At 42.6% G+C, this 60,948-nt stretch overlaps 1 protein-coding gene across 1 annotated transcript; it reads right to left on the bottom strand.

The window, feature by feature from the left end:
* Positions 1–3,382: 3,382 nt before the first annotated feature.
* Positions 3,383–22,567, bottom strand: mxra5b (matrix-remodelling associated 5b). Its single transcript, XM_077002002.1, has 7 exons — positions 22,205–22,567; positions 21,566–21,781; positions 19,120–19,249; positions 16,870–17,260; positions 11,582–15,652; positions 9,862–10,762; positions 3,383–8,398 (listed from the first exon to the last, which is right to left on the bottom strand). The coding sequence occupies exons 2-7, from the start codon at positions 21,772–21,774 to the stop codon at positions 6,490–6,492; spliced, it is 7,611 nt and encodes a 2,536-aa protein (XP_076858117.1). The 5' UTR covers positions 21,775–21,781; positions 22,205–22,567; the 3' UTR covers positions 3,383–6,489.
* Positions 22,568–60,948: the final 38,381 nt, after the last annotated feature.

Here is a 60,948-nt window from a genome sequence, read left to right as displayed (position 1 = left end):
GCATCACTATTGTGTTTATGTAGAGCACACGTTTTGGTCCCGTTCGTTTACTGTCTGTGCACTATTTCTGTTTGTCTAGTATTTGCGTGTTCGTTGTGTCCTAGCGTGCTCGTGAAATGTTGTTGTGTGTAATTCCACGCTTGCTCCTCCCCTTAAATGTGTGTTTGGGGGGGGAACCGGTTGTGGTCCCGTGCCACGGGGTATGGCACGGAGGGCGTCGGTGTGGCGCGTTTGTGTTGTATGTTGGTGTGTGGTTGGGTGTGTGTGTGTGTGTGTGTGTGTTCTGTTTCTGTGCAGGTGCTTCCCCCTGGCGGTGTCGTGGTGTTCCTGGACCTTGTGGGGGTCTCCACCTGGCAGGAGCCCCCTTGTGTTGTGGGGTGACCAGAGCCCGGTCATGAAGAGCCCCTCCCTAGAGGGCTGGGGCCCCCGGATGTTTGGGGACCATGGGGCTCTGGTCTGAGAAGCTCCTGCTGGAGATGGAGATCCTCCCTCCTGCCCAGGGTGACCAGGAGGCCCTTGGGGCTGCTCCCTAGCCCGCGTCGGGGGTGCTCTGGGCCTCGGTCTCTGGCGCTCCTGGGTTGGGTGGAGGAGTCCCCCTTGCGATGAGGGGCCCCGGGAGGGGTTGGCTCCCCAGGAGGCTGGGGTGACCCCCAGCCAAGGGCCGGGGTCAGCTCTGGGAGGAGGTAGGTCCAGGAGGAGAAGTAGCCACACCTCGGGGAGGTAACCTGCGCACACACACACACACACACACTAGGGACGATAAAGGAGTCGTAGCTCCTCGTCCGCACACCCTTGGAGCTCTCTGGCTAAACGCCGGTTAGGGCGTGAGGGCCCTGTGACCGACCGGGGCGTGGTTTTGTGTTGTGAACGGCCCGGTCGGTCCAGGGTCCCACCCGGGGAGGTGAGCTGTTTAATGTTCTATGTTTTATGTTCCAGCTCCCGGACTGCAGGAGGTGTGTTCCTGCCTGTCCCTGCCTTCCTGCCCCTTCGTGTTTTGTGTGCAGCCGCTGTGTGCCACACACCCAGTGGAGGGGAGTGCGGCTTGGTGGGGGGGTCTGTTACGGTGAGGCGGCCCCCTACCGGCCGCCTCCGTCCACAGCGGCTGTTGTTGTTGTTGTTTGGTGACGTCATGTGCGTCCCTCAGGTGGGCGGAGCCCGTGATCCGTCTCACCTGAGGGTCGTTTGTTTGCCTATATATGTCTTGTCTTTGTTCCAGTTGACCGCTGGTCATTATATCCTTAATTTGGATCTTTTGCACGGGTTTTGGTTTGCACACTTTCTATTAAACCATCCTTTTTCCCTGAGACTTGGTATGATCGCTTCCTTTTCAGTTGCTCACACCGCCCGTCACAGTAGATCACCTGATGTTTGTCAGATCCGGTAAAGTATCAATGAGCACAGCTATGGTATTCAATGTTATAGTTTATTTTAAGGCCCTCAAAATGTGTCCAGTTGTCTATATAGCTCACTTTGCTTTCTAAACATCATTTAGACATCCAGCAGTGTAGCGCCCATAATCTGCTGTAGGTTTCAGAGCCATGCTGAACTATAATGGTGCCAGAGCATATTACAGCATCTGACATCGTCCTTGCTAACTCACACATCACTTTAATGTTTTCTTTAGTAATCTCTGACTCTCTCAACCCCACATCTTTAGCGCTATCTTCAGGGCTCTCAAGTCTCACGCATTGAGCGTGTGACACACGCATTTGACCGTCTTCACACGCTCACACACCACACTTCCGATTTCACATGGCGAGAAAAAAAAATCTAGTTTATTTACCTCCGATCCATATCTATGTCGCCCCCCCCCCCCCCCCCCCCCCCCGCTCAACAATTAACATTCGCCACCCCCCGTCAACAACTCTCACACTCTGACATGAATCCAAAACTTGAGAGCCCTGGCTATCTTTGAGTATTTACGCTTAGCCAGCACCTTTCAGTTAGCCCTGATGTCAGGCGTTCTAGCCCCTGGGATACATTTGACTATGGCTGCTGGTGTTTCTAGAGGGGTCGCTATATTCACGTGTTTTATTCTTTTAACACTTTTTTTTTGGTTTTCTCATGATAAAGAAAACAATTTATACTTTTGTTAATATTATAAATATGAAAAATGTTTTTCATGTATTTTATATTGCACACTTTTCTATTTCAATTTAGGTCTTCAGTTGAAACATACTGAGTCACACATACATGTCATGTTTCACTGTGTTCTGATGATTGGACTATTTGGTGTGCCTTGGCTTTCCAGAGAACAAAACTGTAGATTAATTACATCTGGCCTCCTTCTAGATTCTAATCTATGTCCTATTTATTTATTTTGGGGGACATTATTATATCTCAGACTTCTTTAAATTTATTTCAAAATGCATCCTTCCAGACAGCTGAAACTTGCAGTCACAAATGTATATACAGCACAAAGTACATACCTGCAGTTCTTATATTTCAAGTGAAAATCATGCAGTTACTTAACAAAGACTTTGTTATATTGACTTTAATGTAATGTAATGTCTGAAAATATGAGTTAAAGAATAACCCAACTCTGCAGATGCTGTCCATTATGGATCATGCTGGCAAGGCTCGCAAAAACCTTCATACTTGTTTAGTGCAACAAAAAGCAGAGAATTATTGAAACATCCTGCTGGCTTTGTTTGGGCCCATGCTGTTACTATTGTATGTTCCGTGATGTGTATTGTTGGAAATAGATTGAACCCTGCTGATTGGTGGGCAGGGTTTTAATCTGGGATTTGGGGTAATGAATAATAGCACTCCAGTTTAAAGATTAAAAACATATTTCCCCTGTTCAGATTAAACAATATTCTACAGATCCTACTGATATGCTCAATTACACCCATCCTTTCTAAAATTTGTATAAAAGCTGTAGGCCTTGGTTCATATTAGATTATGCTTTGGTTATGCTTTGGTTTATATTAGACTTGTAGCTCTCAAAGACAACTTTGTAAAGGCTAGTTTTTCCATGAACAACTTCAATATCTTGTGTGTATGAGGCATATTAAGAGGACAAAAAGGGAGAGCCTGGAGCTTTTATTTGTTTCAAATGTTGGCACTATCATTCATAACATCATAACTTTAAATATATTTTCCAAGGGTAATGTTTCCTTTTGTCCTTTTTGTTCTTCCAAACTCATTATTATAGCTTTCAGCACTTTGTGTTACATATTCTTCTATACTTGCAGCAGATGAGAATTCAGGAGTCGTTACCTTCTCTTAGGTGTTGAAAGAAAACAGATGAACCATTTGATTAGAGACTTTTTGGCTGATGGGGCTCAAGCTACAGACAGAGGACGTGTATGTTCCCATGTTTCTATGAGCTCACTACTACATAAGATTAATACCACTTCACAGTAAGCCTACTTATGACACCCCATAGTTCTCATAATGCTAACTCTCTAAATACAACTTACTTCCAGACATGCAATATTATGAAGAATATTGCTAACAGTATTACAACAGTTTATGGAGAGAGCGAAACACCAAGGGTGTTATACCCAACCATTCTATGGTCTCACACACCTGTTTAAAAGGTACAAGACTGTCCTTTTCTTTTGCGTAACCCATTCCAAACTGACCAATATTCTCATAGTGTAATGCCTCAGAAGTCACGTGAGGACACAGTTACGAGGAAGCTGAGGGTTTATTACTTAAATACAAAGTGCCTTTAGTGGGGGACGAGGAAATAGACAAACTACCAACAAGAAGAGCAGATACACGTTTATGCTGATGAGGGGGCATGATAAAAACATAGACTAACTAAGCACAACAACCTACATTACATCAGAAAAGGGGAATACATGAATTATCAGAATTACGCAGGGAGATAACTCAAGAGGACTATTTAAATACAAGACCACAGGAGTAACATTAGAATGCATATCTGGGCTGACACAAAATAGCTAAACGTAGAAATTAAGAAGATACTAAATTGCTAAACACGAAACAGTAGTATTGACATGAATGCGAGCACGAAACAGATTCAAAGGTAACAAAATGGCTAAACGTACACAAATATATACAAAAATAACAGAACTCGGAAATACAACGAATTCACAAACAGACGATGACCAACAAAGACAAGGAAGAATTTCGGGGTATAAGTAACCAGACAAATAAAGGTTAAAACAAGGTGCTGGTGACTGTGATGGCTAAGAACAAAGAGGTTAAACAGGGGCGTGAAAATAAAAGTAAACAAAATGCACATGGATAGGAAAAAACATGGAAGAGGAGAATCAACAGGGAGGTGATTGACAGTGGGGTGGGGCTACACATTACACATAGCTCCATTGCCATGTCTGGTGTTTGCTGCCTGGCACAGTGGACCTGGGTACAGAGACAAGCAGAACCCATCATGTCTTTCTGTACCTCTCTACTGCAGTGTTGGTTGCTGTACACCACAAGCCAATGCTGAAACCATTGTGATATTAACAAATGTAGCAACCTTTAAAATGGGAATAAGCTTTAATTCCTGAGATGGTATTTCACCCACACCTTTTGTCCTTCAGGCTGGTAGGTGAGCTGAAGATATCTAATAAATAAGTTACTTTTAGCAATCACGCAGATGTGTGATCTCTCAGTATTTGCTAGCATTACAATCCCAGAGTCCTGGAAGGCTGTGGCAGTGCAAATAACCAAGATAATTATTAGACTGGCTCAGACATAGTAGTTCAGGGAAAACACTAAACGGTGCCATGTCTTCCAGGTTCTGCCTTTTTTGCTCTCAGAGACAAATAAAACTAAACACGAAGATTCTGAAAGCAGATCATCATGGTGGTCTGGTCCAACCTAACATTCACTAAAAACAGACCATTGAATGTGTTCCGTAATAACTCCACCTTTCCAGAAGGTAAAGGGCAACACAGACAAAGCTCCTTTTAAACCTAAACTGTTTCTACTACTGCTCAATGTCTTCTATCTATAGACTAGTACAGTCCCTGTTGTGCTTTCTGAGTTTATCAGTGAAACTGTATTGAGGATACATCCTTCCTATGTCCCTTCTAAGGGCAGTTTCCAAAGTGCAATCTAGTGATAAGTCCAAAACAGCAAAGGAAAGAATCTCTGCATAACAAACCTAATGAAAAGCCATGAAATTACCAAAGAAAATTTTGATGACTAAATATTATGACCTTATTTTTTCTTTAGTTGGAGGACTAACTTTAATTTAAATTTCTGATGTGCCATTTTCAAAAAATACCATTTTACATGAGGAGAAGGCAGCAAAGCCATTCCAGAAGCACAGAACCAGCTCTGATGGTCTGCTGAAAAGCTTCCTGCACTGAATGTGCAGATACAGTTGCTGTTGTAAAGATTATGGGACTCATGGGACACACACACCCTCTCAGATATCACAGCATTCTCCTCAGCTACCCTTCCTCACATTCATTTATGACACTTTTCTTTAATGTGAGCTCTTACAATTTGGATTTATCCTAACACCACAAAAAGAAAGGCATTGTCAGCTTATATGGAACTTTTCAGAGGGCTTTTGATCACTTTTATGGAGCTGAGTTGCTAGATTTCTCTACAGAATTCCATTCCTTGAGGCACAATTTATGTATGAGTCAGGCTCATACAAATATCCCTTTTCACAGTAATAAAAGTTGTAATAAGATAGATACTCTATGTGCTTATGATGAATCACAAATACTGTTGATGAATTCAGAACAATATTCTGTCATAATGTCTCATACTGTTATTTTCATATACACTAATTAATTAATAGACTTAATTGTTCTGTTATTTATTGGAAATATAGAAGTACAGCCATGTATTTCTCACAAACAATATAGTCAACAGCTTACATGAATGAGTCTTTTAAAGACAAATAAGTTACGAAGGAGGCAGTGTTATTACAAAACAACATGAAGGCAAAAACAATTATCTAACTTCTGAAAAAATGCCCAGTCATTTGTCCATTAGCATGTTTTTAGAAAAAAAAATCAGATCAGATCAGAAGTATCAGATCACTCTCAGTAGAAAATAAGTCACTATAAAAAATAACCTTTAGAATTTAATGCATGCAAACAGTTATAGTAATGAACATCACACAGTGGACACTGCTGATCTCTTTTTGTTCCCGATAATATATTTGCACGTGGCATTTTGACATTTTATGTAGGGCAAAAATCACATCTAGAATGCACCAACCTTAGCATGTGCCACACTTAAAGTATTTGGGTTTAATCCTAGAACCCAATATCACTGATTGTGTCCTGGGCGCACATCTCTCCAAATCATATATCTTATACATCTTCCTTGTAGTTATATTTGTGTGGTAGGCTGAGATGCTTCAGTCGTCAGAGCTGGCCTTTTCACTGCAGATTTTCTAAATTTTCAGCTTTAATAGTCTATTTACAAGAATATCAATAGAAATTAATAAATCAACAAATTCTGTATTTATAAAATAAATCTTTGTTGTGAACAGTATTCAGACTATCGCAGTTCATTGGGCATGTACCTACCTATTATTTTCTTTCAGAACACATGAACAAATGTTACTTTGGAATCACTACCGACTACATTTCTGGCAGTGCACTTATAAAAACCGTTGTCCCTGCTGGATGGATTCTGAATGACTAGAAAGCCTTGTGGGTGGAGATACCTGTTACCATACAGACGAGGCTGGGATCCAGCCTTGAGATGAGTTTTATCAGGCATCTCCCATGTCACCTCAGCCTTAGGAATACCAATGGCCATGCAATTTAACTGGATGGCCATGCCAGGCCTGGTATAAGTTACCTTTGCTGGTCCGCTTGTAATGCGTGGTGGGTATGCAATAACAATTACTGCAACTGACAGAGACGAGGATCCAAATTTGTTGGTAGACTCACAGTGGTATGCTCCCCTGTCATAGACAGAGGCCTGCTGGACGGCCAGTGTGCCATTGTCAAAAATGGCATACCGTCCCATTCTCTGTGGCCTGGTCAGAATAACTCCACTTGGAAGGGTCCAGGTTAGTTTGGGTAATGGGTTACCACTTGACTGACAGTTCAGCTGCAGGTTTTCCCCATTAATTATGCTGATTAGTGAGCTGTACTTGTTACTGATGTGGGGCTCTTTGCCAACCTCCAGCCTTACCGTCCTTTCTACATAACCAGCGCCGTTGCTTCCCACGCACCGATATATTCCTGCCTCTGAGACTGTAGGCTCTCTAATAACTAAAGATCCATCAAGCTGGTGGTAGAAACGCAAAAAATCAGTCCCACTCTGGAGGGATGTCCCATTGGGCAGGATCCAGGTTATCTCAGGAGTAGGTTTTCCCTCAATAGAACAGTTTAAGGTCACTGACACACCATCTACAAGCTGGACAGATTCTGCAGCCAAGTTTTTCAGCTGTGGTTCCTCCAGTTGCTCCACTACATGGAGGTGCACCTGAAGCCTGGCCTCTCCCGCCTCACTCCGAGCAATGCAGAGCAGCTGAGCGGAGTCACTCTTGCGCAAAGAGCGAATGTCCAGGGTGCCATTATGGTGCACAGTAATCCTGCCGCCATAGTATGGAGCTGGTAGTACAACATTATCAGGTAGCACCCACATGACTTGTGGAGCTGGTGTTCCTTCAGCTTTGCAGTGCAGGAGAACCTGCTGGTCCTTCTTGGCAATCTCTTCTTTTATACTAATCTGGCTTTGTTGTCCATTAATAACAGGGACTGAAACCAGAACTTCTACATGGACCACCTTCTTGTCCATTCCTGCTGTGTTCTTGGCTGTACAGGTATAGTTTCCATTGTCAAATCTTTGAACCTTCCGAATAAGCAAAGTTCCATCAGTAGTGAGCTGGTACTTGTCTGATGCTGACAATATAATGTGGTTGGTTGGGGAAAGCCATGTTACAGATGGGGAAGGCTCTCCTTTTGCGCTACAGGTAATTGACACTGTATCACCATGGGCCACTCTAAACACTTTATATGTGTTGTTGCGAATAGTTGGTGCTTCTGCCAGTACTTTAATTTGGACTTTCATCTCATCTTTACCCATCTGGTTTTCAGCATAACATGTATAGTTTCCCTCCTCCTTCAAACCTACGTAATTAAAGTAGAGAGTTCCATTGTCAAAGACCACGTACCTTCTTCTCCGCACCCCACTATTATCTGACTGCATGACACTATTAACCATGGTTCCATCTGGAAGGCTCCATCGAATCTCTGGGTTTGGAAGCCCTGAGGCAATACAGTCCACCTTAAGATCACCTCCATACTGCACCTTGTGGTTGCTTAGCTGCTTCCCCTCAATCTTGGCTGCTTTCATCATGACGTTTACTTTCAGGAGAACATAATCATCTCCCATTTTATTTCGGGCCACACAGAGGTAGTCTCCTTGGTCCTTATCTGTAATTGATTTAATGCTAAGAGTTCCATTTCCAAAGACTTTCATTCTGTGATCAAAGCTGGAAAGACAAAAATGAAAGGTTAAAAAGGAGCATTTGTGTATTATACTCAAATTTATCATAAGTTCATTTCACAGGAAAACATTCCAAATATCACAGGAATTCTCTACAACGTTGTGCTTAGCACACAAAATGGAAAATAAGAATAATGACAGCATTATAACAGTACTAACTGTAGTTGAATAAATTTACTTGTACAACTGCACCTATGCACTATGCTTTACAGAAAATAAAATTGACATGATTAACATGTAAACACATCTAGCAAAATAGCATGGGAATCATTTTGGTAGAAGTGTAAATTTGGACGAGTTTGATGAGTTTTGCTGTTGGAATGGTATGAACCTAAATGTAAAGGGGTTCTATGTGTTTTGCTTCTGTGACATTTAGATGAACCCAATCACTTCTGACCAAGCTATCTAACTCTAGGGAGTATGAATATGGACAGGAGTCCTTAATCAGCTGGCTGGAATCAAGGTGGAGGCATTTACTTTTTAACCTAAAACAGATGGTGCACTGACATCTAAATTTCAGTCCAGAAATTCTGATGAGCAAATTGTTGCTCTACATTCTGCTAAGTGAATTTTGCTGGGTTCTCTGCTTGGTTCTCTTATGATATTATAACTGCTACAAACATATATATATATATATATATATATATATATATATATATATATATATATATATATATATATATATATATATATATATATATATATATATATATATATATATAAATCAATGATGCTTTAAAATCACCCACAAATTAACACTGTTTTAATTTTAAGATGGTCCCTTTTAGCACAAAAAAATACAGTGACTAAAATCACATTTCCCCTGTTTGTTTGATCTGCTAGGCAAACACCACAGGAAAAATCATACATTAATTCTGATTCTAAGAAATGGAATGGATTCAAGGGCCCTGAAATACTCGAAGAACATGAAAATAATAATTTGGCCATCATGACCATTAATTACATGAGCATCACTGCTCAGCACATTAAGTCTCTATTCTGTTCTATTATTGAAATATAGTTATTTCGTAGATTTAGGGAATTCCATAGATTTGTAGTTTCATGGAATCAAAGCCATTCAAAACCAGACAAATCTAGATAAGATAAACCTGTACATTAAACAGACCTGAACATCAAGAACATTAGTGTCTAAAGTGAGCAGCTATGAGAGTTATATGCTCTAGATCACAATCATAAACTGCATTCTAGTTTTACCATATCTGACTATTCTTTGAAGCAAATCATTGGAAATTATTTTCTTTGCAATATTCGTTATATATTAATATTATTGAGATTATTTTGATGCTATACTACATGCTGTTGATTTGAAAGTAAAAACATTTTCTGTTCTTGATTTCTGTGCTTGATTTTTGCAACCTCAAATTATATGGATGTTTAGAAAAATTAAAAATTCTACCTAGTGATTTTACTGATTTTAGGACAATGTACCTGTAATGTGCATCAATTAGTTTCTTCAAAGGAGTTCTCCAGATGATCCTGGGCTCAGGGTTACCTGAAGCTCTGCAGTCCAGACTCAGAGAGCCACCATAGCTGACATCCACCCTCTGGGGAGAGGTGGAGGTGATTTTGGCTGTAGATGAATTCCTCTTCACCAACAGACTTACACTCCTCTTATCAGAACCCACAGCATTTAAGGCCACACACTTGTATGTTCCAGAGTCCTTTTCTACCGAATTACGAATGTAAAGTGTCCCATTGGGGAAAACAAATAGGTTGCCATTAATGAACTGGGAAGGGCGTATTTGCATGCCACTGGCAGTGACCCACCGAATTGCAGGGATGGGGGCTCCTTTTGCACTGCAGTGGATGTGAACAGTCTGACCTTCAGAGATGCTATAGTTCTCCTCCTTCGACTGTTGGATCATGGGTGGAAGAGCGGAAATATGGAGCCGGACTATTGCAGTGTCTGTGCCTGCCACATTGCTGGCTATGCACTTATAGACTCCCCTGTCTGGATAACTAGTCTGCTTTATCTGTAGTGTACCATTGTTTAAGAGCATGATTCTCTGCTGACTAGTGCTGAGTGTGTGAACCACCGTCCGGTCGGGAAGCATCCAGCTGGTGTAAGGGCTAGGAAGGCCTTGTGCTTGACACTCAAGATTGACACTGTCTCCAAGGTATGCTGTCACATCACGCTGTTGTGGCAACAACATCCTGGGCTTCTGGGCCAGAACCATCAGAGTAACCATCATCTTATCAACACCATATTGGTTTTGAACAGTGCAGAGGTATCGGCCGCGATCCTGCAGCTGGACGCTACGAATCACAAAGGTTCCATTGGGCTGTACCTCAAACCGCTGGATTCTGGTGCTCGCTGACATGACAGCTCCTGAAAATACAGGAACATAAGGAAAACTAATGTCATTAAATATGTAATATTCCTGCCCCATAAGTCATAGTTTTTTTTAAACATTACATGTAACTGTATTGCAACATCCACAGCTATAAATTATTGCCCTAAATCAGTCCTTCTGGACTCAGATAAATTCTCCTTGTGTAATGTAGGAGAAACATAAGAGACAGTTCCCCTGACTTATATTTCCAATACTGATTATGGATTCTTCATTGTCCTTTGGAGCAGAACTTGGAGCACACAAGATTATAGCTTGTGTGCAACACGCTCAGTGTCAAGGTCTGCCACTGACTTTTCTCTCGGTGTTGTCTGTGTCTGTGTCTGTGTGTTTGTGGGTATGGTTCTGTGTGTGTGTGTGTGTGTGTGTGTTCCATTGTTGCTCCTGTTACTTGTTTCATTACCATTATATGTTACACTTGTGTCTTTTTTTATGTTAGAGCATTTAATGTTTGTTGTTGTTGTGCTTGTCGCTTGTCTTTGTTGAGGCCCAGTCACTACACTGTGTTTTTGTACGGTAAGTGTTGTCTGTCTTGTGTAGTGTGCTAAGCACTATCACGCTAAGCTGCAGAATAAACATGCTCTTTGAAATTACTCCTCGGTCTCAACATCCTCCATCCCTAGTGTAAAACTGAACAAACAACAAATACTCTTAGTGGAAAAACCAAACTCACAGATTAAAGACCTAAACACAATCCAATAAGAAATTCTAATAATTACTGTAATTGCTTGTGCATCAGTATACATAATTTTATATAAAAAAACAATAATCTTGTTTCATTAAATATCTGTTTGTACCTGTAGAGACTTTGGTCCAGGTGAGAAAAGGTCTAGGATCTCCCACAGACTCACATTGAAACTGCACATCGGTTTCAGCATTCACCATGATTGTGCTTGGATTAAAGCTGGTTATTCTTGGCCTTGACCTCAGGACAGGAACAGTTGGGAGTTGTGCAGGTGAGACCATGACATATATTTGCTTGTTTGTAGATGCAGTATTCATCTGAATTCCACTTCTATACTTGGAGATTGTACTCAGGAGAAGGGTGGAACTTGTAGTTGATAACTCAGTAGTGGTTTTAGATGTGTTAGATGACACAGTAGTTGATTTGGTGGTACTGGCGGTTCTGAAATCCACTGATAAATTGTTAGTTGATGGTGTACTATGGATAATAATTGGATTTCTATGACCGGGGTGATACCTCAAATTAGGTATTCTTCCATTATGTCCGTTAGGAATGTAGTTTGTCATAGGATATATTGAGTAAAGTGGAATCCTATTATCTGTAATTGGCACACTGGGTTTTGATGTTCTATTTGAATTGATGGTGGAAGTTGTAGAAAGCACAGTAGTAACAAAAGTAGGCATTGCAACTGTTGTAGGAAATGCTGCTTTTGTCATTGTTGTAGGTTGTTCTGTCAGAATAGCTGTAGCTGAAATTGGTTGTGCTGTTACTGCAGTTGATACTGTTAATAGTTGTGGAATGGTTGTAGGAGAAAAACCAGTCATTGTTGAAGTGATACCAGTGGATTTAACTGTATTCTCAAGTGAAGACAACAGGACTTCTCCTTTACCAAACTCTAAATCTGGATTTGTAATGATGGAAGAGATAGCATTTTGTTCATCTTGAGTGGTAGGTTTTTGTGAGTTTGTGGTGACTTTGTGGTGTGTTGAGTTTGAGCTGTGTTTTTCTGGTATGTGTCTTGTAGGAATAAATAGAGAAGTATATAGTGGATTTTCCTTAATGTTAGTGCCCTGGTGTGAACTTTGTGCGTTAATGTCTTTATATGGAAATATTGCTGAGGAAGGGAGTGGTCTGACTGGAGGAACCCCAATGTCATCTTCAGATGCAACAGAACTGTGTACTTCAGAATTGTAAGCCTCACTGAGGTGTTTGCCTGTGTTTGATTCAAATATGTAAGAGCTTTCCGTTAGAGGTACATCAGGGCTCAATGTGAGGCTGGTGTCTCTTGAATCAGCAATACCAATGGACTTCTGGAATGGTTTCACTGCCGAAAATATGTGTACAAACTTGTCTTGACTAGCCACCAGAGTCACGGCTTTGTGGTCTAGCTCAGGTGTTGGAACTGCTTCTGCAATGTACTTATTTGTCTTGACCATTCCAAGAGCTGTGTTTTCATTTCTCCAATCCTCTGTAGTTTCAACTCTGTTGTAAGATGTGACCATAGACACTGTTGTTGGGATAATTGGGATAATTGGGGTAACTGAACTGTATTCTAAGAGGTCTGCAATGGGTTGAATTTTCTGGTTGGTGGAATATTCACTTCCATTCATTTTGTGGGCAAGCAGACTGATTTTCTGATCATGGACAGAGTAATTTGTTTCATTACGGATAGTTCTATGCATTAAGGGTTTCTGGGAAGTAATATCTCTATCACTGGAATAGATGTCTGTGATTTGGGCTAGTGATGAGGAAGTTGTTATATTGACTGATAGCGGATGAGCCTTGGATACTGTAAACTGTGGGCTGCTTGTTTGTTGAGCTGAGGATGGTCTTAGCCTTAATCTGTTTATTCTCCGCCTACTTCCAAATCGCTTTCTGGAGTTCCAGGAGATTCTTGACTTTGGAGGCACTGTAATGGATGGAGCCATTGGCTTAGTAAAATAGGATGGAGCACTTTTGACTGGTGGCGTGGAGGTGGTAAACAGAAATACTGAAGCAATACCAGCTTCAGCCTTCACATATGTTTCATCAACAGCCACAGAGTACGAGTGTATGCCAGACTCAACTGACAAGCTGTGTTTAGTTTTCACTTCTAAATCTGGTACAACAGCATGTCCTGTGGACACTGGGATATTTTCAGTTGGTTGATATGTTTCTTCTTTGTCTGAAGAGCTGCTACTTAAAATGTTGACATGGTTTCTTTCCAAGAGATTCATCTCAGTGACATAATTGGATGCAGATGTGAACTTTGCAGTGTCTGGTCTCACTGTTACTCTGTCTAATTCAGTACTTAATTTAGCTGTAGCTATTTGATACAAGTTAAGCAGGCCTTCAGCATGTGTGACGGTATGTGTGTTGTAAGTTTTTTCCTCTAGATTTTGAGTTGCTTCTAGACTCCTAGACTCTTCCTTTGTTAGACTTGTGTCATCAGGAGATGATCCTTCTGTGTTGTCAGAAAATCCTTGATTATTTATGTTAGGGCTTGCAGTCTGAACTCTTGGTATAGGCATGCTTTGGAACAAGTTAGGTGGTGTGGTTTTTTCTGAGTTTTTTTCACGGATTTTGGCCAAAATGTAAGCCCATCTCTGTGGGTCTATTTTGTTTTTTGATGTCTTACTATTTCTCCTTTTCTCAAGTACATTGTTTCTTTGTTGTCCTCTCAATAGGCCTTTCCTAATAGGCCTTCTAAGGTCTGGAAACCTTCGTTGAGAGTTCCTGAATGAATGTGGCCTTGAATGTGGCCCCGTCCTTTGGTTGGTAAAAGGCCTTTTTGATGGCATTCTTACTTGGACAGCAGCATCACCTGATGACTCATCAGTGTCCTCCAAAAATGTTTTGACTTTTGTAGACAAGCCTGCTGCAGACTGAGGTCTCATGCGATACTGTCTGAGGGGCTCTATTTCTTGCCTTCTCATGACTGTGAGCTTTGTAGCCAGAGAATCTACACCATGTTGATTCAAAGCCACACATTTGTAATATCCACTGTCATTAGGTTTACCATGAAGAATGAGTAGTGTGCCATTAGTGAAGACAAATCCTTTAGACGAGTTTGCTTTGGCATTTATCACACTGCCATCTGGAAATATCCAGTCTACTACTGCATCTGGTGTTGCAGTTGTATGGCAAGGCAGTGAAATAGATTCATCTACAAATTTTGTTATAGCAATCCCAACCTCACCACCTACAGGAGGAGTGGAGGAATCTACAACAGATAAACGAAAAGGCAGAAGGTCCACATTTCCTTGGATCTCAGCAATGCAGTAATACACACCAGAATCTGAATGTTCGACAACTTTGATGAGGAGTTTGCCATTGGCAGACAAAGACACCCGACTGCTTGGGCTGCTGAAAGGAGCTTTAAGCTTAGAGCCATCAGGCAGCATCCACAAAATTGATGGATCTCCAGAACTCTGCACACTGCAATCCATCTCAATCATACCACCCAAAACAGAACTAAATGTAGTCTGGGTCATGTTGTGGTGATCAATAATAACCCATGATCTCCTGTGTTGTCTTGCCTCTGCACTGTCGGTGGTGGATGACATTTGGGTTGTGAGAATGAGCTTTACAGATTTAGATGTGGAATAGGGCCTATTCAGCTGGATATTCAGAAATGACTGCATAAGCCATGATGGATGAGATAAAACATTAGCTCGAACTCCAGTGTAATAGTATGCATCTCTTTCAATGTCCTGCCTGTATCTGTAGCTTAGTTCAGGCTCTTTGCTTAGCATTATCTCCCTTCGGAGGTACACAGGCATCTCGCTATAGTAGGCAAGAAGTCTCCATAAACTTTCATAGTTTCCCTGATTGATTGGACATTCAAGGTCAAAAGACAGAGTCATGTTAGCTACAATCTGCAAAGATTTAGTGTAATTCCATGTGATTTTTGTGGACTCTCCTGGTTCCAGAATTCGGCAGATCAAGTCAACTTTGTTGCCATGCTCATCAAAGAGTTTCAGTGTCACATTTCCAAAAGGCTGTCTGAATTCCTTTAGTGATAGCAGCTCACTGAAGTTCTCTTCTGCTGCAACATCCCTCTCTGGAGAACTGATTACTGGTCCAAGGCACTGAAACGCCTTCAGTTCAGAGATTTCTTTGCCTTGCAGCTGATGTGGTGAGGAACATATTGGACATAGCTGACCTTTGGCATATGCTTTGTCCTTCTTACATTTCATCACCCCTAGAAAAGAAGCAAAAATTTACTTTACTTCTGCTATTCATGAACAATGTCCAAACATATGTTCAATAAAACTTTAAAATATTTTTCAGCATGGCAAACCAAGTGGCATTCCAAAAGGACTGCAAAAAGCCCACTCTTTACTTACAAATACTCTGACAATGAAGGCATCTGACAGAAAAGTATTGAAATGCATGAACATTTTCAAAACTAGATGAAGTTTTGCTCATGTTTTGCCTATTCAGAGTGTGAATGCACTGACCTATAAACAATCTGCTTTTAAGACAATAATTTCTTTCGTGCTGACTTATCATCCTACAAATAAAACAGTGGCGAATATTATACTATTACAATATTATTATAATATTATACTAAAACTCTTCAGAAATCACCAAGATGATGTAGAGACTGCATTCATTTTTAGGATCCTTCACTCATCTTTTATAAATGAGACAAAAACATCAAAGACATGCTCATCAAGAGTGATACAATTGACCATTCAATTACTAACTGTGGTACTGTAGCCTGCAACCAATCTAGATGTGCTACATGTACATTTATTAACACAACCACTAAAATAACTAGCACAAAGGGATCAGTTGTCATCACAGCAGGAGTCGTCTAATATATTACTTGCAATAAATTTAATCAGCTTTATACTGAAGACAGCAAGAGAAAACTTGCTGATCGGTTTGTTGAACACCTTCAGACCATCTGGATTAAGGATGACATTTCCCATGGCAAGGCATTTTAATACAGATGGATATTGCATTAACAATACATCTGTTTACATAGCCAGTTATGGCAATGAAATTAGGAAAGAAAAGGAAATAAAGAAAAATAACTGATATACACTCTTGGACATCTACTTTTTCAAATATAAAATTCTTTTTTAACCTATAAACTACCTCCTGTTACTTCAGATGCACTTTGTTTGCACAGCTGATGAAGGAGCTCTGTCTGAAACTATCTCTGGAAACTTTGTGTACTTTACTACAATTTATAACATCCTTACATCTTAACACTGTATAATATGTGTATGACATATATAATTTAGTAACTAATTTACATATATAAATTAGTAATAAATAAATAAATAAATTTAGTAACTAAAATAAATTTAGTAACTAATTTACACTTTTTTCCTCTACCTTTAAAATTAAAATAAAACTAAACCAACAAAAATGTAGACCAAGACTTTTTAATGACATTGTACTTGCCTGAATTGCGAGTGCTCCAGTCTGGGACCCAGTCCAGCCTGCAGTCACATGTCCAGGGATTACCATGCAAGAAGATGTTCTCTAGCTGAGTCATACTCGTCAGCATACCCCTGGGCAGGGATGTCAGGAGATTCTCTGACAGGTACAGGTGTTTGAGGGTAGAGACTGGAAAGTGCTGTAGCAGGGAGAAGGTACAGAATGTAGCAGGGTGGAGTTTTTGCAGGTGGTTCCCCTCCAGCTGGAGCAAGCGAAGTGATGTCATCCCATTGAAGGCATCTGGGTGAATTAACTCTATCCTATTGTGGTCCAGGTGCAGTCTCATCAAGCTCCTAAGTCCAAAAAAGGTGTGGCCAGTAATTACTCTCAACTTATTGTAGCTCATTTTCAGCACCTGGGGAAAGAGACATAGCACACACATTTTTTACTTCAGAGCAAATTTCGCACCCATGGTCTAACTAGATCGTAAAGGAATTCAAAAGCGTTAACACTGGTGGATTTGCTGTGTTAACCTGATCTTGATGATTGCATTTATGATTCAGAGGATGTCCAGTTCATATAAGTATAAGTATTGGAGCAGCATTTTCATTGTTCATTCACTCTGTAGCAGTGGTGTGCAGTCAATGTCTTTCTTTCTTTGTATATGTGTTTGCTTAATGGAAGCCAACTGAGTCTGCTTATGAAGTAGTACATAAATTAGCTGATAAGTTCAATTATGGTTTCCGTGCTTGGCACAGCACTGAGACTGCTCTTGTTTATGTGTTAAATGACCTTCTTCTCTCCTCTGATAATGGCCATGCTTCTCTTCTTTTACTCCTCGATCTCACTGCTGCCTTTGATACAGTCAATCATGCAATACTGCTCTCACGGCTCCGTGATCTTGGGTTTTCTGGTACCGTTATTTCTTGGTTCACTTCATACCTTTCGGATAGATGTCAGTTCATACGCTTGGGTAATTGTAAATCAGATTTAGCTCCGGTTGCTCAGGGTGTTCCTCAGGGCTCGGTGCTAGGACCACTGCTCTTTACTATTTATATTCTGCCACTCGGTGAGTTGTTACGACACTATGGATTAAAATACCATCTCTATGCTGATGACACTCAGCTTTATCTCAGCTTTAAGCCTCATGCCCCTTTCTCACCCCCATCCATCACTAAATGTATATCTGAACTCAACCTGTGGCTACATGCTAATTTTCTTTTATTAAATGCCCATAAGACTGAGTTTATTATTATTGGCACTAAGTCTGTGGCCCTTTCCCTTGCCAATACATCGCTTACTGTTGCTGGTATGCCGGTCAAATCATCACCTGTTGTGGGCAATCTTGGGGTTCTGTTTGATCCGACTCTTTCATTTGAACCTCAGATACGTTCACTAACTAAGTCAGCCTTCCTCCAACTCCGTTATATCTCCCGCCTACGTTCATTTCTGACTCCTAAATCTGCTGAAACCTTGGTTCATGCTTTTATCACTTCCAAACTAGATTACTGCAACTCTCTCTTCTATAGTCTCCCCTCTAAGTCTCTTCGGTCCCTTCAGACTGTTCAGAATGCTGCTGCTCATGTTCTGACCCAGTCAAGGAAGTACGACCATATAACACCTGTCCTAGAGCATCTTCATTGGCTTCCGATAAGTCTCCGTATCCAGTACAAAATTCTAGTACTTACTTTCAAAGCACTCTCTGGTTTGGCTCCCATATACCTGGCTAATCTTTTGCACCGCTATGTCCCTACTCTCTGGCTTCGGTCATCTTACACTGGACCATTAGTTGTTCCCAGATTCAAGTTGAGCACCATGAGTGGTCGATCTTTTAGTGTGGCGGCTCCGACCCTCTGGAACTCTCTTCCCCTCTCCCTCCATCTCTTACCATCTCTTAACACATTCACGACTCAACTAAAGACCCATCCATTTAATCAACATTTTCTCATAACTTCCTCAACTTAGGTCTGTTCTATGGGATTTTTTTATTTTTACTTTTTTATTTTTATTTTATTTATTTATTTTTTTGTCTGTTCTTTTTGTATTTCTCTGTACAGCGTCCTTGGGTACTTTGAAAGGCGCTATAGAAGTGGAAATTATTATTAAATTATTATTATAATTAGAAACATAGCATCCCTAGAGTAGGCTTGACAGTTATTACTGCATATAATAAACAAAGTATAAGCATATGCTGAATTTCTTGTACAAATACGTTTTCTTTTGAGATTCCTCTCTATTTAGACTGATAACAAAGACTGAAAGGTGGCTCTTTACCTGCAAGGACAGCAGGTCTTGAAAAGTTCCATTGGGAATTTTATGGATATCATTCCCATGCATCATCAGAAGTTCCAGTTTCCTTAATCCAGCAAAGGAGTGCTCTGTAATCCGAGTGATGGTGTTAAACCTGGGAAATGGAAAGTATCTTAATCAATAATTAAGCTTTCTTTATCTATGTGTGTGTGTGTGTGTGTGTGTATATATATATATATATATATATATATATATATATATATATATATATATATATATATATATATACAGTGCCCTCCATAATTATTGACACCCCTGGTTAAGATGTGTTCTTTAGCTTCTAATTAAATTGTTATTGTGGAAACATACTCTTACACTGACAATTGTAGAAAAATGTAACCTTTAACTCAAGTGAAGTTTAAGGGGGAAAATAAAATCCCTGACTAAGAAATAATTATTCTTCATAAAATCACCTGTTCCACAATTATTGGCACCCCTAACAATTCTTAGGAAATAAATGTAATTAAAGAATTTCTGTCACTTCTACAGTAGTTCATGAAGTTAATCAGAGTATGTAGATTAATTAGCAATTTAAAACTTCCTGTTTCCCTGGGGTATAATTATGACGTGACACAGAGGCCATTTCTCTTCAACATGGGAAAGACAAAGGAACATAGCATTCAAGTAAGGCAGATGTGTGTTGACCTTCACAAGTCAGGCAATGGCTACAAGAAAATAGCCACTTGCCTACACCTGTCCATATCTACTGTCAGAGGAATTATTAAGAAGTTTAAAACAACTGGGACAGTGGTAAACAAGTCTGGACGAGGACGCAAGTTTATTTTGCCACCACGCACAGTGAGGAGGATGATAAGAGAAATAAAAAGTTCTCCAAAGCTAACTGTTACAGAACTGCAACAAATGGTAGCATCTTGGGGTCACGAAGTCTCCAAAACAACCAGCTGTTTGGGAGGCATGCATGGAAAAAACCTTTTCTCACTCTCAATCATAAACGAAAACGTTTGGAGTTTGCTAAGCAGTACTGGAACTTCAACTGGGACCGTGTGCTTTGGTCAGATAGAGCTTTTTGGCAACAAATGCTGTAAGTGGGTCTGGCGTAACACAAGAGCTGAGTATGCAGAAAAATTATTGGGTGCCAATAATTATGGAGGGCACTGTGTGTGTATATATATATATATATATATATATATATATATATATATATATATATATATATATATATATATATATATAATGTTGGGGAAGAATGATGGCTGATGGGGAAGAAAGGTGATTTAAGTGACTTTGAATTTGAATGTGGCATGATGGTTGGTGCCAGACAGGCTGGTCTGAGTATTTCAGAAACTGCTGATCTACTGGGATTTTCATGCACAACCATATCTAAGGTGTACAGAGAATGGTGTGAAAAAAAGAAAATATCCAGCGAGCAGCAGTTCTGTGGGCACAAATGCCTTGTTGATGCCAGAGGTCAGAGGAGAATGGCCAGACTGGTTTGAGCTGATAGAACGGCAACAGTAACTCAAATAACCAGCCGTTACAACCGAGGCATGCAGAAGAGCATCTCTGAACACAATACTTCAAAACTTGAGGCAGATGGGCTACAGCTGCAGAACCACACCAGGTGCCACTCCTGTAAGCTAAGTACAGGAAACTGAGGCTACAATTCGCACAGGCTCACCTAAATTGGACAATAGAAGATTGAAATAAACATTGTCTGGTTTGAAGAGTCTTGTTTTTTGCTGCGACATTCGGATGGAAGGGTCAGAATTTGGCATCAACATCATGAAAGCATGGATCCATCCTGCCTTCTATCAATGGTTCTGGCTGGTAGTGGTGGTGCAATGGTGTGGGGCATATTTTCCTGGCACACTTTGGGCCCATTAGTACCAATTGAATCAATGATGAGTATTGTTGCTGACCATGTCCATCCCTTTATGACCACAGTGTACCCAACTTCTGATGGCTACTTCCAGCGGGTTACCATGCCATGTCATAAAGCGTGAACCATCTCAGACTGGTTTCTTTAACACAACAATGAGTTCATTGTACCCGCATGGCCTCCACAGTCACCAGATCTCAAGCCAATAGAGCATGGGAGATTCACATCACGGACGGATGTGCAGCCGACAAATGTCAATATGAGCCAGACTCACTGGGGAATGTTTCCAGTACCTTGTTGAATCTATGCCACAAAGGATTAAGGCAGTTCTGAAGGCAAAAGGGAGTCCAACCCAGTAGTAGGTGTGGGGTTGTGTGTGTGTGTGTGTGTGTGTGTGTGTGTGTGTGTGTGTGTGTGTGTGTGTGTGTGTGTGTGTGTGTGTGTGTATTTAAGTGACTTTCATCAGTTGTAATTAACCATACATCATAATATACACCAATCACGCGTTTACATAAACTAAAAGATGCCTATAATAAACAGTTCTTAATACGGTCAGTGGTTGGCGCTTACCCAAAATTGATGCGCAGAATTTGTTTGGGGATACCAGAGGGAACGGTGACGAGAGAGCGAAAGGTGCAGTGCACCTCCGTGGGAACGTAACAGGCACAGAGACGCGGACAAGCGACGCTGGTGTCAATGAAAGTCGCCATCAACATCAGCACCGTCAGTGGAAAACAGTCCACGGTTTGCATTTTGATTTGAGTTTTCATTGGTTTCATATTAACGCTGTCAATAAAGCACACAACCAAAACATTCAGCTCAAACTTTTAAACTGACTAAATTATTTTGCCCAGATCTACTCAGAAGACATAGCCAACTGAATGAAATATACAAAAATACGGCATGTAGCCTACTAGGCCTACTTACGTTTCTGTTTATATTATTTATCACAGGCATACGACATTCTTTTATTATTTGCGTTAGGATAAAAGACAGCATCCCTAAATGAACAAATTAATGAAATATTCTGAAATTAATTACATTTTCTCAACGTTTAACTGCATCGTGTTTGTTACCTGTTTAACTTTTTAACCAAAAAATATTTTTGTAAAAACAAGTTGTTTTGTAAAAACATAGGTAGCTGTTGATTGGTAAAAGTTAAGTAGCCTATATGAAGAACAACCGTAATGTAGGATACTGAACAAATACCTTTCGGAGTCAGTCACCAGTTAATTCTGGCGTCCACAGCTGTGTCGGTCCCTCATTTCTCTACAATTGCTTATTCACAGACAGCTTATTCAAACCACTGAGCGATGAATCCCCCAGAATCACATCAACGTCCCAAAAATATTCATCATATTTTGTTCATGGAGCTAGTTAAAAAAAAAAAAAAAAAAAACAAAAAAAAGCTAAACGAATGTATCTCTATAAAGCCTTTAATAAAATGTAATAAAACTATTTATTTAAAAAATAAGTCCAATATATGTAAATGCGTCCGGTTGTTCATTCAGTATTCCTTATGATGGTATACTGCGATATCCTTAGTATCCACGCGGTTCGCACGAGGACGTTTATATTGCCCTGTGAAGGCGAACGGAGGACTTCCAAACTTGTCGTGACGTCCAGTTTTTAGAGGGGACTAAAAAGGAGGAGCAAGTTAGAGGAAAATATCTCAAATAGCATCGCCCTCTGCAGCATTTCAGTCAATTTCTCTCCAAACGGTTTATTGGACTGATGTTGTCATTTAATAATAATAATTTTGTAAAGGTAAGAGGACGCATGGGAATAAAAAGGTGCTTTAAAGATGTAGGCTACTTTGACATTTCCCTAATCTGAAGTTATCTTAGAGCATTATTTATGATCCGCTTACGAAAGAATCATTTTCACGTTTTCTATGATGACTTGGAAAGTTTGGTCAACGTGCATGAGCACAGAGGATTACGTTTATAAACAGGACCTGCAGTACTTTTTATGAGAATTCTTGTTTGGTCATCGGTTCTGTTCAGCTGTGGTGTGGTCCAGTTGGTGATGCAGCTAAAAATAAGAACTTCCAAAATAAAGGCGCAAATAGTTGGAATTATTGTGAAAAACATGGGATCTCTATTGGGCATTATTTCAAACCAAAGACAGCATATTTAGCTTTTTTCTGGATTTGCAACTAAAGGTTATTCTATTCTGTCACTCAACTAAAGTTAATTTTTTACAGAATTTAAAACAAGGGTACACATAACTTTTCTGGTAACCTTTTCAGATTCATTTTTGCAACAGTAGATTTTTACCCTCCCATTTCAACTACTTTGGGCAATATATATATATATATATATATATATATATATATATATATATATATATATATATATATATATATATATATATATATATATATATAATCATGATTTAGATTTTGTATATAGCCTATATAATGATCTATCTGCCATCAATAAATTGGTAACTGTCACGGTAAATGAATAACTGTAGGCTACAACCTCTGGATATTTGAAAAGGTCAAATAAAAAAAGTTACCACTTGAAACAGTAAAGTAGTCACTGTGTTGGTATTAGGTCTACATATAAAATGCATGATGATTGTTTGACGTGGTTAGAGAGTGAGCAGTGAGTGTTTCTTAAGGGGTGTTGTCTTAGGTTCTAAAAGTTAGTGACTTTGTACTTTTGTTACAATTTCACCTCTGCTTTTAGTTTTCTTCAAGACATTGCACCCAAATTTTAACATGCACTCTAGAAAAGCACCTTACCATTCTCATCTGAATGTGCAGTGCCACACAACATTTTCCATTGTCAGAAAAAAATGGAAAAGCCATCAGATTACACACCAGTGAGAATTCTTAACATGTTTACAAGGAATTATATTTGCAATCATATGGGGTGTTCTAGGACTTTTACTTGGAAGGTATGTAATATGTGGAAGGCATAGTAATATACCCTCTTTTCACCATAAGCACAATAGAATTATTTCAGCATTCAGATCTTGATACAAAAAAATTGTGAAGGTGGATACATATGCTCTAGTGAGACATTTTTAATAGAGGGTTTTCCAATATATCACCACTTTTATGTGTTATTTGAACTTTTAAGGACTGCACAGTTTCAAGTGTTATTAAAGAAAATATTGAAAAAATACTCACAGCTGCAATGGGTCTATAGAATCAACATAAATATCCTACAATAATACATTTCTAAATAATAAAAACTAGGAACCTCTGACCAGAAGCAAAGGTATCAGTAAAAGAAGAGTTATTATTAGAAGTTCTTATTAAAGAAGAGTGGTACATTACCTTAAACGGCCTGTCAACCTGACCTGCATTATGTATAGATGAACCTGAAGTATTTTAGAATACATACATATACGTACACATACTAGAATGCTTCAGGTTCATGTGTGTGTGTGTGTGTGTGTGTGTGTGTGTGTGTGTGTGTTTGTGTGTGTGTGTGTGTGTGTGTGTGTGTGTGTGTGTGTGTGTGTGTGGTATGATGAACTACTTACAAGCAAAAAACAGGGACATTATGGATTAATGTATTGTATGAGTTATAATGGTGATATGTACAACAAAGATAAGGTAGCACCTTCCAATACCCTTTTAATAAATCTAACTTAGTTACTACTATTGCATATCCGAGGCAATTTACACATTTCTCCAAATGAGGAAGAGGAAGCGAGTCTGGTTTAGGGATAGCATTCACTTTTTGGAATTCAGTGCATGAACGGTGAGTACCAAAAGGTTTTGGGACTAGCACACATGGGGAGGACCATGGGCTACAACTAGGCACTGCCAAATCGTTTTCTAGTAAACATGCTGCAATATTTGCCGCTTATGGAATTCACACAATTTGTATGTTTGATATGTCTCACAACCACATATCATGCAGGGGAAGGCAAACATATTCTTAAACTTTGTTTCATTGTGCCTAATTACAGGGAACCATATAGCCTATGTGTCACGGTGAGTCGGCCCGGACGCCACCAGAGGGCGTCCCAAGCGACCCGCACACGCACCACCACGCCCTCCATCTCACAACACACACCCTCACAGCGCAGGACACTCCCACGCTCCCAATCACCTGTGTTCTGACACCTGTTCCGCGTTAGGCTCTCCCTTTATATTCCCACAGGTCAATCCTTCCAGCGCTGCTCATTCACCTGCCTCAGCGCCTCGCTACGAGGGAGAGTCCTGCCACTTCAACTTAAGAGTTTTACTTCGGTGTTCACCTTTCTGTTGATACCTGTTTTGCCTTTGAGCCTGAGTCCTTTTGTTGTCGTTTTGCTATGGATAATAAACCCGAGCATCCGATACCTCTGCCTCCTGCTGCCTCTGTCCCAGCGTCACAGAATGAGCAGCCGTCGACAGCAGGAGTAGAATCGCCGTCACCTTTGGAGATTCTGGCGACGCAAGGTAAGGCCATCGGAAGGCAACAGCAAGAGCTCACCAAAATAAGAAATATGATGCAGATAATGTCGAGTTGCTTGCAGTCTCTCTCTGTCCAGGCGAGCAGCGCCTCTCCTCCAGTAAGAGAGGAGAGAGGTCTCATCGCACCTCCCGAGCCCTACGGACGGAGGGGAACCAGACAGGTGTGAGGGGTTTCTAATGCAGTGCGGGCTGTATTTTACGTATCGCTCTTCTCTGAGTCCCGAGAGGAAGATCGCATACGTTTTATCCCGCCTCACCGGTAAGGCGCTGGAGTGGGGAACAGCGCTTATGAGAACAGAATCAGCTCTGCTGGTGGACTATGACGCGTTCGTCACAGAGCTGAGAGGTGTTTCACCACCCGAGACAGGGCAGTGCATGCGGACAAAGCCTACTACGGATGCGGCAAGGCACACGGCATGCTGCAGAATATGCCCTGGACTTTAGAACCTTGGCCGCCAACACCGGGTGGAACGACGCGGCTCTTATAGATGTGTTCATCGCGAGCATACGCCCGGAGCTAAGGGCAGAGCTAGCGTGTCGCCAGGAGGGGGCGAGTTTCACGCAGGTGGTACGTCTCGCGGTCACGTATGATCGTTTGCTGCAGGAGAGGACAAGCAGAGCTCCTCACGGACCTGCGACACCACCCCGGCTCCGGCGAGCCCCAAGGAGAACCAGAAGCCCGAGCCCATGCAGATCGGGGAGACAACCACGGCCAAGGAGACCGCTCGCCCGAGCGGTGGTAGAGCTCGGGTGAGTAACTCCTTGACGGGCAATTTGCTTACCATCCAAGCCTGGTTGTCTTACAGGGGCTGTTCTGTGGGGGTTTTCGCCCTAGTGGACTCGGGAGCGTCGGGAACCGTGATGGAGCAGAGCCTGGCGGAACGGCTGAGGGTCCCCTTGAAAAAGCTGGAGAAACCGAGGCATGTGCAGGCGCTGGACGGACGACCTGTGGGCGGGGGCGTGATCCAGTACCGCACCGCTTACCTCCGTCTCACCATACAGGGTCATACAGAATACATATCGTTTTATATTCTGTCACACTTACGTCACCCAGTCACGTTAGGTCTTCCCTGGCTCCGTCTGCACAATCCCCTCATTAAATGGTCCACGGGTCGCATTCTCCGTTGTTCCACTCTGTCCAAACATCCACGTGCGGGTCGCAGAAAGCCCTGTAAAGTGCTAACCACCAGCATAGAGAGCCCCAACGTCGCTCCTCCCCAAGCTCTCCCTAGCCAGTACAGAGATCTCGCGGAGGTATTCAGCGCGTCTAAAGCTGCGCAATTGCCGCCACACCGCCCGTGGGATGTCACCATCACCCTGAGAGAAGGCACGACTCCCCCTAAATGCAGGATCTACCCCCTGTCACAGGAGGAGGAGCAGGTGATGGAGCAATACATCAGAGAGGCTTTGGCTCAGGGCTACATCACTCCCTCCACCTCGTCCGCCTCAGCCAGTGTCTTCTTCGTGAAGAAGAAGGACGGTGGTTTGAGGCCCTGTGTAGATTATCGGGGGCTCAATTCCCTCTTGGTGAACTACTTGTACCCACTGCCTCTGGTGCCTTCGGCTCTGGAGCAGCTGCGGAAGGCGAGTGTGTTCACCAAACTGGATCTGCGCAGCGCCTACAACCTCATCCGGGTCCGTGAGGAGGATGAGTGGAAAACGGCGTTCAGTACATCTACTGGTCATTACCAGTACCGGGTCTTACCTTGCGGTTTGGCGTAGGCACCGTCATTTTTCCAGGCGTACATCAACGAGGTCTTGAAGGAGTACCTGAATAGATGTGTCGTCGCTTACATTGACGACATCCTCATCTATTCTCCTTCCCTGGACCAACACGTCAGGGATGTGCGGGCAGTCCTGAGCACTCTCCTGCGCAGTAGGCTATACTGCAAGCTGGAGAAGTGCGAGTTCCATCTCTCAGAGGTGAACTTCCTTGGCTACATCATAAGGTCAGGCTCCGTGCATATGCAACCGGGAAAGGTGGAGGCGGTGAAGGGATGGAACCGTCCTCACACACGGCGCAAGCTCCAAAGATTTTTGGGCTTCGCGAAATTTTATAGGCGTTTCATCCGCTCGTACAGCCAGATAGCCAAGCCTCTCACAGATCTACTGTGTGGAGGGGCGAAGAGGGTAACCTGGACCGCGGAGGCGGAGAACGCGTTTAACAGTATCAAGCAGGCTTTCGCTTCCGCACCTATGCTGCACCAGCCCGACCCGAAACGGCCGTTCGTAGTGGAGGTAGACGCGTCCGATGTAGGGGTCGGGGCCGTGCTCTCCCAGCGCTTCAGGAAACATTGTTCGCTTAAACCTATCGCCTTCTTTTCCAGAAAACTCAGTTCTGCAGAGCGAAACTACGGAGTCGGCGATCGAGAATTACTAGCCATGAAATTGGCTTTTGAAGAATGGCGACATTGTCTGGAGGGGGCTAAACATCCGTTCACAGTGATCACGGATCACAAAAATCTCGAATATATTAAAGCCACGAAACGAATGAATGCGCGTCAGGCGCGATGGTCGCTGTTCTTTTCCCGATTCCGTTTTCAGGTCACGTACCGTCCCGGAGAGAAGAACACGCACATTCTCTCTCTCGCTCCTTCCCTGAGAGCAGAGAGTCCACGGAGAAAGAGCCAGTCCTCCCAACGGAGTGTTTCCTGGACTGGGAGATTGACCGGGCGATCGCGGCGGCTAACCCACACCCCCGGTGTCCTCCTCACCGCAGGTTTGTTCCTCCTGCGCAGCAAACTCCTCTCATCAGTTGGGTGCATTCTTCGCTAGGTACAGGACATCCCGGATCAACAAAAACGTCACAGGTGCTGGGAGCCCGTTACTGGTGGCCGGGACTCCACCGGGACGTCATGCGGCACGTGGCCTCCTGTCCGGACTGCGCAAGGAGCAAGGTGCCCCGTGTGCCTCCCGCGGGTAAGCTACTGCCCTTGCCCATACCTGTTCAGCCCTGGACTCATATAGCGGTTGATTTCGTGACAGACCTGCCTGACTCCGACGGAAACACCACCATCCTTTCCGTGGTGGACAGATTCTCCAAGATGGTGCGATTCATACCTCTACCAGGACTACCTACGGCTTGGGAGACAGCGGAGATCCTGTTTAAGGAGGTATTCCGGCAGTTCGGGTTACCGGAGAACATCGTCTCGGACCGTGGGCCTCAGTTCACATCTCAGGTATGGGGGGAGTTTCTGTCCAAACTCAACGTGACGGTCAGCCTCACCTCAGGATACCATCCACAAGCCAACGGGCAGGTGGAGCGTATTAACCAGGAGCTGGGACGATTCTTAAGAGCCTATTGCAGTGAGTACCCGGACACATGGAGCTCTTTACTCACCTGGGCGGAATACGCACAGAACTCCCTGGTCCAATCGAGCACAGGCAAAACGCCGTTTGAGTGCGTGTTGGGCAGACAACCTCCTCTCTACCTATGGAACGCCGCCTCCTCGGACCAACCCATAGTCGAGGAGTGGTGCCAGCAAAGCGAGAGGGTATGGGCGGACACTCATCGCAAGCTGGAGGCAGCGGTAAGGAGGTTCAAAGCCAAAGCTGACCGCCGACGGAGCGAGGCGCCCGCATATCGAGTCGGTGACAAGGTGTGGGTGGCTACAGGCGACGGCCGCCTGGGACCAAGAGGAAAACTGACAGACCGTTACACAGGTCCGTACACCATCTCTAGACAAATAAATCCAGTCACTTACCAAATACACCTGCCTGCTGACCGCCGAATCTCGAGGATGTTCCACGTGTCTGCATTGAAGCTGTTCCGGGAGGGCCCGTTGAGTGCAGAGGGTGCACCACGTCCTCCTTCTCCGCTGCAGCTGCCAGACGGTCAGGCTTATGGGGTGAGTCGTCTGCTGAGCTCCAGGCGCAGGGGCGGTGTTCTGCAGTATCTGGTCGATTGGGAGGGCTACGGACCGGAGGAGAGGTCGTGGGTCCCTGCCTCCCAGGTGCTGGATCCTTCCTTACTCGCCTCCTTCCATCGGGAGCACCCTGGTCTTCCTGCTCCGCGTGGCCCGGGGCGCCCGAGGAAAGCTCGGCTGGCAGGATCCTTGGGGAGGGGTTCTGTCACGGTGAGTCGGCCCGGACGCCACCAGAGGGCGTCCCAAGCGACCCGCACACGCACCACCACGCCTTCCATCTCACAACACACACCCTCACAGCGCAGGACACTCCCACGCTCCCAATCACCTGTGTTCTGACACCTGTTCCGCGTTAGGCTCTCCCTTTATATTCCCACAGGTAGATCCTTCCAGCGCTGCTCATTCACCTGCCTCAGCGCCTCGCTACGAGGGAGAGTCCTGCCACTTCAACTTAAGAGTTTTACTTCGGTGTTCACCTTTCTGTTGATACCTGTTTTGCCTTTGAGCCTGAGTCCTTTTGTTGTCGTTTTGCTATGGATAATAAACACGAGCATCCGATACCTCTGCCTCCTGCTGCCTTTGTCCCAGCGTCACAATATGGCATAACAAAAACAAGGGCGTGACAGTTATTTAAAACACAGAACAGCAAGTGAGAAAGTTTAACATACAGAAACACATTAGCCATATTTCAATGATCCGTACATGCTTTGCTGCATAATATATGCCAAATTAATTTATTGCTTTTTTAAAAGTTGATGGAAAAATATGTTAAGGTTGAAATATTCTCATTTCTTTCTGTAAGAACTTTATGACCCCAAGTATTTTCACATGCTTCTGCTTAACATTTATATAAAGTAGATTAATTGACCCATCACCAACTTTTCAGATAGCTCAGTGTGTGTAATGTGTTTAGATTAAAATCACATGGCAGAAGCTATTCTAAATTCCAGATGTACCAAATGGCTACAGATTGCCTGTCTCCACAGTAAAGTGGATCTATGATTTGATACTTAACACAGCAAGCTGTAGGTCACCACAGAGGTTATTTCCTACCTACATTTATACAGTATCTTAAAATGAGATGTTTTCCTTTTTTACAGGACATGTCATTGATCAGGATAAGAATTTTAGTTAATCCCGCTTATGTAAATTAAATGTAAAGGTACACCCACCTGTCAGCTGTACCTTTGTTTAAGCCATGTGCTATCTGTCTGGCTTAGTCCTGCCTTGTGTTTTGTAACCCCGCCCCTCATTATTGTATTCAGGTGTTCCTTATTTAGTCTCTTGTATTTAAACCCTATGTTCAGTCTATTGTGGCTGGTCATTGTTTGGTATACAGCTCTTTTGTTTGTGCTTGTAATTCTGTCAGTTATCTGTTTGGCTTAGTTTTTTTATACTAAAATGTATACTCTTTAACAGATCTGACCTTAGCCTACTTATACGACCCAGACTTTGGAATGCCCTTCAGTGAACCTCGCTCTTCCCAGCGTTTGTGTCTGCCTCACTGCTCCATGATGGCCCTGGCATTACAACTTTAGTGAATAGAACTTCACTATCAAGTTGGTTTGATGGATTCACTTAAAATGAGGAAGCCCTCTGGTTACTTGAACCTGGAATGACATCCTCCAGACCAAACTGTGTCCCAACTGTGTAACTTAAGAAAGCTTTTTACAAAGCCTGTAAGAACAAGAATTTATGATTAAAATTAGAGCATGAGTTGTGTTTCACATTCATGCCTTCTTACTTCATTGTTTTTCCAATGACTTCTGTCTTGCCTTGTAATTCGCATGATTTTTGTTGAGATTGTGCAATAAACTTAACTTCAATATAGTCAGTGCACTGTGTCCAGGATGTTCAGGAATGTTCTACCTTACCTGTATGTTCATCCTTTGCTCTTTATATTCTCACACTCCACACAAAACACAAGGCTTCAGCTGAAACCTTCTCATCTTGATAGAGTTGTGCCAATCCTACTGAGCAACAAGTCTCCAGCATGCTACACTTTGTGATCTTCTGATTTTTTAGCACAGCTACATATTCTCAAAAATGCTTTTACTGGTTGTTTACTTCAGATAATTAGCCTATGGCACCATTGTGACTGTCGGCAAAGTTAAGTACAGAATTCCTTTAGGTAAGACTTCCAGTAGACCCCTTTTAAATGAAGTGTTACTTTTATTGTAGTTTAGCTACTGAGTTCAACAAAAATATATACCTCATTATCAGTAACAGAAATGTTGAGTTTGGTGGAGTCTGTTTGCACTAATTTGAGATTTGTGCTGCAAGAAATTAAGATAAACCAAGCTGCATGTATATTGATGTTAGATTCCTTTGCCAGAGAAGTGCAAAAAAATTTTACTACAACCAATAAGGATCCTTGTACAATATTTCTACAATAGGTCACTTTCCTCTGGAGCATGAGAAGAAGAACAAAGAGTCATGCTGGACTGGATGTTACCCAGGTTAACACAGTCTGCCTTGGATGTTGGGGAGTTGACAAATGAACTGATTGAACATTCTGATGAACAAAATTGATTATTTTGTGGACAAAATTTTGTGTAAAAATGTTCAAGGTCAGCCAAACATACAACACAGAAAGTGGACGTAATGTACATTGAATCAAAAGGAGAACCTAAATGCAATGATAAAGATGCTCTAAGGGACTAATCTCCATGCTGTTCTTTTACAGCTAAAGATGGAAGCTCCTGTCCTAAATGAGCATATGTGCAAGAACTTGAGCCTAGGAAGTAAATAGAAACAGCACCAGAGGCTCAAAGCACCGACATAACTAAGACTAGACAGACCGACCAAGTGTTGCCTGGGTTGTCAATAACGAAGTATATGACACAGTACCACACAAATGCATACTTCAGTGCATTACTAGAGGACAACACCAGTGACAAACTCAAAATAAATTGCCCAGGAGTCCATAAAATGTTCTTATTTTTAAGTAAATAATACTCAAATATTTATACATAAATTGGAAGTCTGTTTACGCTGATAAATGAGCAAATAAATGACACATTTCAACAGATTTCTTACACCACTGCCCACATCTGCCATGACATCATGGCTAAAAGGCAAGTCTTGACTCTGAGACTCAGCAGATGTCACCACACCCTCTGGAAAACTATACATATAGGTCATCCACCCTAGCGCCACCTGAGAATGACACGCCCTGACAAGACACAAAACAGGCTTCACAAAACTCACAGCTAGCTCTATACATACACTAATACATTATATGCACTATAAATAATAGTTTTATAAAATTCACAACCTATTTTTGCACCAATGTGTTTGAATATAGTTTATGTCTTTTGCAGTGTGTTCTGGTGCATTTTAAGTGTGCTCATAAAAAAAAATTCTTTGACTGCCTGGAGCTGTATACTCAGAGACAGCTAAATAGTAGCTGCACAAATGAGATGAGCATGTTCATGGGCATGACTGAGTTTTATAAGCCCCAAACTCAGAAAGAGCTGATGTGCACAGTGACCTTGTGCTTCCACCAAGTTGCCCTTGGACGTGTGTCATCCATGCACTGTGAGCCAAACATCCTGGAGCAATGAACCTCATCCCAGCACTCACAGCCAGCCATTGTTGGATGGCCTAGTTTTAACGAAGAGCTACTTCCCTCACTGATGCATTGGACTAGCTCTGCCAGAAATCCCTCATGAATGCTTTGGTGGTGTGAAGTGGGGGTTTAAAATATAATGGAGTACTTCCAATGCCTTGTTTTTCTACAAACACAAATATAGGCTATTCCTAAAATGTTTTTAAAAGGCCATTATCTGACAGTTCGTTTTGGCATGTATGGCTAGATATGGCCCATGGAGTCCTGTGAAAAATGTTGAAAATGTGTTTTCCTTGGCAGCATTTAGACAGCTCTGTTCTTGTTGTAATAAGCGTTTGCATTATTTTACCAGTGCTCCCGATGGGGTTAGACTGTTGAATGAAACTGCTGTGATTTGTTGAATAGTCATTCTTATTACTAGGTACATGACTATCTTTGCCAAGTGATTAAATAGTCTTTAATTGAGAATTGGCCAAAAAAAAATAGCAAAGGCATTCAATTCACTGTCATTGTATCAACCCTACTATTTAGCAAAAAAGATATGCTTGTCTTCCATTTGTTTTCAGAAAGTGATTTCCACATATTTCTGTTGTTCACAGACAACCTGCCACCTAGTTATGGCATACATCAGAATAAACTCAGTGACAGTAAAAACACAGAACATCCAATATGGCTAATCAGTCTGATGTTACATAACCAGGAACTAAATATTTGTTGGATTTAGGACAATGCATAAATTAGGGCAAACACAACTGACAATGGTCCTGACATGTGGTTGTATGTGCTTTAAACCTCATTGAAAAGGTTCCTATTTAATGGATGCTGTTAATAACTTGGATTTGACGTCACGTTGTCTGCCTAATGGATCATTAGTTCATAGGTGGCCTAAAATATTCCTATACTTTACCAAAACATAAATTCTATTATTAAATATTATGCAATCAGCCAGATTTTGACCAACTCTCAAATCTACATTAGGTTTGACACTTGTATACTACCTTTAAAAGACCCAGCCTGTTGTATAGTTCTTATGTCATTCAAAGTAAGCAAATGCCCCAGTGAAGGTCAAATTTCCATTCCATAGAATAGAATAGAATAGAATAGAATAGAATAGAATAGAATAGAATTTATTTGTCATTGCACAAAAAGGTGCAATGAGATGGGTACCACCGGGGCCACAGGGGCGGCTGTAGATATTTGTTATTAGATGCATATAGAGGTGGAAATGATGGATTGTCAGTTCACAACTGATATTCAATTTCAATAAGAATAGAGGTTATTAAACTTGCCTCTGTGGAGCTACTACAGTTGAGATCAAATGAACAATAGAGAAGGTATCTGGAGAAGGTATCTGTGTTTAGTGTTTTGGGTACTGGGTTGATATGTGATGGTGAATCAGGAGAAGAAGCACCTATCAACCAGTGGCGCCACACTTCACGCCCTAACATGATAGCAACAAGCTCCCGATTGTCTCTTCTATAGTCCCTTTCTGCTGGCCTAAGTTTGGAAGAATAGAAGGACACAGCATAGAGTTTGCCCTGGCACCCACATTGGAGGTCTCTACTTCTAATACAACTGGTGTGGATGGGTCAGGATATTTGAATATGAGGGCCATGGTGAAAGCTCCTTTTAATGAACCAAAATTAGCCCTGGCTTGTGGATACATTTCATAGTATTTTCTTTGACAAACATTTAAGGAGAGCAGCGAGAGGAGTGGTGATACTACTATAGTTTCTGATAAATCATCTGTAGAATATTTGTGAACCACAGAAACCATTGTAGATCCTTAACAGATGTAGGGATTGGTCGCTGAGTAACTGCTTTGATATTCTTAACATCCATGATAATTCGATGAGTGCTGATAATATAGCTTAAGAATGTCTTAAGGAGGAGGAATGGAAAAGGAAATTGCCTCAGGTGGTCCATAGCTTCTAATTTGTTGACATCTTATCTCTCTTTTGTGTCATATTAATTGGCCACGTTAATTTTGAGACCAATGAGATGCTCCATGTCAAAGTTTTTAAAAACCAGGTCAGATAGAATGTCTGCATGTAAACCACTACAATAGTGCCACTAGTACTAGGATTTCCGGTTTCCGGTGGGAGAACGCTGTGCGCACATGAGCTTGCCGCTTCCCGCTAGTCTCTATTTTGTTCCTGCAAATTCTCTCCTCCAATCTCTGTGGATTTATATCTCCTGCTTCTATTATACAACTCCTGCTGACTTTTACCACCTGCTGATACATGGACTTTTTTCCCCTGCTCTGCTGCTAGAGGTTTGTTTACACTCGCTGCTGGCTCCTTTCTCTGGCTACGCCGCTACTAACAGTCTGCTAACTGCATGCTATTGAGCTGCTACAAGCCCTCTCTCCTATTCCCAGCTTCTCTGCTTACCTGTGCCGAGGGTTTAGCTCCTGCACTTGCTACTCTATGTTGCTTGTGCATGTTTAGCTGCCTCTCTGGTGACTGGTCGTGGTGTTTGGCTAACGTAGCCCTGGGTTGTGGTGTTTGGCTAACGTAGCTCTAGCCGTAGCATTGCGTTGCTGGCCGCCAGGGCTCTCAAGTCTCACGCATTGAGCGTGTGACACACGCATTTGACCGCCTTCACACGCTCACACTTCCGATTTCACACGGCAAGAAAAAAAAAATCTAGTTTATTTACCTCCGATCCATATCTATGTCGCCCTCCACTGGCGATCGATCGCGATATACAAACCCCCCACCACGCTCAACAACTTACGTTCGCCCCCCCCCGCTCAACAGCTCACGTTCGCCACCCCCCCCCCCCCCCCCCCGCTCAACAATTAACGCTCGCCACCCCCCCCCGTCAACAACTCTCACACTCTGACATGAATCCAAAACTTGAGAGCCCTGCTGGCCGCGGAGTTTGGTAGCTCTAGCTATGTATCCTGCCGGAGTCTTGTTTTTTGTCATCTGCCTGTCGGGATCTGTGGATGTCATCTCGGCTTTTACTGCTGCCGATGGAAGTGCCTCCGGTCTCAGGATTGTGTACACTTCGGATGATCTATGTTCTCTCCGCACTCACCGTCGTCTCGACTCGTCCACATACAAAGATTGCTGCGCTATTGGTATCGCTCATCGTACCCGCTATATCCACCGGGCACATAAACCTCGACCAGTGCTGTTCCAATCGTCCAAAACTAGTATCTCAGCTGTCTGGACAAATGGCCGTGGCTATCGGAAGTACAAAGCCAAATCCAGCTGTGGAGTTGACGCTGGTGCTCTGTGCCCTGTCCCGCAAGCAACAATCTCGATCTCATCTCTGCCCTCTGTCTCTCCTGGCCTCTTCAACTTCGCCTTATTTAACTGTAGCTCTCTCACAGACAAAGCTCCACTTCTCAGTGACTTTATTGGTCAGAAGCACCTAGACATTCTCTGTCTGACTGAAACTTGGCAGACACAGGGAGATTACATCCCCCTCAATGAAGCTACCCCTCCTGGCTTTACCTACCTCTGTGCTCCCAGATTAACAGGCAGAGGCGGTGGTCTGGATGTCATTTACAATGACAATATAAGACTAACTCTGTGCAAACTACATAAAGTTTCTGCTTTTGAATACATGGCTCTAAAGGTGTCTGGACAATCTACCGTAATTCTACTGCTGGTATATCGCCCACCTAAACTCTCCATAGCTGACTTTCTGTCTGAACTCAGTGAACTGCTTACCATCGCTAGCTCCATGTCTCCATCTCTAGTGATGCTCAGGGACTTTAACATCCATATTGACACTGCCTCCTCTGTATCTACTGACTTTTTGTCTTTGCTTAATTGTTTTGACCTAACTCAGCATGTCAATTTTCCTACTCACAAGCATGGACATATTCTTGATCTAATTTGCTCTTCTTCCTATGGCTGTAATGTTAGTAACATCTCTGGTTTGTGTTTGGGTATATCTGATCACAAAGCTATTACTGCTGATCTCTGTTCCCATCCCTAAAACTCGCTCTAAAACTTCCATATCCTTCCGTAATCTTTCTGCTGTTGATTCCTCATCCTTCTCTTTACATCTTAATGCTTCTCCCTTCACTATGATCTGTAACCTTTCCTCTGCTGATGATGCAGTCTCTTTCTATAATGACTCTATCTCCTCCATCTTAAATTCACTAGCCCCACTTTAAAACTAGGGTTGTTCCTGCCACTCACACATCTCCCTGGTTTACTCCCGAGCTTCGTACTCTCAAGACCGCTGGCCGGCGCCTTGAGCGCCTCTATAAAAGAACTGGGCTTCACGTGCATGCTCTTGCCTTTTCTGAGCATATGCTCATCTACAAAGCTGCACTTAAGTCTGCTCGTTCCCTATACTACTCCAATCTTATTTAAGGTTCCAGACATGATCCCAAGCAACTCTTCTCTCTTGTTAATAAACTCTCTCGGCCTCCTACTCCTACAGTCTCATCCTCTCCTGACATCCCTACTGCTTTTCTTAACCACTTCCAAGACAAAATTAACTCTATTAACAAAGGCTTTCTCAACCCACCTCCTCCTGATCTCTCTTCCCTTCCTCTCAGTCCTGGTAGTGCCTCCCTCTCAAAATTTTCTCCTGTTTCCCCTGTTGACATTGCTGTAATTATTGCCAAGTCCAAATCGTCTTCATGTCAACTTGATCCTGCTCCAACTCCACTCCTGAAGCACTGTCTCCCTGCTATCTCTATCCCCATTTCTCATCTCATTAACCTCTCACTCACCTCTGATCTCACTGCTGCTTTCGACACTGTTAACCATAACATACTCCTCTCACGTCTTTCCAGTATTGGTCTCTCTGGCACTGTGCTATCCTGGTTTACATCTTATCTTACTGACAAGTCTCAGTATGTTAGTATTGGGAAGCACAAGTCCATTTCTGCTCCAATCAGCCAGGGTGTGCCACAAGGTTCCGTTCTCGGTCCCCTGTTATTTATCATATACATACTACCTCTTGGCAATATCATCCATTCTTTCAGTCTTAATTATCTCTTTTACGCCAATGACACTCAGATCTACCTTGATTTCAAACCAACAGATTCTTTCCCTCCTTCCACACTGCTGTCCTGTACTCAGGAAATAACACACTGGCTTAGCTGCAATTTCCTCAAACTAAACCCAACTAAAACAGAAGTCATAGTTATCGGCACCAAGTCAGCCATCTCTGCCTTTCCTGAATGCAGCCTAAATGTTGATGACACCTCTGTTAGCCAGTCGCCTACTGTGCGTAATTTAGGTGTTCTGTTTGACTCCTGCCTCATGTTTGTACCACACATCAAATCAGTCTGTAAGTCTGCCTTTCTCCACCTCCGGAACATAGCTCAGCTTCGGCCCATACTTTCACCTACAGCTGCTGAAACCCTGGTTCATGCTTTCATCACTACTAGATTGGATTATTGTAACTCACTGCTCTATGGTCTACCTGCAAAAACGCTTCACCCTCTTCAGTACATCCAAAATTCCGCAGCCAGAGTCCTTGTCTCAGCTAAAAAATTTGAACATATCACTCCAATCCTCCATAAACTTCACTGGCTCCCGGTTGCAGAACGCATCTGCTACAAAATTCTCTTAATGACTTTTAAAGCCCTCCATGGCCTCACACCTGTCTACCTCTCCAACCTGTTGCACCCTCACGTTCCATCGCGTCAGCTCAGGTCATTCCAAGACACAGACTCTCCACTATGGGTGGCAGATCTTTCAGTGTTGCTGCCCCCACTCTCTGGAACTCTCTACCTTCCTCTCTTCGCTCCTCTGCATCTCTTCCTATTTTCAAAGCTCAGCTAAAGACCTTCCTATTCTCTCACTACTTCCACTCTCGCTGATACTCCCAACTCTTCTCTCTTATGTTTGACTATGTTTATGTAAAGCGACCTTGGGTTTGTGAAAGGCGCTATAAAAAAAAAATTATTATTATTATTATTAGTAAGTCTGGTACATTACAGTCACTACCCACTGCCAAAGTGTGAAACTTTCAGGCATGGTCGGCTATGGAATGGTTACCTTAGTGTGTCTTGACAAGTAACTCCCTGTTAGACCTGTTCAAAATTAGCACAAAACTCCTGCTCAAAGTAGTAATAAGATGCGGCTTGCATCTTTGGCCACATTGCCAAGGCCCAGTCACTGCCAAGGCATGAGATTTGTGCTTAGTCTGAGGAAGGATGGGAGTTGATAAAGTATAAGGAACACTGTAACAGAAATGTATTGGGTGTGCCATTAGAATTATTGGGCTTGCTGACCAGGCAGGAGCACTCAGTCTGGTTGGAAGTAATTGCAGTATTTTGAGGGTTCTGTTAACCATTTGGGGAGTGTAGGGACTGAATGGTAACAGACGGCTTTCATCATACTCTCCACAATGAGCTGTAGTTGTTATGGCTGTTCACCCCGTTGCTGGGTTAGGGCTGAGACAGATTTGTCAATGTGGTCTGGAGGGTTTTCTTTTATTGATGATGGCTAAATAAAGAGTATAATCTGAATGTATAATTATAGTATTCTATAATGTGTGAAACCATGAGACACTTGTGGATATTTGATACATTGTTTTATTGCATATAGTTATAGAGAGCTGAAAATCAGTTCTACAAATTAAACATACCTAATAGGGAAGAAACAGAGTTGAGTACTATGCAGCAAAATGGGTCAATAACTGACAGACAGGAATAATGCTCAGCACATGTGAAATGTTCATGGCATTGCTTAATTACAAATAATCTTTAACAATCCTTAACTGCTGTTAAAAAGGACACACTATGAAAATGTTCACCTGTCTCATTAATCCAATGTTGTACATGTGGTGCTTGTTGTGTGTTAAGTATATATTGTGTGCGTTCGTTTTGCTCCGTACTCGTCTTTGAGTCTGTGTCGTAAGTGTTACGTGTCTGCTACGTGTCTGTTGTATGCAACTCGTCTCTTCATCCTGCAAGCCTCACAATGTTACATATACCAGTCCAGAGACAAGTAAAATAACTTGGTCATATTTTTTCTGTAGCTTTAGATTTGTTTCCCCTACATAAGTAATGGATATTAATGTTACACTGCCCTCTTACTATGGAGTATCTCCGACGGACAGTGTAAGCCGAACCCCCACCAATCATGCGCGAGGCAGGAGGATCAGTGGCCTGTGGCAGAGTACACAAGAAGGGCTTGAGCCGAGAGACATGGAACACCGGATGAACCCTGAGCGACGGGGGAAGTGCAAGACGGTAGGAAAACCAGATTAATGCGCTGAATGATCTTAAATGAACCCAGGTAGCGAGGGACCAGCTTCTTGGTCCCACTGTGCGCCGGCAGATATTTGGCTGACAGCCAATCCCATTGCCCTGGATGGAAGGAAGTGGCGCGGAGCCGATGCTTATCTGTGTTACAGGGGTAGGAAGAGGAAGCAGACAGCAAAACCTTATGGGCCTTCTTCCAGGCCAAGCAACAGCGCCGAACCAGGGCATTAGCTCCTGGCACTGCCACTTCAGCCTCCTGGTCAGCGGACATAGGGGGAGCATAGCCGAAGAGGCACTCAAAGTGTGACATCCCTAACACGGAGTGCCAAACGGTGTTGTGGGCATACTTTACCCAGATGAGATGGTCAGACCAGGAGGAGGGATTGAAAGATGCCAGGCACCTAAGGGTTTGCTCTAGGTCTTGATTCACCTGTTCGGGCTGGCCATTAGTATGGGGGTGAAACCCAGATGACAAACTAGCCTTAGCCCATAGCAGGTTAAGAAAAATACCCCAAAAACGACTAGTGAACTGGGGGCCCCTATCAGAGACTATGTCAAGCGGAAACCCGTGATTGCGTACAACATGGCGTAGAAAGAGGGAAGCAGTTTCACTGGCTGATGGGAGCTTAGGTAATGCCACAAATTTGGCGGCCTTAGAAAATTGGTCCACCATGACTAGTACGGCAGTATTTCACTAGGAGGGGGATAACCCCGTAATGAAATCCATGGACACATGGGTCCATGGTCTCGACGGAATAGGCAGAGGATGTAACAGTCCAGCTGGCCTGGCTCGTGAAGTCTTACCCCTAGCATACACAACACATGACCCGACAAAGTTCCTGACCTCCTGATCCATGCCAGGCCACCAAAATCATCTTTGAAGAAGCCCAAGGGTGCACTGGGAGCCAGGATGTGCAGCAAAGGGTGAGTCATGTCCCCACTCCATTACTCTTTTGTGTAGGCATGGGTGGACAAATCACCCAGCAGGTTCATCACCAGGGCTAGGAATAGTAGCCAGGGATTGCTTAACAGCGGCCTCAACATCTCACTGGATAGGAGCCACAATCTTGGTTGCGGGGATGACAGTGCTGGTGTCTCACTGATCAGGAGGGGACTCCCATTGACGGGAGAGGGAATCAGGTTTAGCATTCCTAATCCCTGGGTGATAGGAGAGAATACAATCAAAATGTCCAAAGAACAGGGACCACCTAGCCTGCCTAGAATTGAGAAATTTTGCTTGTTGGAGGTAGGCCAGGTTTTTATGGTCTGTCCAGACCATGAACTGGTGTTTGGCCTCCTCCAATCAGTGCCTCCATTCTTCAAGGGCCAGCTCGACAGCAAGTAGCTCCTTATCGTAGTTGCATTCGGCAGGTGTGAGACGATGGGAGTGATAAGAACCCAAACGTTGAGACAGTATAGCTCCGATTCCCTGGTCTGAGGCATCGACCTCAACGACAAAAGGGAGATCAGGATCAGGCAAGAATACTGGAGCGGATGTGAAGCACTCCTTGAGGGCATCAAAGTGCCTCCTCGGTCCATCTAAAAGGACCCGGGGTCTTCTTAGTAAGAGCCATCAGTGGCCCCGCAACATCAATCACTGTACCCTTTAATGAACCGCCGATAGAAATTAACAAAACCTAAGAACCTTTGAACCAGGCGAAGTGATGTGGGAACTAACTGGCCATTAAGTGACATCCTTTGACCTTAGCAAGATCCATGGCCAGGGTGTTCCGAGCCACGGTAAAACCCAAGAAGCTCATTTCCTCGGTGTGGAAAAGGGACTTCTTCAACTTAACGAAGAGGTGATTTTCCATGAGGAGCTGGAGAACACTCTGCACATGCTTAACATGTTCACCTTCGGTTTTGCTGTAGATTATGATGTCATCCAAATATACGAAGGCGTACCAATCTAGAGCTTCACGAAGGACCTCATTAATGAAACGTTGAAAGACAGCAACCGCGTTCTTCAACCCAAAGGGCATCACCAGATACTCATAGTGACCGGAGGGTATGATGAACGCTGTCTTCCACTCATCACCACTCAGAACCCCACACCAGCGGGTGAAGAGGGATGGATGAACCCTGCAGCTAAAGCCTCCTGAATGTACTCCTCCATAGCCTTATGCTCAGAGGCAGCCAACGAGAAGAGACAACCTCTGGGAGGACTGGTACCAGGTAGTAGGCTATATCATAAGGCCTATGAGGAGGAAGGAAACCAATCAATCAATCAAGCTTTTTACAACATGTGTTGTCCGAGTCTAAGCCCCCAGTGAGCAGGTCAAGGGCGACAGTAGCAAGGAAAAACTCCCTAAGGGCATGAGGAAGAAACCTTGAGAGTAGGGTTGCAGCGGTAACCGGTTTCACGGTATACCACGGTATTAAAATGCACGGTTATCATACCGTGAGCGTTTGCTTATTACCGGTAAAAGGCAAGCCAGCTGAGAACCTCACCCGCGCATGCGCAAATCCACTCCGGTTCAGCTCAGCACACAGCGGTGAGAATGTCAGAAAGTGCATCAGACTTAACAATTTTTAACAAAAAAAGGATAAACTAAAATCAGCGGCGAAAATGACGTAATCGCGTTGGCTAGCCGTGCGTGAGTGTCTCGCGCGCTGTCGATTCGTGAGGTCGTGCAGCTTCTCGAACTTTGTAACTTCGCGTGCACCGTCTCAGCGCAATGAACAAAGTCATGTTTGCAGGGTTCATACACCTATACAAGGTGGAATTAAAGCATTTGTACGTCACTTTCAAGGTCTATTTCAATATTTCCCAGCACGTTAAACGTAATCAAGTTAAATATTTATACATATACTCAATGATTCTAATTCGCTTTTTGATCACATTATTTAATGGTTGTTTATTTTCAAAACCCCCAATCTTAACGTCTTCACTAGTGGTGGGCCGTTATCGGCGTTAACGGCGGTCGTTAATTTGATATTCTTATCGGGCGATATAAAAATTATCGCCGTTAATCTATTCTTAAAGTTGGGTTGGGAACTGGGTCAAAATGGGTAAGCAAACTATGATGACTTTCAACTTGATAGTTTAGCTCGGCTGTATTTAGGGTTGCCACCTGTCCCGGGACTGTTCCTGGGACTGTCCCGGTTTTCAGGTCGCTGTCCCGGTTTGTCTCGGTTTTCCTCTTAAATAGTCGGTCCCGGCAAAAAAAAAAAAAAATTTATTGTCCCAGTTTTCACTAAGTTAGTTCAAACGACTATTTAGACTATTTAAATCCATATTTTTTTCTTGCTGTGTCCATTTTATGTTCGCCACCCCCCATCAACAATTTACGTTCGCGTATGACAGTATCCTTGTTTTTTGTCAGACCTAGGTGGCAACCCTAGCTGTATTCCTAACCAAATTGCACAGTAGGGGCGAAAACGAGTTTTCAAACCTGTGAATTACAAATCGTACGTGTGTTTACATGGATGCAGCCACGAAGTCGCCAGGTTTGCTTCATGGAAAATTCATTTTTAGGAACGTAAAGTGTTACCAGAGCGGAGCTCGGAGCGGTCGTTTTCTGCATGGTCCTAGCGCTAGATTCGTCGCTATTTAAATATTTCTTTTTAACCGTTAAAACTGCAGAGGACCGAAACCAGCTTTTGAAAAAGTCCCCCCCCCCAAATTACGTCCGTGAGGTTAAATGTACTAAATGTTGGCTTACATTTCAAATATCACGTTTAGATGCAATAAACATGTTATCAACCCCTTTTAATGTACAGTATGTAGGCTTACAAATTCATGTTTAACTGAATAAACCGTTGAACACGAGTAGCCTACATTTTATTGAGCATGTTTTTTTTCTTCAAGTATTAAAGTAGAACAGCTTCCTCAAGCAGTCATTGATGCATTTTGGAAACAGGAGATGAGCCCCTGGTCTAATGCACCCTCTGTATTAAGAAACCCTATCTCAAAAACTGACTTTTAGTCACTTGGGTAGCACGCATATGAGCCATTTTAATATAGATTAATCTAGATTAATCTAGAATAATTTCAAGATTTCAGTGAGATTAATCTAGATTTAAAAAATTAATCTATGCCCACCCCTAGTCTTCACATTCTCTCATGTTTCGTCCTGGAATTACAAGTTAACGTAATACAAAAGAACTGTTCAGTCAGACAGATATTTGTTGTTAAACGAAGTAGTTACAGTTTCAAGCATTTTCAAGTACTTTAGCCTAAATTTCAGCACTTTTCAAACCTGAAACACAAAGCAACATTAAAATTCGTCAGGTAAATGTTCCTTCCCGTTTTTGAGGGGTGTTCGCGGAGGTTCGCACTATGGTCACTCGCGAAAGTATAAACCTAGCTTTTTAAGGTCTTTGCTTTCACTGGATGTGAAAGACGCCATTCATTTATATGATTTTATTCTGACGTGCCTGTTTTTCATATGTTAAAACCAGACCCAGGCTCAGTGTATCAGATATTAAATAATTTAAACTTAAATAATTGTAGGCCTACTGAAATCCATGATTTAGGTTTCTCTAATTTTGCAGTATTTATAAACAGGTGTACAGCTAATTTTTTTAAAGGAGACATTTTGTATAGGCCTGCAATAGTTCCAGGTTTCTACAATAAATAGTTAATTGAACAAAAATAAACTTTTGTTGCAATTTGTTTAAGGGTCAGTGTATCTTTTAATAATATATGTAACAAACTGTGATACCGTGATAACCGTGATACCGCGGTATTTCCTGAGACGGTTATCATACCGTGAAAATCTCATACCGTTGCAACCCTACTTGAGAGTAACCAAGACTCAGGGGGGAACCCATCCTCCTCTGGCCAACGCCGGTCACCATGACAACAACAACAATTTAGTGAGCAAGACCGAAAAAAAGAAAAGGAAAAAATGTGAGGGTTAAAGTCCATCTTGGTGTAGATTTATAAACATGAGTTCTTTATGCAAGTCCTGTATAGTCCCAAATGTCTTGATGGTTGGTAATGTTATACATGTGCCCTTTATGTAATTTATGTTTAGTCCTATCCATAACCCTTTATCCATCATCCACACTGGTTTGTCAGGGCGGTGGGTTGGTCCTCCATCATATCCGGTTAGGCAGGAGGTGGCTGGCCCAGGATGGATCTCTGGAAAAGCTTGTCTCTCCTCATCTCAGTGTTCCTCGAGTAGGTGGGCAGCCATGTGGAGAAAATAAAACAGGGAAGATTTGCTCTGTATAAGGACATATACAGGACAGATGATATTATAAACATTTTTCTGCATCATCCTGTGATAATGTACTTCTTAACTTGGCAATGTTGCGGAGATGTAGAAAAGCTATCCTAGTAGTATTATCTATGTATTTATCAAATGATAGGTCAGAGTTGAGTATGACGCCTACATTTTTGGCTACTGTGCCAGGTGTAATGGGGTAGTCTGCGAGATTAAACAGTAGATCTGGAATTTTCTGTCTTGCGGCCTTAGGGCCCAGGAGGAGTACTTCTGTTTTGTCCTCATTAAGTTGGAGGAAGTTTAGAGACATCCAGCATTTAAAATTACACAGGCCTAAATCTTTCCTAAACTGAGTTTGTCATCAGGTTTGGCTCATATGTAAAGTACATTGTCATCTGCATAGCAGTGAAAATTGACACCATGTTTGTTTATAACTGTGCCCAATGGTAGAATATATATTGTAAATAATAGTGGTCCTAAAATGGAGCCTTGTGGTACCCCATATTTCACTTTTGTACGTTTGGATGGAATATTATTGAGCTCTAATACTGATAGCGATTAGTTAAGTAAGAGTAAAACCATGAAAGAGGTCTGCCTGAGATTCCAACCCAGCGTTCTTACCGTTTTAGCAAGATCCTATGATCTATTGCACAGGTGTCAAACTCAAGGCCAGTGGGCCAAATGTGGTCCGCCGCGTCATTTTATGTGGCCCGTGAGAGCTTAAAAAGCCAAATTGTCAAAAAAAGAAGTAAAAGTGAGCAAAAACTACATTTCCCACAATTATGTTATGCAAGAAGTGACGGCATCTCGACACTACAGTTTCCATATCGACGCAATTTTCCCAATAAGTGTAATTGAGAAATACAAATAATGATGCCAAAATGTCCAGGAAGAAAAGAATCGCTGCAGATAGAAGGGTGTTTTAAGAAAGCGATGTTTGCGCTTCAAGGTGAAAAACGGCTATGAGTATAATATAAATTATATAGAAAGAGTATAATATACGTCAGCATTTTGCGACCAAACACGGAGCTAAGTATGCCAAAATTAGCCATCAAGAAAAACAACGAACTGTCAAAGAATTAAAAAGCAAAGTGCGATCGCAACAGAATGTGTTCACAACCACAAATGAAACGGCAGTAAAAGCTGCTTTGTTGTGGCTGAATAAATCACCGCACTTCAGTCTTTTTTAGAAGGAGCGTTATTTGATATTTCAAGTTTTGAACAAAGTAAATGTAATATATTTGATCATTTTTCTTTATTCACTTGGATAGTTTGATCGTTGATTGATGGAGTAATGTGGGTTTCATAACCTAACAAATTTAAAGGATTTATGTTATAATAACAGAGCAACAAGCAAACATTTTATTAACATTTTTTACATTTTTTTACGCAAATATATCTGTAATATTTGTAACTTGAATAAGTAATAAATTCAGAGATATTTAACATTTAAGGAGTGGGTACATTTATAAGTTACATATGGCCCTCCTTGGGTAACGATTATGCTGATGTGGCCCGCGGTGAAAATGAGTTTGACACCCCTGATCTATTGTGTCGAATGATGCACTAATATCAAGAAGAACTAACAGAGATACATAGCCTTGATCCGAGGCAAGAAGGAGATAATTCTTTTACTGTAAAACCTATATAATGGAATTATATTAATTATATAATATGTGGAATAATCTTCCTGCCTTTATTCGGGACTCAGACAGTCTCAATGTTTAAAACTCGACTAAAGACTTATCTGTTTAGTTTGGCCTTTGAACAATCTGTTACATATTTACCACATCACATATCTTTCTTCTCTGAGGTTCACTTGGGAAGTAACACTGCAGTCGGAGCCTTCAATACCAGTATCATCACTCCGACACGGAAGACATTTACATTGATAATATCAACACCCAGAACTTTAATTCTAGTTACCTTATACTTAGCCTGGTTGTGTGATTTGTTTGTGACTTGTGTATTCATCTGTATAATTTGTTTTTGTGTAATTTGTGTGTTAACGGGCCGCCCAATGGAGGATGGGTTCCCTTTTGAGTCTTGGTCCTCCCAAGGTTTCTTCCTATTCCCCACCATCTAGGGAGTTTTTCCTTGCTCATTAGGGATTTGGACCCATAGTATTGTTAACCTTGTAAATACTGTAAAGCACTTTGTGACAACATGTGTTGTGAAAAGCGCTATACAAATATATTTGATTTGATTTGATTTAGTCTTTTTTGAACACACTACATTGGACAATAAATGTAACGGTCCAACACAACAGAATGGACTATTTTAAATGTATGATACTACTGCAGAATTAGGAACTGTCACTGTCTATATTGTTTGCTGGAGCAATCAAACAGTAGTTTATAACTGCTGTTTTTTATCATCTGAGTTTGACAAATTAAAATCACTAATTGTGTCTACCCAATTTTATGGGAAATACCACCAAATACCACCAAACTGCAAAAACTAAATATACTATAGTCACAGACTATTGCTAGTACCAAACAATTATAGAAGCTTAAACAGCAGCAGCAGGATTCTTAAAAGGGGGAAGATACCTCAGCATCCTCTGGCTGGTTAATATTGGTATTTCTAAGGTTGGTTAAGGTTGGTACATCCGTAATTGCTCAGGAATCATGTTGTTTTCCGTCCGGATGGGATGACTGTTCCAACCTTCCACAAAAGCCTCAAGGTCTTTCTTCAGTTTTGGCAGGAAAACTGTGGACAGTGAAAATGTCTTCTGTTAAGTGTAAGGTAGGAGTTAAACATAAGTAATGCTTACCAATAAATGGTGTTTTAATTTACTGCACAAATTTTAGCCATTGTTGGTAGTCAAAATGTTTAACAAATTTCCAATTAAAGCAAAAAAAGTTTTTGAAACTCATGCAAAAACGGAATGAGAGGAACAATGAAAATTTGGTAATGGTTTGGCTCCAATGACCTTTTATGCATGTTCAGGTTTATTAGAAGGCTACTGCAACTATTCAATTATCCATGTTTTTCTGATACATTAAGAGTGACTGGGGTTCCCAACCTGTGGAGTAAACATCAAGAAGCTGAACCTTCTCCAAACTCTGAAGCATGTTGTAGTACTTTGAGGTGACACAGGTCCTGACATCACGCCACAGACATTCAATCCTAGGAATGTATTTTAATCAGTTTAATGCAGACACAAGAAAGAATTGGTTCCAGCTAGCAAATGAACAAGCAAGAGACTTGGCTGAAACCCTTTGAATTGTAGCCTCTCAATCACTCTGACCTTTATTAATGAATTCTAATGACAACTGTGACGCGGGAGGCAGCAGACAGACGAGACACAGAATCCTTCAGTTTACTCACGGTCACTTTATTAAGTGCACAGGTATTGCGCAATAGCGCACGAGTAACACAGACGACGCTCACAACGTGCAGACTTAGACAACGACGAGCACAGGACACTGCGCGAGCGCACATTAAATAGACAAACCACATTAGCCCCACGTGATCACGAGACGATTCACAGGTGAGACTTATTAATCACACGACATAACCCCCAACCACGAATATCCACTGACGCAGACAAAGCACGTGGACAACGTTGACACACGCCCAAAAGGGTGGGGCCGGGATCCTCAACGTGACAGACGCCCCCTCCAAGGGCACTACCCGTCCCGGGGTGCCAACAGGACCGAGTGCCCCGAACCCACGACGATGGGCGGATCCGACGCGCTCAGTCCTGCGCCTGGGAGGTGACTGCCCCTGGCGAAGCGTCCGTTACGAATCGCCTAGCACACCCTCCCTGGGAAGACGGGGGAAAAGACGTTAGACACACTGAACGGGACAGAAACAAACACACAGACTGGCATATTCACACAAAGAGGCACAAACGGGAACAGGGGGTTTGGCAAACACACGGGAAGACTGACGAACACTGGCACAGACAAACACATAACAGGCGCCAGGCTGCGCGCCAGGAGTAGAGATAAGAGGGGAGAGAGATCGGGAGCCGCAGTGGTCGATCCTCCGCCAGGCTTCGCTGCGAAGCCTCCGCTGGGAGCAGCGCGGCTGGCAGACGCACCTGGTGCACCGCGACTGGCTTTGCGCGCCTGGTGCACCGCGACTGGCTTGCGCGCCTGGTGCACCGCGACTGGCTTGCGCGTCTGGTGCACCGCGACTGGCTTGCGCGCCTGATGCACCGCGACTGGCTTGCGCGCCTGGTGCACCGCGGCTGGCGGACGCCCCGTGCGGGCCGGTTGGGGTTTCCTTGTCAATGTCCATGTCTTCCTCCTTCACCCGGCTCCACTCCATGGACTGCTCCGGGCTGCCACCCCGGGAGTAGTCCATTGTGCTCTCGCCGGAGCGATCGGAGGGTGGACGGCTCTCCGCACTCCCCTTAACGGTCCCAACGGATCTCTCCGAGGACGGCGGACTGTCCTCCTCCTTCTCCGAATAGGAGTCATCCTCCGACTCACCGTAGTCAGCGGTGGGTGTGGAGCACCCCAACGGAGGGTAGTCCTCCTCCTCCTCCCCGCCCTCCTCTACGGTAGGAGTGGAACCCACGGGCGGAGGGAGGTGGTTGTCTTCCTCCGACTCCTCCCCCTCCTCCTCGCCGTGGTCGACGGGGGAAGCCTCGCTCACCGACGGGGGGTAGGCTTCCTCCCCTCCTCTCCGTAGTAGATGGTGGAGGCGTCGCACAACGAGGGAGGGTAGCCTTCCTCGTCGTCCTCCTGCTCCTCCTCCTCGGAGTCCTCGACCCCGAACTCGCTCTCGGGAGTCCCCTCCGTCCCGCAGAGTGCGAAGGAGCCTACCCGCAGGGGTGATGGATCCCTAGAGGGAAGGGGCGGTACTTCTCCCACAGCCTTACCGCCTCTTGGCGGAGCCTCTCCGCCGCCTCGGGGTAGTGGTGCTCCCGCGCCTGACGCAGCAGGGACGCGGTTCCGTAGCGCGGGGGGAAGTTCCTCTCCTCTCCCTCCTCCTCCTCTTTGTGGTCGCCCGGGGCGGAAGTGCCCAGGAAGGAGAGGGGTGCCTCTCGACCCATACCCGCGCGGCTGTCCGGCGGTACTCTTCCGCCAGCTCGGGTATGGCCGTCTCCCGAGCCGCACACAACAGGTACGCACACTCCGGGTCCTGCATTAGCAGCTCCAGAGTCGGCGTGGAGCCGCGGCGCGGGGGAAGTGATGCCGCTTACCCGGCTTCTTGCCCTTCTTGGGCTTTGGCTTGTAGCCTGGCATGTCTTGGTGTCTCTTGACGGCTCGTCGTTCTTTGACGCGGGAGGCAGCAGACGGACGAGACACAGAATCCTTCAATTTACTCACGGTCACTTTATTAAGTGCACAGGTATTGCGCAATAGCGCACGAGTAACACAGACGACGCTCACAACGTGCAGACTTAGACAACGACGAGCACAGGACACTGCGCGAGCGCACATTAAATAGACAAACCACATTAGCCCCACGTGATCACGAGACGATTCACAGGTGAGACTTATTAATCACACGACATAACCCCCAACCACGAATATCCACTGACGCAGACAAAGCACGTGGACAACGTTGACACACGCCCAAAAGGGAGAGGCCGGGATCCTCAACGTGACACAACAATTTACACATTGCTGTCAAATATTTTATATACAGTGATTCTACTTTTTAAAAGCAACACAAATGGAAGAAAAACATTTGTAATGTTACAATATAGTTTAGATTAAATTAGATTTGTACTTTACTGATTCCTTAATTAAGGACATTTCCTTCAAGGAAATGAAGGACCTCAATGAAGAATCTCGGGGAAATATATGCCTCAAATGTGTGGTGAAACATGATTGATTAGGTGAACCTTTGATTATGAACACTTTTGCCAGACATAAAGCTTCCCCTGTCTGTCCCACGAACACTGATGGCAATGTCAACATTTTCGACCCCTTGGTCAGCTCTGACCCTGTAACACACACAGTTGACCAGTCACACATCAAAATATATATCCTAGTACTACAATGAACTACTAACTATGAATTGTCCAGTTTGTTCAGCATGGTATTTCACAACATTTAGTTAGAAAAAAATTGAAAGACTGCTTCTTGGTCTTAGTGCAGCTTTTGACACAATTGATCATAGGATCTTGCTAAAGTGGTTAGAACGCTGGGTTGGTGTCTCAGGCACAGCCCTTTCATGGTTTAACTCTTACTTGACAAATCGCCATCAGTTTGTAGAGCTCAATAATATTCCATCCAAATGTACAATTGTTAAATATGGGGTCCCGCAAGGCTCCATCTTAGGACCACTATTATTTACATTATATATGCTACCATTTGGCACAGTTATAAACAAACATGGTGTCAATTTTCACTGCTATGCAGATGACACTCAACTTTACATATCAGCCAAACCTGATGACAAACTCAGTTTAAGAAAAATTGAGGCCTGTGTAAGAGATATTAAATGCTGGATGTCTCTAAACTTACTCCAACTAAATGAGGACAAAACAGGAGTTCTCCTGGGCCCTAAGGCCTCAAGACAGAAAATTCCAGATCTAATGCTTAATCTTGCAGACTACCCCATTACACCTGGCACAGTAGCCAAAAACCTAGGCGTCATACTCGACTCCGACCTTTCATTTGATAAATACATAGATAATACTACTAAGATAGCTTTTCTACATCTCTGCAACATTGCCAAGTTAAGAAATGCATTATCACAGGATGATGCAGAAAAATTGGTGCACGCCTTTATTAGCTCCAGATTAGACTACTGTAACTCACTACTGTCAGGATGTTCAAATATGAATCTAAATAAACTTCAAATAGTTCAAAATGCCCGAGTTCTGACCAGAACTAGAACATTTCAGCATATTAGACCAGTCCTATCAGCCCTGCATTGGCTCCCAGTTAAATTCCGTATTGATTTAAAAATTCTATTATTAACTTATAAAGCACTGCATGGGCTTGCTCCTGAATACCTCCAGGAACTTATTTCCTACTATGAACCCCCACATCCACTAAGATCACAGGGTGCTGGTCTTTTATTAGTTCCACAAATTAATAAGGTAACAGCAGGGGGGAAGAGCCTTTTCTTGTAAGGCCCCCCAGCTTTGGAGCAACCTTCCAAAATGCATCCGGGACTCTGACACAGTCACAATCTTTAAGTCTAGGTTGAAAACCCACCTATTTGGTTTAGTGTTTGATAATTAATATTCCCCCTTAGATAAAGGTACAGATCCAGGGGTTCATAGACGAAGGGTTTTATGGTAGACTGGGACACTGGTGCTGTCATCCTGTCACTGCTCATGGTCACTCAATTTTGTTGACAGTGCAGTGGATGGTTGCCATTGTCTCAGAATGCCCCCAATCCTATGTTACCTTCTGGTTCTGCCTTTTTAGCTAGGCTGTAATAATTTCAATTAATGCCAGAGTTGCTGCCACACTCCAGAAATTTTCATAATCTCATCTGTCCTGTATATGTCCCCGTACAGAGCTAATTCTCTCTGTTTTATTTTCTCCACATGGCTGCCCGCCTGCTCGAGGAAAAATGGGATGAGGAGAGACAAGCGATCCATCCTGTGCCAGCCACCTACTGCCTGACCGGATAAGCCTACACCATGATGGACATTATTACATCTTTTCCTTTTCTTTATTTCTTTGTCTAAATTGTTGTTGTTGTCATGGTGACCGGTGTCGGCCAGAGGAGGATGGGTTCCCCCCCTGAGTCTTGGTTCCTCTCAAGGTTTCTTCCTCATGCAAAAAACTAGGGAGTTTTTCCTTGCCACTGTCGGCCTTGGCTTGCTCACTGGGGGCTAGGACTCGGCACTTGTAAGGCTGCTTTGTGACAACAATTGTTGTAAAAAGCGCTATATAAATAAAATTTGATTTTGAATTAATTTGAACTATTTGAGCTTGTAATAATGCAACAAAAATCCTCAGGTGTATGTAGCAATGTTTCAAATCTATTTAAACTGCAAAAATGTTGCCTCCTTGAAAGCAGGAAATGCAGTGGATGCAAAGTTGTTGGTAGAAGCAGTCAGGCACATCACCTGTATTATTAAGTGAAGACAACTGGTTCTTTTAACAAAACAAGGATTCTAGTGTTCGTAGTACATAAATTATGGCATGAAGCCGTTTCTGTGAGAAGTATATTAGCAAACCAAGTGAAATTAAGAAATTATCTTCCTCGAATATCCATCCACTGCACCAAACAATACAATGTTGTACCTAGAAAACATTTTTGGAACCCAATGAACAAATCTAATTACTTACTATACGAGTAAAATGACAGTCTACTTACGTTTAGCCTTTTACTAACCAGTGATTCTTGATATCAGGGACAAAACAGGTTTTAACTTTCTAAAAATATTTCTGGATTATTTTAAAAATATTTTCATACAGTGTTGTTGAATGAGGCTTTGGCTATTTTACCATGTTTTGGAACAACCTCCCAAGCGTAACATTATTTTATAATTTACACGTTTGTGGAATAAGCACTAGATTTTTGTCAACACCATCAGACACATAGAGATGTAAAGAAATACATTTTGAATTAACCTATTCCAGATATTTTGACTCTTTGCAGTTTCTTTGTTCTCTGTTTTATGAACAAATTAATTATATCACTTTATATCACTTTTTAAAAGGTAGATTATTCACTGGGAATTATTACAGTTAAGGTCACATAGATTTGAAAAGTTTTTATTTAATCTCCATAAGAAACAGTTATATTTAGAAGCATGAAAATTACACATTTATTTTGGAAATGCAACAATTTTATTAGGAAACCTTGGGGGATTAAGATATAGAACTTTCTTACAAGAAAAAAATACATTAAAAAACATCTGACGGAGTTGACAATATGTCGACGGTGGTGACACACAACTGACGGTGGTGACAAACATGGAACAGGAACTTTATTAAAAATGACCACCAGAAAACAATTCATATCATTCATCAATTCATACCATTCATCAATTCATACAATTCATCATTTTAAAACATCATTGGACAAAATACACGGATTTGGACACATATTTTCACTGCTCAGGGCAGTCAATGGACTTTAAACAACAGGCAACAGACGATTCATGAGTTCCTCATCTATGAAGTCCATGACCTCTGCAGATATTTGGTATATTTCCTGGTTCTGCTTGTATGAACTGGTGATGATGGGTCATTGAGCTTGACTAGAACATTTGGAAATGGCACAAAGCAGACATCCCGACATCCTTGTCTTTGTTGAAACCTAACATTTGGCCCGTGTGGGTGAAAAAATTCAACCTGGACATCTTGGTGCTCTTGGTCAATTGTTAAGGCTTTAGACAGCCACCACTGATCCTCATAAATGACAACAAGCCGATCTCCAGTCTGAACATCACCAGGCTCTATTGTAGTTGTTGTGCCCATAGGTCCACTGCTGGGCTCTCTCTCCATGACCTCCTTCAACATCTTCAGTGATGGTGTCTTGCTTATCAGACAATGTCTTATTATTCTTGCATTATTTTCAAAAAAATGATGAACACTTGAGGAGATGGTCTGGAGGAAACCAGGCTTTCATTGTTTTGGCATCTTTTCTCCCAGCATTTTGTAACTCAAGCCAAACTCACGAACCCGATGCATAAGACGATATTTTTTGAGTATTCGCCCAGAGAGCTGTGATACCAGTTTGCCTCTTCTGTGAGCATTAGGAGCACTTCTTTACAGCTCTGAAGTCAACACATGGTGGAAGAGCAGTATTCCTTTAATTAAAGGGTTTCTGAGTTTACTCCCTTGAAGCATCATCTGTGTTTGGGTCCGAGGTGAGTCTTATGTCATCTCATATTGATATTGGCTCGACTCGAAACTCCATGCTTAAAGTCTCATGGAAGACAAAGCTCCAGACTATTCTCCGTCCTGGCTCCAAGATGGTGGAATGATCTTCCATTAGCTGCTAGGACTGCAGAGTCTAATGCTATCTTCAAGTGTAGACTAAAGACTCACCTGTTTGTTGAGTTCTTACCAGAGCACTAACTCAGCTGATACCACTTGCCATTGTTCTTAAATTGTATGTTTGTCTATGGTCATTTGTGCTTCTTGGCAAACATTTAACTTGCAAAACACTAGGTAATGATATTGACTCCTGTAGTTTAGTAGTAGTCTGACTCAATGGTATCTTGAATTCTGGCCTATCCGTACTATTTCCTAGGATGAATTCTGTGATTGGATGCAAAGCACTTTGTAAGTTGCTCTGGATAAGAGCGTCTGCTAAATGCCGTAAATGTAAATCTTGTTTTCTGCGTTCAAGTTTCTTTCTCTGCTTATCTTTCTTTTTTTGTAACACTCTGTGGAGGGGTGTCTAGATTCTGCTGTCCTTCCTGTGCTCTTTTTCTGCGTTCTCTTGATTCTCTCTGTGCTTGTTTCCAAAACCTTCTCTTTTGCCTCTTTGCTCTTTCTTCCAAATCCCTGATATTTTTTTATTTTCCCCTCCTTCACCCTATTTCTCCACCTTTGCCTCTCTTTTCTCAGAAAGCTCTTTCAGCTCAAGCTGGCTGTTAATTTTTTGATACTCCCTGTTCCTTCTCTTACACTCCTCTACTGACAGCTTCCCTTTTGTCATTCTAGCCTGACAATCAATGCATAAATCTGTACAATAGAAATAGCAGTAAAATACATAGGAAGTAATATTAATGAAATGTTAATATCAACTACATAACAGTTAAATAACACACTTTAGTGGCATTTGTCAACACCATCAGAGAAAGGATCAACACCGTCAGACACAAATCCTGATGGTGTTGACAGCTGACGGAGTTGACAAAATACCCTACCACCTCTTATAACACGTGTATTTCTGACAGGAGCCATCTTGCTTATCATCAGTTGCTCTTGGCATCTATAAACTACTGAAATTCAGCCTTTATTTAAAATAAATTCAAACTGAACGAAAGTTGTTTAGCGGGGGGGGGGGGGGGGGGGGGGGGGGCAACGTAAAATGGACACAGATTCAGTGTTATATCGCCGGTGGATGGCGCCAGAGCTAGCGAACTAGTAACGTATTGAATCATATATGTGGATCTGAGGTAAATAAACTGGATATTTTTTTTCGGCGTGAGATATCGGAAGTGTGGCGTGAGAGCGTGTGAAAACGATCAAATGCGTGTGTCTCACGCTCAATGCGTGAGAGTTGGCAACCCTGCTCAATGTCTACCCTAGGATGCCCTGTCTCTCCAGGTACTGTGTCAATTGGCATATTTCTTCCACTATTACGTTCTATCTGATCTGTCACAAGCGTTAATAGTTCCTGCAAGGCTTGTAATATGTCTGTAGGCACATCAATGTGTCTGGGAAGGGCATTACAAAGATGCAATTCCTGTCTACATGTAAACTCCATATAATCTAAATCCATAGGTTCTCTTGTAAATGCCCGTTCCAATTTAGAGAGCAACCTGGTGAGAATCTGCCTGCTTAAAATGTCCTGCAAAGACAGAGGACAACTACATTAGGAAAATTAATACTCAATTAGCATAATAAACAGCTTAAAAAAATATTAAGCTACTACCAGCTATGAGTTTAAAGATTACTATTTTTAGAGCAGATTAGCTGTAGTTATGGTATGATTAAGTGAGTGGAATTCAATGAATGCCAATTCAAAAAGTACACAAAGGCCTACCAAAACTGTTTGCAATAAGACCACTGGTTAAAAATGTCAATGTCCTTTAAGCACTTTCAACAGCTGCTGTGTATGAAACATACTATACAAATAACCTTGTCTCGCCTTGCAACAGTAACAGGTATTTGGTTTCTAATACACTTAATATGTGCTCTCTAGCGCAAGCTAACAAAAAGTTATTTTAAAAAATGTTAATGTTACAAACATGACATTAAGGTTGTATCCTGAACTTAGGGTTGCCACCTAGGTCTGACAAAAAACAAGGACACTGTCATACTGACACAGGGTGGCGAGTGTAATCTGTTGACGGGGGGGCGAACATAAGTTGTTGAGCGGGGGGGGGGGGGGGGGGGGGGGGGGGGGGGGGTCCATCCTTCTCTATATTATTTCTCACCCTATCTCCTGTGCTCACCGCATTACACACACCTTCGCACAAGCTACATTGTGTCCAGTTCGGTCTTCCCTGGCATTCGGTAAAAACCAAAATGAACCCATATTTTTGCATTAAATGAAGACCGGACAGGTTAAATATCTATTTCCTCCATCTGTTTTGAACCTTTTCCGCGCATGAGTCTGTCCCAGAACCTGCTGTGTAAAGTCTCGCGTAATTTTGTAATTATGTAACGCGAGACTTCACCACTACTCAAAATCGATTTTGGGACATTTAAAATAGATTCTGAATCGTAGTAAATGAGAATTGATTTTTTGGCACACCTCTAATATCTAAGTATTTCTGATGAATTTCTAAACAATTTCGATAGATTATACATATTCCTCCACCTCTGCCTGACAATCTAGGTCTATGTATATAGCTGTATCCCACAGGAGTGGCTTAGTTTAGTGTTAAATGATCGCCAGATTGAATCCACGTTTCTGTTAGACATATAACTGACCAGAAAATTGATGTTCTAAGTTCATTCACAATAGCTGCTTTAGAATTGAGTGATCGAATATTGATTATTCCAATTTTCAGATCGGTCATATAGGTATTAATAATCAGGTTTGAATATTAGTTAAAATCTTAGGGCGGACTATTTTCTTATGATTTAATTTAACCCGGGGCACAAACACAGTCTCAATTCTATGGGAACTTGGTGACACCTCTAAGCAGCTCACAGACGGTCGGTTTAGCCTGTTTGTCTGCTGGCCTGGTCGCGACTCTAGACAGTCAGCAGCTCCTAATACTACTCTGCCGACTAACTAACAGACTATGGGCTATGCTGCAGGACAACAAGGCGGCACCATCCCGGGTGGGGTGGACACCATCCCTGCCTAAAAGACCTTGCCCTCTAACTCTTTCCGATTATTAATAAAGCCTACTTGATTTTCAGAGCACCACTTGGACATGCAGCGGTTTAACGACATAAGCCTGCTGTATTGCTCATCGCTGCGCCACATTGGGATAGGACCAGAGCAGATTACTGCATCGGACATTGTCTGGGCCAGTTTAACCACCTCTTTAATATTAGCCTTAGTCACTTCTGATTGCCGCAGACGTATATCGTTGGCCCCTACATGTATAACTATCCTAGAAAATCTTTTATTGGCTAACAGTCTAAGGTTGCCACTAATGTCCGGTGTTCTGGCTCCCGGAAACTTGCCCTTTCCTTGCTGAAGACCTTCTGGAGATCATGGTATTCAGACATGTGAGCGATCTATAGGGTCCTGAGGTCTGTGGGTATGAGAGACAGGATAATTTTAAAGACATAACTCTTTGCAGAAAGGCCCCCAGCCCCTAAAGTTCTGCGACAAACAGTCAATTTGAGGGTTATGGTGTTGCAACCAGGAAAACCCCAAAATTAGATGCAAATGAGGAGCTTCAATAACAAAATGACAGTTGTTGCTGTAGCCACTACGTGATGACACTGAGATTAAGAGGATCTAAGTGCCGGCTCACACTATTAACAACCACAATGCTAAAGAGCGTGTGAGGCAGGCTGACACAGGGAGACGGGCAAAAACTCGAACTTAAATGACGTGGAAGAACTGCAATGCGTATGAACAGAAAAAATCAATAAAGGTGGGGGAAAATAATAAAGGGAACTGAAAAGATCATGGATAATACTCGCACAAAAGAGAAAAGAAACTAAAGACGCCAGGGGAAGTATCTGGCTGGCAGGCAAACGCCATAACAAACAAAAACCCTTCCCAAACTAAAGTAAAAACAAATAGGAAGAAAAACAGTAGGGGGAAAATTGAGAAAGGCCAGGGAGCGGTGCAGGAGGTAAGTACGCAAATATTTATATATGAGAAACTGGTGGCGAAACACCAATGACCGCAATCAGGAACCAAACCAGAGAAAGGGGCATAGAGACCAAACGATTCAGCAGTGATCTGTCACAAATCCCTTCTTAAGTCAGGTGTGACAATTACTGCTGATTGCGGAGACCCCGCCTAGAACTGGCTCGTTCAATCCTCCTAGTGGTGATCTGGGGAGACGCATCTGAACCAGCCCTGACATATATAGCACTTTTTACAACACATGTTGTCACAAAGCAGCTTTATAATCGCATGGGTCCAGATCCCTAATGAGCAAGCCAGGGGTGACAGTGGCAAGGAAAAAACTCCGTAGGCAGGGATTAGGAAAAAACCTTGGAGGGATTAAGACTCAAAAGAGAACCCATCCTCCATTGGGTGTCCCACTAGTAGAAGTCCATATTTATATTTCTAATATAGTTCTATAGTTCTAGTTATATTTCTAATTCCAGGCTGAGCAGTCACAGTCCCTCCAATGTAAATTTTAAGCATCAGAGTTGGCATCGGCATGTCTTCTGGCAGTAATGGCACATCCATCTACGTCATCAACATATCCATATACAGCATTGGCACATCTACTGGCAAGCCAGATCATCTCCTAAGTGCTTGTATGGAATTGTCTTTGGTAGAAATGAAATGAAATTAACTAAAATGAACCTTTATTGTCATTATACATCGTACTTGTACATTTGAGCAACACATTTGGTTTACAGCCCCCCTCCCCTCTTGGTGCAAATAGAAAATTATTAAATTAAATTATTTAAATACAATTGCATTGTATTTTTTGAAGCATGTAACCAGGATATTAAATACAGGTTAAGTATGTGAGCATCAATTTAAACAACCATATATGTAGCAAACGTGCCAGTGTGTCAGGAACAGCACATGATCTCCCTGCAGATTCTGTTCACTTCATTACTGATCTGCCCAAGTCCGAGGGGAATACAGTTCCTTTAGTATTAGTCGATAGATTCTCAAAGATGTGTCGCTTAATTCCTTTTCAGGAGCTGCCCACAGCCATGGAAACAGCCCAAGCCATTTTCACTTTCGTCTTCCACGTCTTCAGATTACCCGATGATATTGTATCCGATCGAGGAGTCCAGCTGTGGAGGCAATTCTGTAATCTACTTGGGGTCGCAGTAGCCTTACTTCCGGGTATCACCCTCAGTCTAATGGGGAAATAGAATGGGTGAATCAGGAAATAGGGAGATTTCTTTTGATTTGATTTGATTTCTAAGGCAATACTGTGTCTCTCAAACTGACTGGAGTAGATACTTACCCTGGGCTAAATATGCTTGTAATTAGCTCATGCATTCTTCCACCAAAATCACCCCTTTCCAATGTGTATATGGCTCAATGTGTATCAACCGGCCTTCTTTCCCTGGGATAATCAGACGTTCCGGCGCTCGACGACTGGTTCAGGAACAGTGCGTGAACACGTACACCTACGACCAAGCCCATTGACAGTCTTGCTGGGGCCTGGGACAAGAACGTTTCATGTGCCCCCCCCCCCCTCCCCACCGGCTTTCGTCATTTGAATTTCCTCTGTAGCAGACATTCCTTGTGTTAGGTCCAGAGGTGGAAGGAGTACTGAAAAATTGTAATTTGAGTAAATTCCTCTCAGAGTAAAAGTAAAATTACCCATCTCAAAATTTACTCGAGTAAAAGTACAAAATTACTTCATTTAGAATGTAATTTGAGTACAAGTTACTTAGTTACTTTCAATTATTTAATGCAAAAAATCTAATTCAGCACAAGTTGTTTCAAAGTGTAATTGATTTCAAAGTGTTTTTAAGTGCACATCCACACTGCAAAAGATCAGCTGGGCTCAGGAACATACTTCCTCACAGCACAAGGACAATGACAACCT

This window comes from Brachyhypopomus gauderio, chromosome 4 (assembly GCF_052324685.1).
Source record: "Brachyhypopomus gauderio isolate BG-103 chromosome 4, BGAUD_0.2, whole genome shotgun sequence".
Lineage (NCBI taxonomy): Eukaryota > Metazoa > Chordata > Actinopteri > Gymnotiformes > Hypopomidae > Brachyhypopomus > Brachyhypopomus gauderio.
This window is presented reverse-complemented; position numbering and strand designations above follow the sequence as displayed.

Coding starts and splice junctions, on each gene's coding strand:
- mxra5b (XM_077002002.1), bottom strand. CDS start 21,774: ATGAAACCAATGAAAACTCAAATCAAAATGCAAACCGTGGACTGTTTT. Junction 19,250..21,565: donor ATTCTGCGCATCAATTTTGG/GTAAGCGCCAAC, acceptor TCCATTTCCCAG/GTTTAACACCATCACTCGGA. Junction 10,763..11,581: donor CTGGACCAAAGTCTCTACAG/GTACAAACAGAT, acceptor CTGTATTTTCAG/GAGCTGTCATGTCAGCGAGC.